General features: G+C 43.5%; 1 long non-coding RNA gene across 1 annotated transcript; it reads left to right on the forward strand.

The window, feature by feature from the left end:
• Window positions 1–14,246: 14,246 nt before the first annotated feature.
• LOC106732621 (uncharacterized) lies at window positions 14,247–37,764 on the forward strand. The gene is made up of 3 exons (XR_001368864.4): window positions 14,247–14,404; window positions 27,434–27,564; window positions 37,158–37,764. It is a non-coding gene; the product is annotated as an uncharacterized LOC106732621 (long non-coding RNA).
• Window positions 37,765–72,089: the final 34,325 nt, after the last annotated feature.

Below are 72,089 nucleotides of genomic sequence, written 5' to 3' on the forward strand. Positions count from 1 at the left end.
TAAATAGTATAAGACATAAAAAGCTTAATATAATACAAAACACTTGGTAATAAATACGTTTTGGAGGAGACATATTCTTTCACCTGGCTACCTCCTGCTGGCTACTATACGGAGACATAGGTTTCCCTACCCCAGGTCTTCTTCTATGATCCCTGCCTACGAGAAAGAAAGCTTTAGATCTACCTTCCTGTTAGTCACCTGCATGCTATTCCATGTGCCCTGTAATTAGAGCTACCTCTTTTTAAAAAACTACAAAGCATCAGAGGCACACTGAGGTGTGCTTGTGTGGCCCAAGGGCTGTTACATGCACACATCCTTAACTAGAAGAGACATATATTACTCAGCATGAACTGAGAGTACCTGAATTGTTGTCTTTAAAAAATAATTTCTAATATAGAAAGAAAAATCATAATACAAAACTTCCAATAATATGTGGTTCCAAGGTTCTTAAAAGTACATAGGACTAAATGTCAAAACTCTCCCAGCAAAATTCTACAGGATTTGGTCCACAAAGTAGAACTACTTGTCTCCTCTGTTTTTGAATCAGTTCAAGCTCTTTGGTAAACTGTCAACAATCCTATAATTTTCATTTGAAAATAAATCAAATTGTTTTTATTAACCCTCACCGTGACTTATTTTAAGAAATAATGAAATCAACATATATTCTCATTCTTTCGTGTTTAATCATTTCAGTATAATTAGTGAATTAGCATTTTAATTGCATTGTCATTTTCACCCTAAGATAGGGTCAAAATGTGTAGCAGATGCTACTAATTCATCTAAAGGAAACTGAGAAAAGGTAAAATGGGAAATAAGATTAACGGAAACAACAGAAATATGCTAGGAATTACACATAAATTGCTAATGCTTAGTGGAGGAAAAGAATAGTCTTTACAAAGCCAATTGAAAAGTGACAACTCTTTTAAAAGGATGTGTTCAAATGCAATTCATCTGGCAGATGCGAGGGTCTGGCCAAATTATATACAGGAAGTTATGCAACAAAAGGAGAGCATGGTCTTGACAAGGAAAATATCTACTAGACAAGTACAACTTTTCTGAATTGAAAAGAGAAGCAAGTGATTAATTACTGACTCTATAGCAAAAGAGCTGAGAGAAGCATTTCTGATCAAAAGCAAAACTTCCAACGTTAATGTCTGCAAAGTTTTCATTAACAGGTGTTCTCATGAAATACACTTTCCAGCAGATTATTTTTTGACAATTTTACCACAATGAATATGAATTTTTCATAAAAAATGCTATCTGAAATCATTTATGTGAATATTGCAGCAGAGATGGAATGGAAGGAATGATACTGAATATGTTGCTCCTCTTGGTCTGTAGCTAATTGTTAGCTAAGTAATCAGTGCTGAACTCCCATGTTAGGGAGGAGGTTAGACCTCTGCCAGGTCAGGCTAAGAATAGACTAAATAAAAGAGGGACAACACATATCAGCCAGACAATCCAAAAAGTTAATTCACATTATTGGTGAAGAGATATGATCATATTAGCTATAAAGCAAAATAACTGTAACAATATTGCTTACACATGAAAGTGATAGTAAGGTAGTATGGTATAAGTCAGTATTTTGGTTCTAATGACGTACTTTGTGTGTAGATTTGAGTGTGTAGATTTGTATGTTATAACCAGTAGTTTATTATCTCCATTACACTTGTGTAAATTTGGAATAACTCTAATGAAGTGCATTGACATTTATGGAGTGGGTGCTCCATACTGGTGTAACTGAGATCAAATTCCAGCCTTATATATTGAAGGTCAAGTGGTGATAGTGTTGGACCATGTTCAAACATTCATTAGAAATTAACTATGATTAAGATACTTGGTATTTTCAGTTGGGGACAACTTTAACATGAAGTCAAGTCAATATGATATCAATATTTTACTTTTCATAAACTTCTTGGTAACATTATATTTCTGGTATAATTTTGTGGATTGAAGAAGAGTTATACCAAGGATTAATTTGGCCCAATGTGTTTGAAATGCAGCATGTACGCCACCTTTAAAAAATGATAAAGCAACAACCAAATACACAACCCACAGTCTCATCCAAACCCCTGTAATTGCATGAATGATTGTTTTCCTTCCTTCAATTAATTGAGATCCATGTGTATCTAATTTTGTGGCTTGTGTCACATTATCTAACCATTTCTTAGAGGTATGCTTTTTATTTCTAGTGTTGCAGATGATGTCTGGCAAAGTTAAATATTACACCTTTCTGTCTGGCTAGCGTATGAAATAATGTGGAACTGTATCATACAGTTATTTTGCAATGCATTAACTTGCTGTTTAAAACACTTTATTATATGAGGGGAAAAAGGAGCATAACTTTTTGCAAAAGACTCTGAAAGACTGCACAGGGCTCTTTGACCGTCTAGAAATGTGTGCCCTTTAATTGGCACCTTTGGGAACACAATAGAGATGGGCAAACCAGGATGCATCTGAGCTCTTGCCTCAGGCTTGGCAAGTGAATGGAAATATCTGATGAGCCTGCAGAAGTCTCTGGGCTTATTAAATTTTTCAAGACCACTGTAGAACCCCCCCCCCCCCAGATTTGTGATGCCCCAGAGAACTGACTAATAAGTAATAATTTTAAAAATAAAAAAAAGAAAAAGACCCTTCTGTTTGCTTTTTTAAACTAGATCTGGTGAATTGTAATGCAGCTTTAAAAAGTATCTTAGTATGGAAACTTTAAAAAGTATCTTAGTATGGAAACTTTTAGACTAGCATTTAGGTTTATGTGGCTATGCTTTATGAGCCACTTCTCTGCAATTGCGCCACAAATATATGACCTATATTTAAACAATTTGTTTCAAACTTTTCAATAAAGTAATTGCATCTGATTTTTTAATTAGTAAATTTAGAGCGCTCAGATTGACAATCCACTACCATACGTAAGATGGGCATACTGACCTCCTTTATAAAGTGCTTTGAGATTTAAAAGTGCAGTGGGCTACGTAAGAACTAAGTATTATTCATTCTATTTATATACAAAACAGGTACAGAAAGGACATCAGAGTCCCTATACCATACTGCCAAAATATTTCAACCCTGTCCCAACAGTGGGAAAGGATAAAAAGATAATTCACTCCCCTTAGTCATTGGACCTTGCCTTTCTCCTATCATTATCAACCAAGCATCCAATTGTGTCATTTGATTTTTGCCATCTAGTTACTATGAAACAGATTGAAACCATCAGCCTTTTTCACCAAAACCACTAACTGGCTACGAGGTGATAATTCTTCATAGGGGATGGAATACTCCCATTCAGCCAATGTTAGGACAGAAAATATCTAGGTAGATTTGTATTGGGGAGGTAAAAATGTTTGTCCCAGTACTATGACTGGTGTACTATAGGCCCAAATGTCTATATGGGACATGCAAGCATTTGTGAAACCATTCTATGCCTGGCCCCCAAGATAGCAGTAGAGTAGATGAAGTTTCAATATGAACTGAAAAAAGAAAATAGACCTAGCACAGTAAAGATGCAGCAGCAAAGATGCTTGGGAAAGCTTTGCTGTGAGAGATGCCCTTGGATGGTAATTGGAGGGTAGAGACAGACAGGTAACTTCACCCAGCACTATGTGAAATGAAATGGAAAATAATGGGTCCTGAGCAATTGCCAGTTTTAGTCAGGGATGAAAGTAAGTGAATGGACTTACTGGTACGCCAGGGTCCTTATGGACAAGGTTGTGGGGGATGAGGGTGGGGGAGGGGGAGCTCTGGGCCCCTGGAAGGGGCGCAGCCTCAGGTGTAAGGGACAGGGCTGGGGACCAGACTCTCTGAGTCTGCTGTTCGTGACTGCTGCTATTGTGGTGGTGATTTGAAAGTCCCAGGACCCCTGGCCACTGCTGGTGCAGTAATGGCGGTTTAAATTGGTGGGCCCTGGGTCAACTGCCCCTTTTACTCCCCTTCATCAGCAGCCCTGCTGGTAGTCTCTAACAGCGCTGCTTTTGCCTGGGCAAAGGGTCAGTGAAATACTGCTGCAACAGTGATGCTGGACCCTACCAGTAGGTGGAGGGGACAGCAAAGGGAGCAATGACATTAAAGTGCATTAATGTGTAGGGGATAGTACTGGTGGCCAGTTTTCACTGGTATGCCATACCTGCCCATACCGGCCCACTCTCACCTCTGGTTTTAGTTGTGGTAAAATAATCAAAATGCTCTTCACAACCTGAGCAACAACCTAAAACCCTCATCTTCGTCTATAAGGGTACATCTACACAGCAGTGTTATTTTGGAATAACTGACATTATTCTGAAATAACATAGTCCACATCTACATAGCAGGCAGTTATTTCCACATAATGTCAAAATAATATCAAGCTGGGGGGCTTCTTACTCCGACTCCTGTAACCCTCATTTTATGAGGAGTAAGGGAAGTCAAAGGAAGAGTTCTCTTTCTTGGACTTCCTGATGTGTAGATAGCACCAAAAGCTGAAATAAGCTATTTTGACTTTGGCTACACATTTGACGTAGTTCAAGTTGCATAGATTATTTCAGCTTTAGCCCTTCTGTGCAGATGTACCCATGGGCTGTGTCTAGACTGGCAAGTTTTTCCGGAAAATCAGCCGCTTTTCCGGAAAAACTTGCCAGCTGTCTACACTGGCCGCTTGAATTTCCGGAAAAGAACTGACGATCTCATGTAAGATTGTCAGTGCTTTTCCGGAAATACTATGCTGCTCCCATTCGGGCAAAAGTCTTTTTCTGAAAGATTTTTGCGCAAAAGGGCCAGTGTAGACAGCACAGTACTGTTTTCCGCAAAAAAGCTCCGATCGCAAAAATGGCGATCGGGGCTTTTTTGCGGAAAAGCGCGTCTAGATTGGCCATGGATGCTTTTCCGCAAAAAGTGCTTTTGCGGAAAAGCGTCCTGCCAATCTAGACACGCTTTTCCGAAAATGCTTTTAACGGAAAACTTTACCGTTAAAAGCATTTTCGGAAAATCATGCCAGTGTAGACGTAGCCTTAAGTGAAACAGAACAAGATGTATGTATGTCTTCCATCCCTGAATAATCACAGAATCATAGAACATTAGAATTGAAAGGGATCTCAAGAAGTCATCGAGTCATTTGATTTTTGCCATCTAGTTACTAGATTTCAAACTATGAAATAAATTGAAACCGTTAGCCTACCTCATCGAGTCCAGTCCCCTGCCCTCATGGCAGGACCCAGTACCATCTCTAGACCATCCCTGATAGATGTCTATCTAACCTGCTCTTTAATATCTCCAGAGATGGAGATTCCACAACCTCCCTAGGCAACTTTTTCCAGTGTTTAACTACCCTGATAGTTAGGAAGTTTTTCCTAATATCCAACCTAAACCTCCCCTGCTGCAGCTTGAGTACATTGCTTCTTGTCCTATCCTCAGAGGCCAAGGAGAACAATTTTTCTCCCTCCTCCTTGTGACACCCTTTTAGATACCTGAAAACCGCTATCATGTCCCCTATCAGTCTTCTCCTTTCCAGACTAAACAAGCCCAGTTCATGAAGCCTGGCTTCATAGCTCATGTTCTCTAGACCTTTAATCATTCTTGTTGCTCTTCTCTGGACCTTCTCCAATTTCTCCACATCTTTCTTGAAATGTGCTGGCAGGAGCACATCAGGTTAGATATATTATGAACACAGGGCATTCTCCTGAGATTTCTGGTATTAGATTTGTCCAATTTGTAGTATTATGAGGCAAATCCCTTCCTCTTCTCATGTGGTATTTCTGCTTCTGATCCCAGAATTATTAGGAAACAAGAATAATTGTTTTCTCCTTTTTCCTCCATTCCCCCTCCCGTGGAGACTCAGAAATTTTACCTTAGTTTAGATAGAAGAAATAAGAGCTCAGAAACTTCCCTCTGTGCATCTAGTGGTGCAGTAACATTGTAAAAAGTGAGGGGGGCTGTGTCTCCTTTCCCCTGCCCACCTCCACCCCCAATGGAGGCTGAGTGCAAAGCCCCAGCATGTAGGGACAGCAGCCAAGACCCTGGGATCTGGGTTCTCAGCTGCCACCCTGCACTGGGGCTCTTCAGCATGTGGGGCTCAAACTGGTACCCCATCGTTCAGGGCTGGCAGCAGAACCCCTGGTGTGGGGTGCAGCAGGTGAGAACCCAGTGCACAGGGCCAGCAGCTAAAAATCTGGTGTGCAGGGTGGCAGCAGGGACTGCAGCACCTCTACATGCCTAGTTCCCATGTCTATGTATGCATCCCTTCAAATTTGTGCCCAATCAAATAGTAAGGAAAAAATTGGCCTAGTAGTAGCAAATCTGGGACTCAGTCCTGTAAATATTTATGCATAAAGTTAAGCATTTGCATTAAAAACTCCATTGAAGTCATAGAATCATACAGTTAGAAGGGAACACCAGGGTCTTCTAGTCTAACCCCTGCCAAAATGCAGGATTTCTGCATCCCAGAAATCCATCCCAGACAGATGGCTAATCAGTCTTCTTTTGAAAGCGTCCTTTAAAGGAGCTTCCGCAACCTCTCTAGACAGTGTGTTCTTTTGTCCTATTGTTTTCACAGATGGGAAGTTTTTCCTGAGTTTTAATCTAAATCTGCTGTGCTATAGTTTGAACTCATTATCTCTTGTCCCACCCTCTGGGGCTAGAGAAAACAGCTTTTCGCCATCTTTTTTTTAAAAAAATGGCATCCTTTCAAGTAGTTGAAGACTGCCTTTTCTGCAGCCACATCACGTTGATAAATCATGTTAAGGTTACGATCCACCGCACCAGTTATCCCCCATTTACTATTTGTGCATTTGGTTGTTACTCCTTTAGTGTAGCACCTTCCATTTGTCTTTACTGAATTTCATTTTGTTATATATAGCCCAGTTCTCCAGTTTATCTAGATCCCTCTAAATTTTAGCTCTATCCTCCAAACCATTGGAATTGCTCCCTCCCTCCCCCCAGCTTCATGTTTTCTGCAGATGTGACCAGTGTGCTCTCCAGTTCTATGTCCAGGTCATTAATAAAGATGTTAAACATCACTGAACCAAATCAGATTCCTGTGGAATCCCACTTGAAACCTCCCTCCAATGTGACATCATTACGTTGTGGTTGTTTCAGTAATTATGTATCCACTTAATGGTAGTTTGACCAAGCTCACATTTCTCCAGCTTACTTACCAAAATGTCACATGGAAGTCCATGTATATTACATCCACCACATTTCCCCTGTCCCACTAAACCAGTTATCCTGTCAATGTCATGGAACTAGTCACAATTTGTCAAACTAACATGCTTAAATATGTGCAGGACACCAACTTTAGTTGAATTCTCAACATTTTATTTATATTAAATATACCAAAGAAGGATTTTTTAAATTTCCATGAAAGATTTCTGTTCAAAGTTAAATACTGTTTTATTTAAAAAGCTCTAGAAATATTTCCTGTATTATAAATTTCTGTGGTTTAGTTTTCAAAAATTCTATGCAAAATGAAGCCTGGCATGAGGATTAGGTAAATGCAAGGATTCCCCTCCCTCCCTCCCATGTGGTGGAATTACAGGATTGGCACCCAAATAATTACATGCTGTTGCTCCAGCGTGTTGATTAACAAGCTCACTCTGATTTAGAGTTGCTTCATCCATAGCTCGGCAGAGATTGGAAACATTTCCTGTCCTGATGTACAATCTATCAGATTTCTCTGTTAAAAACTGACCAAACTCCTAAAATGTCATTGATATATATTTAAAACATAATAAAATAAATGAATAATTTGGATCAATTACTAGCAACATCCACTATTTGATCTAGGAAGTGGGTCTGGCCCACGAAAGCTCATCACCTATTAAACCATCTTGTTAGTCTTTAAAGTCCTGTTTTTTGTTTTAGCAACATGGTGACTGCCTACTATGTGTAGAAACTGGAAATCCCAATTTACATATGCATGGTTAATTTATTCCTTTGTAACATTTTAACATAAAGAAAAGTAAAAAAGAGAAAAAAAATCTATATGCTACTTTTAAACCTAGTAGTTAACTTTCCCTCCTTAAATGAAACATAAACCTCTTCCCATACCTCACATGAAGGAGTATAAGTACAAGCAATCTAATTTGTATTGTGTTTTCTAATTAGCATAATGGGACACATCAGTGAACAAGGCCTTTCTTTATACTCCCACAACACCTATAATACAGCAGCTAGTCATAAGCACTATATTCCACTGTACTTTTTTTTCCAGTTAAACAGCCCAACAAATAATCTGTCAGTCTTGATGGCAGCTAGAAACAATGCTCGTTATTTTAATCAAATCTATCTCTAATTCCAGCAGCAAGGGAGGCCTAACAGTCTGCTATTCCCATGGTGACTCATAGCATTTCATAGTATCTTAGAAGCAGATAAATCTAAACTAGTGAAATTGGATTTATTTCTTTTTTATCTGTATATACTGGAAGCTACATTCATCAGAATGTGTCAATAGTGTTGGGTGATACTGAAAGCAAGCACTGTATACATTGTTAACTATGGGCCCGGTTCTCATATTATTTGCTGTATACTTCATTGGAGCCACTTCTGATTTTTTCACTTGTCAGTGGCATCCTAACTAGTACAATACTCCCCCACAATCCATCTGTATCATCTGTAAAACTGTGAGTCTTTCCCAGAGGTCACGGAAGTCACAGATTCTATAACTTTTTCAGAATCCTGCAACTACGGCTGCTGGTACTGCTGATCCCAGTAGCTAGGGCAACTCCAGGGCCAACCACACTGGCGGCTGCTTGGGTGAACCTAGGCAGCTATGGTCTGGGAGCAGAAATGGCAAGGCCTAAGGCCACCCCCTTTCTAAGAAGCGGTGGTAACAGGTCCCCAGGGTGCTCCATGCTGGGAGGAGCAAATATGTCTGCAGAGACTCTGGGCTGTTCACTGTCCCCTGGAGCAGTGGTGGCAGTGGGGCCATGGGTTGCCCCCTCCTTCTACCTGGGAGCAGAGATGGGGCCCTGGCCTGCCCCCTCTGGAGAACAGCCTACCAGGAACAGCAGCAACTGATGGAGCACACAAACATACCTCCTCAGTACATAAAGGGCCTCAGTACATAAAGTTTAGTTAGGGTTATTTTTAACAAGCCATTGTCTCTTTTTTTTATAGCCCATGATCTGTCTATGACTTTTACTAAAAATACACATGACTAAATTGTAGCCTTAATCATCTATAATTCTGTTGGTTTAAATGGTAATATCTTTTCTTAAGTTCCATAATTTATTTTAACTTACATTTTTCATAATTTCTTCTTTTTATTATGTCTCTTTACCTATTTCACCTACCTGTCTGTATATATATTGTACCACATTTTGCCTCTCCATTGCATTCTACCTCTACAATATCTTTATCTTTTTTCTTTTTTTCAAGTACTTCATTAGCTTTCTACTCCTGTTAGTGCCACACATTTGAGAAACTCCTTGGCCCTGGTGATAAGAATAGACCAATATGCTTCTAAACTGTACAAGTGCAGAGGCAACTCTGCAAGTCTTGGGCCCAGTGGCAGTAGAATTTTCACAATATGCTTAGTCAAGGTCCTGTTGCTTTCTTTTTTGCTGGAGCAATACTTTATATTTGGTCAGAATATGAAGATCAGAAAAGTTTTCCGTCCTAAAATATTGTACAGTTTCCCCCAGAATCTTTTGTGTTCAAATATGAATTACATTAAGGGTTAAGAAAAAGCCAATGTTTAGTAATCTGTATAATGCCTGGTCTGATGAACCACACTGATCTCCTTGACCAGGGCTAGAAGACATCTTGTTATGTATGGATTTACAGCTACTACCACAGGTGTCTCGTGCTTTACAAGGGAGATGGTCTATCACTCCAGGCTGTGTGTGTGTGAATGTATATGTTACATTCATTTCACATGACAAGGTTTCTTAGAAAGTTGATTTAGAGGTTTGACTCCTACTGATGTGTGTGTGTAAGCCTCACACATTCTGGGGTGTTAGTCCACTATATCTTGGTATTCTCCTTGGCTCCAACTCTGGAGCTGCTTCATCAGTTGATAAGTCTGTGTATAAATCCCAAGTGAGGTAGATGCCAATTACAACATAAGTTTTTAGCCATGAAATGGATGGTATGAGTTTACCCTGGAGGAATGTAATTTTTATTTGTGTATACTATGTATCCAACTTTGGGATTGGATGTTAGGATATGAATATTGGCCCCTTCTGTCCAAGATCATCCCTTGACTCAAATACACAGGTCCTCTTGCGAAATGCTATTTGTCCTTACAGTTCTTGCAAGCCAGGTATGTTCAGAATTGGAGTATGGCCCTGATCCAACAAGGAACGTAAACACATGTCTAACTTTAAGCACACGACTAGCATATTAGGTCCACTGAAGCCAAAGGAACTTTTCATGTGGTTAAGGTTTTGTCAGTATATGTGTATTTCTGCTACCATCAAAGTTTGAGATATTCTCTGTCCTGCTGACTTCCTCACAGCTAGAGAGCTCCTAAAATATGCAGGAAATGGGGCTATCTCTTACAGAAACCCCCTTTATGTTCTGTAGAAGGGCAACTTCCTAGAATGCCCTCAAGGACTTCCAGCCCCATCAATTCCCATTAAAATCCATTCAGTTTCATGATTTCCAGTGACTGAAATGGTGGCAACCATCAATATATGTAAAATGTACGTATAAATATTCTAATGTACATAAAATAAAATAGTGGGAACATTTATTTAAATTATGAAAAATGCAGCAGACCAAATTTCCTATATTTGTTTTCTTTGAGGACTTATTTGCAAGTCCAAACTCTGACAGACCCTGAGACTGTTTACTTCTGCACACTAGAAAAGTAGATTTCTCCATGATTTTGATGATAATTTACTCCTCTTTCTATCCCCAAGCTTTTATCACTCAGATTCAGACAAACTGCTGAGAACATCATAAATTCTTAGTGAGAGACTCATATTTCAAAAACATGGTTGTTTATACATAAAAAGTGGGTAAATCTTAAGCACCAAGCACCACATAATTCAGTTGTGCAATAAATGACAATGCTATGGTTTAGAATAGATGGAGATCAAGTGTAAAACAGTCCTTCAGATAGATTTTTGCATCTGGTTAGCTCTTTCTTCCCCTTTTCTGTCTTCTATGCCCTTCTTTATGCTTCCTGGTTGTTTGATTTCATCCTATACCTCATGGCTCCATCTCATACCACATGGGTCTTCTATCCCTTTTCTGTCATTGTGCTTATTGATGTTTACAAAATCATAAAAGATAAATATGGAAAAGACATTAGACCCTTCTTCCTTCCATTACAGTATGTTTCCCTTTTGTACATTTTCTACTACTTTGTCCAGTTTAGTTTTAAATGTCACAAATGGTGGGTATTTCACAGCTTCCTCCACAATAATTATTCCACAGTATAATAGGTTATGCTGTCAGGAAGTGTCTTTGATGATTCTTTGCTTCAGCTAGTGGCTTCTAATGATTACCCTCATAAATAATCCCCCAGCATCTTGCCTGTGTGCGGCCTTCAAATATTTGTAGATTGTTACCACATCCCTGTTGTCACTCTGTCCTGGTGTGGTTCTTTTGGAGGCTCACTGCTACTATCTCTTGGCAGCCCCTTTGTTTGCCCCTGATCAGGGAAGTTCTCTGAGTCTAGAAGCATGCCCCAGTAACTTAACTGTGCTCAAGGAGTCAGCCTGGAACAAGGGTGCTGTCCCTTTATTGTCCCAAGACTTTCTACCTCAACCTCCTTGTCTGCACTCTTTCCTTTATAGCCTGTATTGTTTCCTCCAATGGGCACAGCTGAGTGTCTGTCTGCATGTCTGGCAGCTGAGGCTGAGCATGATTGGTCTGCTTGCCTGAAGACAGGAGAGGCTCTCCCACCCTCCTATTTAAGCTTAGTGTGGGGTACCTGGATTCCATTACAGTCCCCCTTTTAGTCATTGCTTTCCAGAACAACAGCATACATAGTGAGCTCTTTAACATGTTCCTTACATGAAGTATTCTAGACCCCAAACCACTTTCCCATTCTCTAACCTCTCTGCACTTTATCAGTATTCTTCTGGTATTGTGGTGCATAGGAGCCATAATATATTACAGAGAGTGTAAGAAAGTTTAATATTTCCTTAGTCTGCTACTCTGACACATCTTTCCATATGCAGCCCAAAACTGCATGTATGTGTATGTATTTTGTGCGACATTACAAAGTCATGGCCAGTTCATTTTGTGCTAGCACTCCCTCAATATAAATACTTCCCAGATATATGGAGTTGAATGCTGTCTCCGTAAAGTCAATGGTAAAATTTGCATTGACTTAGAGAGACCAAGATTTTATTTTTAGTATAGATTATACACAGCAATTTATTCCATTCCTCCACTCAAAGGTTTATTAACTAAAATTTTTTCAAATAGTTTCTAATTTTATTGTTTGCCCATGTCCTTAATCTCTCAAGATCCCTTTCTTGCTCTCTTTTGACTTAGTGATCCTTCCAATTTAGTATAATCTACACTTTCTGTTAATACACAATTTACTCCACTCCAAGATCATTAAGTTCAGCTTTGCTTTTATTTACTCAATTAAACACCACAGAACAGAGTCACTTTTCAGACATGTTGTTCTGAAATGAAGTAGCAAATGCAGCCAAAATTCAAAAGTCAGATTTCCACTGCATTTTCTTCAGCCATTAGTTTTGTTTTTCTATTAATTATACATTTTTTGTCTAGAAAGATTTACTCTTTATGAAGCTATGCAGCTTATTGCTCTTGGTTCCATTACACTCCATATGGTTGATTTTTAACCCATCTTTCATATTTGTTTCATTTTTCCTAAGGATACACGTTAGACTTGTAAGTGCAAGAGTTATTTTTCTTTCATAATTTGAGCATTTGATACTCCATTTACTTTTCTACCCTTCTTGGGTCCCTTTTCTTTTGTCTTTGTCAAAAGATGAATCAGCTGATTTGCACGTGTACTACGTTTCTAAGGATTCCCTTTTTTTAATTAAAATTCATTTACAGAATGCTCCTTTCTTATAATTCAAGCTGCTTCTCTATAGTTTGTTTTTTGAAGATGTGGAGATGGATTTGTAAAAGGAATTCAGTATCTTGGATGCTTTAAAGTCATTTCATTATTGATTTCATTCTTCTCATTTACTATCCAACATACTGTTATTTTAGTGCTTCTTTTTCCTTTGATATATTTATAAAAACATGTCTTATTCCCTATTCAGTGTACTTTTGCTGTCCTTATGATTTCTTAATGACTCTTGTGTGGTCTTGTTGTTTCCCTTCCATTTTCCATGTGAGCAGTCCTTTGACTCTAACTCCATCTGCATTGACACAGGCTGTGTCTTTGCTGAATCATTACGTATGGCTTGCAGGGGAAAGGGGAAGAACCTGTCCTCTTCTATCACTGCATAACCTACTAGACTATCCCATGTTTACTCATGGCCTGATAGTATAAGTGAGTGGGAATTGCTTCTAAAAGCATTAGTAATTATGGGCTGTGATTTTACATATCAAGTTTGATCTATAGATATTTCTGCATTGTGTCCTCCATGTGCTTTATGGATCTCTGAGCCTCCCTCATGATTCTCTTTTTTTAAACCTACTATTTACTAGTGTTATGGGAATCTCAGCATTTTAATTTGGAAGGGTTCATATACAATAGGGAGTTTCACACCAGAGGCTTTCCTCTGAGTTTTAGAATTTAAATAAGTCTTGAAACTTCAAGCAAATGGAGTAAAATTATCAGATTTGGCTGGTTTCATGCAGAAATCAATATGCATAGCTCTGAGTCTTCACTTGCCTTATTGAAATGTGTAAATTTCCTGTTTCCTTAGCTATAATCTATTTTTTAATTTACACAGATGTTAGCATGGGAAACTTAATGGATCTTCCAGCATGGGAAGCTGGAGCCAGATAAATTTCATAGTTAACATTTTTATATTCTGAAAATAGATGATTAGAAGTGGAAGTGCAGACACAAATTGTACCAAACTGTATGTCACTGCAGTCAGAATAGATTCTGAGACAAACTCTGGCTCTAGAAAATGGTATCTTAGTCTCATGCAGCCAGACTTCTAAAATTGTTTGGTTCTGTTGAACTTTGTATCTTTGAATTTTATAGTCAGAGGAAATAGAAGAGGCAATGTGCAAGGGTAAACAGTTTGTTCAAACATACATTTTTCAGAAACCATTTACTCAGTCAACTCCAGTAAATTTTACTCAGCTCATTGAAGCAGTAAATACATTTCACCTCTTCAGCAGGCCTGACCTTTGCTGTAACATGTGAATGTTGTTCCTTGGTTTAGACTATGAGCCCCTTTTCCAGTTCACTGATCTCGTACTGTAGCAACGTGTCTGAGGCAGATCTCTGGATCTTTGCAATGATGTGAATACGGCAGTGTCAATTTTGACACTGAAGTTCTGCCACCATCATGTCTTCAACATCAGCAATCAAAACAGGGTAAGTAGACGGAAAACAAGTTAAATGAACTTCTAGGTCTCATTTTAAATACTTTCTGTGCAATGTACAGCATAAAGCCAGAGGGCCAGCATATTTGCTCTTTAAGTACTCTGATACCGAATAGAAAAATTAATACATCTTTTGTTTCAATCTGTGATAATCAATGTTCCCAATGTCTATTGACTTTGATACAGAATGGGTGAATTTCTTGTTTTCTTAGCTGTGACCTATCTTTAATTAAACTTTAATGTTACTTTTTATATTTATTAATAATTGAAATACAATATTAAAATCATAGTTAGTAATCCTTATTCAGTGCTAAAATGATTGTTATGTTAACCATTACCATAGTGACCTTTAATAGCTGAAAAATATGTTTACTATATGCAGTATAACCATATGTAAGCAATTCACCTCTTTTCCATCTTCAATACATGAAAAAATAATTGGCTTTCCCCCCTCTATTTGTACATTCATGAACAATAACGGTATTGATCTCCAGTTCAACTAGGAAATATTTGTTAATTATGATTTGGTTTAAGGGCCCTTAATTTTTCTTAAACCCTTCAGCACTTTCAACAGATCATAGACTACCAAGAAATCCTTGCCAGTCAGAAATTATTCTTGACTTTGTGTCAAGCTGATGCCGTTGTCTTCAGTACAATTCCAACTTCTGTAGTCGATTATAAGATGTAAGCAGAATTGTGAATCAGATTTTGAGTGCTTCAGAAATAATCATAGTTCGTTCAACTATAAATGAACACAAAATTATAAAAATAAGTTACAGAATTTTCAGTTAACCCAGGATATTCCAAGCCTTAAAATTCCAACCCATACTCTTATTTTTTTCCAGGAGAGCGATGAATTACATTTAAAAATGATACCAATAAGCATCTTTAAACTTATATTGTAGTTCTGACACTTTTATTTTCTAGTTTACTAGATTATTCCACAGAAGAAATCTTATTTTATAGAGGCCTCGTCTGAAGGCCTTGGAAATCAATTCAAGTTCTCGCATGAACAATGTAAATTGGGAAGAGGTGGTAAAAGTAGAGTCCACTTTATAACTTTAATTTCAGTATTACAACACTCATTTGAGAGGCAGGAGACCCAGGTTTAATTCCTGCCTCTGGCTGACAGGGAGAAAGGATTTGAACAGAATTCCCCCAGCTCTCAGGAGAGCACTGTAACCATTGTGATATCAGACAGTCAAATGTCAGGTTCTATGATGGGGCATACCCACTCTGCACTGGTCAGGAGGGGATTAACTCAACCCTGAGGGTGAAAGAGGTCATACAGCCCCTTTAGCTTACTGGTCATGCTCAGGCTGCTCTAATATAAAAGAGAACAGCTCAGCTTATTTGGGGCTGGTGGCTGGAGGGAGAGGACGTGCCAAGCCTCCTAGCCCCAGTGCTTACCTAGAGGCCAGGATGCTACTGCACAAACTGAGGCTGGGATGTCTCTTGAGACCTCACTGGGTTCGGGAGAAAGGAGCAGTACCCAAAGCACAGAGGGGTGTGGTGAAACTGAGGCCTACCAGTGAGGCAGGAAGCAGCCCCAGAGCGGCAATGGCAACTGGGGTGAATCAGCCGCTGGAAGGGTGTGCATGGTGTGGTCTGGAGTCCCCATTGACATAGGGGCGTGAGCAGGCCACCAGGGTCAGCGTGTTGCGGTCTGGATTCCCCACTGATTCCGTGGTGTGAGCAAGCCACTAACGGGCCCCGGGCTGGGGTCCAGTTGTATGGGAGGGCCTAGACCCCTTTGCTGGGGGCAGGGCCGGACTGAGGCATGGTCTACCTGGGCAGCTGCCTGGGGCGCAAACCTATGGGGGGCTCCTGATGGCAGCTGCAAGGGACGCTGTGCACCCGGCTCCTGCAGCACCAGCCCCGTGGCACCAACATCAGCGCCCTTTCCCCCATGGCCGTGGGGCCCTGTATGGCCTGGCGCGTGTGCCAGCAGCATTGGCTGAGCCGGGCTGGGCAGTGCAAATGGTGTGTGCCCCGGGGGCGGGCCCTGGGCTACGCACCAGCAGCTGTGGCCGGCCTGTGCATGTGCCGTGCGCCCCGGGGCCAGGCCCGCACATGTGCCGTGTGCCGGGGGCGGCGCGCATGCCCCGGCCCGGGGTGCCAAAAGGGCTTGGGCTGGCCCTGATTGGGGAGATATGTACTTCGTGCTTACCGACTAACTCTTTAAGGGTATGTCTACACTAGCTCGTTAATTTGAGCTAGGTAGGCAAATAAAGCAACTGGAGTTGCAAATAAAGCCCGGGATTTAAATATCCTGGGCTTTATTTGCATGTTCCCGTCCGGCCACCATTTTTAAATCCCCTTAGTTCGAATGAACTGCCCGCGGCTACACACAGCAGTTTAAAGTTAATCCGAACTAAGAATTTAGTTTGGATTAACTTTAAACTGCCATGTGTAGCTGTGGCCAGTCAGTTCGAACTAAGGGGATTTAAAAATGGCGGCCGGGCAGGAACATGCAAATAAAGCCCAGGATATTTAAGTCCCGGGCTTCATTTGCAACTCCGCTTGCCTGATTTGCCTACCGAGCTTGAATTAATGAGCTAGTGTAGACATACCCTAGCAGACTACTAACTTTGGGTTACGCCGGAACTAGTGAACTGGGTTGTCCTAACCTCAGAGGGCAAACTATAGACTTCGACTTGTGGGACACGGGGAGGAACGTTGGACTGAACGGCCAGAAAAGGGGGGGTGAACATTGGATCTCATCCCTTGGGTTGCTTCGGGAGAGGCTATTGGACGGGGCCCTCCTATAAAAAAAAGGTGGGTCGACAAGCTAAATCCCAGGATTACTGGCTGGAGGCACCCTGGTGATGTGGCCGCCCCATGACAGGCTCCCTCAGTTTCTGCTGCTGAAACTGTTCCACTGTGTATAATTAAAGTGTCACTTGAATAAAGGGAGAGAGAGTGAGAAGGCCAATAGACTGTTGGGAGTCAAGCAACCCTGGAGTCCAGTCCTCTTGCTCCAGTAACTCTTTAATTATGGAGCCTAAAAATGGGATTTAGATGGGTAATTACCTTGGAAAGTTAATAAAATCAACAAACAAAGGTCAGTTTGCTCCCATTGACTTCTATGGGAGCAAGACTGCGTCCAGAACATAATACAAATGATAGCCTATAACGTTCAGAAAAGTATAATCTTGACCAAAGGTGTGATGCTTTGAATGTACCAACATTAAAGATTAATAAATGAGCAATAAGTATTTGGATTAGTGAACTGGGGAACGTACCTTGGTTAAACTGTACAAATATAAAGGCACCAAAGACATAACAATTATACAATAATACCAAAAGTACTGTTTCAACTGTCTAAGCCCTGTGGCAGCAGCAGCAGCAGATTCATATGGCTATGAAGTATCTCTGGTGGCGTGTAGAAGGGACTTTTGTCTTGTTTGGCCCTTTACACATCTCCAGCCTCCAGTAATAGTCAGTATGGGAGGATTTAGGTTTCTTAGGTTTCCATCTATGCTCATTTGTGGTTGGTCTTGTGGTCTACTTCCTTTTATGTCAGTTTGATAAACCTTATGTAAAAGTTTACCTTCTTTTGTTTGTTGGACATGATCCCACCATTGTGATGCTCTTGTTCTCAACTGGTGCAAGGCTACAATGTGCCAGACCTTCTAAGAATCTCGTTTATGACAAAAACAACCATTGGATGTTAAGGATATACCTTAACTTGTGAGACTGAAAACTGTTTAGATTCCTCTCCTCAGCTGTTTATAATAACCACATTTCTGCTCCACATAAGAGTTATCACTACTTTAGTGAATGCTCGTGTAATGCCAACATGCAGAACTGAACCTGGGACTTCTGGGCTATGTCTACACTCGCAGCTTCTTGCGCAAGTACGGCAGTTCTTGCACAAGAATCCGCAGAGCGTCCACACTGCCCGCTTGCTCTTGCGCAAAGAAATTTACAGTACGACGTGGTAAGAGAGGGCTTCTTGCAAAAGTGCTACGATCTTTTTTAACAGGTGTGTAGCACCCCCTCTCCACCTGGTTACCTTCTTTAAAGCCAATCTCCTTACAGGTTTTGATGGATAGGTCTGGGTTCTTCTGGATCCCGCCACCCACTCAACTTTATTTTTTCTGATGGATTTATTTGGTGGTGCCTCCACCCCCCTCACTCCTTCCTGGCAGGGTCACCAGGGCAGCTTGGGAGGAAAATTCTAGCCCAGGGTAATCCCCACGTATTTGCCAGATAGTTGGAGACTCCCAGAAAATAGCACAAACACATACACTATAATAAACACAATTATATTAAACAGGAGACAAATAGAACATGGTAAAACACTATTTTTAGGGTCACCGGTGCCCAGCAACCATAAGATCACTGTCCCGTTGGTACGCGTACTTTGTTGGGGCCCTTGATGACTGTTGACCACAAAATACTTCTCTGCAGTGGTTTAGCAGTGGGGCTGACTATGTCCAGCACAGCCCAAAGGACTCACAAATGGGAGAAGGCAGCAAATCCCTCCACAGGTTTAATATGCTTCAGGTAATAAAATCCCCAAACAAATTCCCTGACTGACTAACTAAAAATTGGTGCACTCACACACTCCATGAATGAGCCTCAGGTTGAGAGATGACTCAGTCACTGCAAAGGGGCTGCTCTCTTCTCGCAGAGATCCTCTTCAGGCAGGAACCAGGCTGCTTCGGTCCCAGAATTTCCCTTCACCGTGAAGGGGTACAGGGCTCAAGGTGCAGGCCACACAACTGCACCAAAATTCAAACTATAACCTCCTAGCCCAGCATTCAGACCCACACAGCAGGCAGCAGCCCTAAACTCGCTGCTAGAGCAGAGCTGACCATGCGGTGACTGGTCTCACCCAGGGAGCTGGAGAGCCAACTCAGCCTGGCTGGGGAAGACTCCCAGGAAACTCCACAAACTGGGAATCAACAGTGGAGACATAAAACCCAGCTGACGGATCCTGCCTTCAGGTCCCTAGAGGCTAGTTCTCAGGGAATACCCTGCATGCAGGCCTGGGGCTTACTAGCTCTCACACAGCCAGCCCTCCCCTTGCCCTGGCTGGCTCCAGACTCCGCTCAACCATGGTCTCTCCTTCCCCCTGGAAGGGGCATCTCACTCCCTATGGGTTGCCGGGCAGACTCTGGCCCTGGTAGGGAGGGGGAGCCAAGGCAAACTCAGAGTGCCTCTCCCTGAGCTGCCAGCAGACAAGGCCCTGGGAATCTAAGTAATCTCCTTGGGGGTTACAGGTGTAAGCCTCTTGTGCAGGAGCTCTTGCGCAAGAGGGCAGTGTGGATGCTCAGCATGGATTTCTTGCGCAAGAAACCACTAAGGCTAAAATGGCCATCAGATGCCATGGATGCTCTTGCGCAAAAGCACAGCTTGCACATGGCAGTGTGGACATTTTCTTGCGCAAGACTTCTTGCACCAGAACCCTTGCACAAGATGTTCTTGCGCAAGAAGCCGCCAGTGTAGACATAGTCCTGGAATTTAGTGGATGAGCCTCTACTGCCTGAACTAAAAGCCAGCTGGCTGTCAGCTTAGGCTGTAGAGCAAGCTCATTCTCTCTCTATGTAAGTGGTCTAAGTGCCACTACTGTCCATGTGCAGCATTGGCAGGTTCATTTCCGTTATATCGTAGGCATGCATAGCTTTGGTTTCATCAACACTGAACTCAAGTTTCATAAATTCTGCAGTTTTTCACAGCTCTTCCAGCATTAGCTATAGTTGGTCAGTAGTATCTCTAGGTAAGGCAATGCTTTACAGATGGACCTGTACAGAGACCACAGTGGTTGTCTCCCCTTTTTTGGGATGAGACAGCATTTCTCTCTGTAGTATGACTGTAAATACTCTCCTTGGGACTGACACCAGTGCAATTTCTCCTATAATTTGAGAGAAAGCTAATCAGTATGGGTACATCTACACAGCAGGGCTAAAGCTGAATTAAGCTACGCAACTTCAGCTACATCAATTGCATAGCTGAAGTCAAAATAGCTTAATTCGACTTTTGCTGCTGTTTATACAGCAGGAAGTCAAAGGAAGAACACTCTTCCTTTGACTTCTCTTACTCCTTGTGAAATAAGGATTACCATGAGTCAGAGTAAGAAGTCCTCCAGCTCACCATTATTTTGAAATAACTGCTTGCAGTGTAGACGTGCATTATGTTATTTTGGAAATAAAGTCCGTTATTTTGAAGTAACACTGCTGTGTAGATGTACCCTATCTTTTTTGAAAAAAAAAATTGTATAATGCATCCCCTTTATACATATTCTGGGATTTGATCAGTTTCTTGAACTTTTAAATCTATTAAGCCAGTGAATTTAATCCAAGCCTTCACTTTTTAGCATTTCTGATGAGTTATTATCAAGACAAGGTGTTTTATCATTTCATAACTGTTTGACCCCCCAAACATCTCATCCTCTAATATCACTGATCTTTTTTTCTGCTAATTTCATTTTTGGACTCAGTTGCAGTTTACATCTTGGTGGGAATCTGTTGATTATTTCATAAAATCCAAGCAGCAGTGAGTAAGTAATGGAGTTACATGATAATATTGAGAATACAATAGAATTTTAAATGTCCCCTAGAGTTAACAAAACCAGCATAAAATTGGTCTCATTAGAGCATCCCTAATTTGGTGTGAAGACTGATAGCAAGTGTTCTCAGATCCTTCAGGGGAAGGGAGGGAGGAAGTATTTGTGGTGCATTTTAATGAATGTTATACAGCATAGCCAGAAGCAGGGCAGTGTATCAGTTCAATTTACTTGGGTTGATAATATCTTTGGTTACATTGAAAGGGAATTTTATGCTTTCTCATCCCAATCTGAACTCATGCTTCCTCTAATTTTTTTCCATCCATGGGCAGAATAAATTTTGTTATATGCACCAAGGCATGTGCAGATGTGCACCACATATACTGTGTGTGCTCTGGGCGGTTGGCTAATCATCTGTGTGGAACCTGAAACTCTCCTGGGCAGCCATTCAAGCACTCAACTTACAGGGATCACTGATGTCAACCTTGTTTGTTGTAAAGATTTTATTAATATGTTCTGAAGTAAAGTAATAAAGTATCATGCAATGTACATCTTTACCCAGGTACAACTGGATTCAATCCATTTGAAAGATTCTAGTTTCATTTACCCTAGCAAAAGTATAGAATAATTTATTGAAGTCTGGGATGAGAGCAGGCTTAGGCACAATGTGTTTGACTTGCTATAATTTGTTATAATTCTTTTTTTAAATGGGATTGTGTACCATAGAGAAATCAAGTGAACACAAAGTGAGCAGACAATGGCAGGTCTAAATATCATTCTTTATTCTGTTATTAAACAGTAAAGTTGTTTGTTCAAAAAATCCCTTTTGAGTTTAATCTGGAACAAGCTTTTAAAATGATTCCTACAGACAAGCCTCTCAGAATGTTTACTGCCTCTTAAAAATTAATATGACAGTATCACTAAATGAGATTCTCTAAAGCCCATAGGTCCTTAGAAGCTGTCTGATAAAGAATATTAAGCATTTTAAGTTGTTTAATTCAACTCTGTTTGGCATGATTGCCCGTGTTTTTGTAAGATAAGAACCTGATCTAAATGGCATAAAACAGCATTTGAAGACATAACAGCAATGGAGGTTTATTGCTGATTTTCAGTACTGAAGAAACCAGTGTGTTATCGTTGGAGAAGCCATTAATAAAATGCCATGTGTGGATAACTGCTGCTATTCTTTATTCACCTTGAAATCTGATGAAATTGGAAAAAAATATGAATGTGTACTTCTAAGAGTGAATATCAATTCATGTTTTATTAAATCTGAAGTCACCGGTTACCTTAGATAATACCATACAGACACATGAAAAAGTACTGGAAAAATTAGCTTTGATATATTTGAAGCATCTGGCATCTGATACATTAAAATGTTACTGTTTACAGGGAAGTCTGTGTCTGTGAAAATACTGATATAAAAAGTAATGGAGGTTTCATAGGTTGCAAGTCTAGATATACAGACATTGCTGTGGGAATACAAGATGTGCCAGAAGTGAAATACATACTGACTGTATAAAACATTTGAAGGTTCTTGGAGGTTACCCGATTAAAAAAAAATCTATTCATGTTCAATTTATTAGTGTAAGCCAGGTTTTGTAGTGCATGACTCATTCAAACTACAGCTGTACATTGAATTATTACAGGCAGTCCCCGACTTACGCGGATCCGTCTTACGTCGGATCCGCACTTACGAACGGGGCTTTCTCGCCCCGGAGGTCGAGGTGGCGGATTGCTACCTGCGAGCTCCGGGGCGAGAAAGCCCCGTTCGTAAGCTGCTCCGGTGACCCTGGTCTGCTGGAGACCGTCTCCAGCAGACCAGGGGCACCAGGCGGGTTCCCGCGCTTCTGAGGCTTTGCCAGAGCAAAGCCTCAGAAGCGCGGGAACCCGCCGCTGCTGCCGCTTCAGTCGCGGTGCCTGTGGTCTGCTGGGGACGGTCCCCAGCAGACCACAGGCAGGGGACTGAAGCAGCAGCAGCTGCGGTTCCCCGCGCTTCTGAGACTTTGCTTTGGCAAAGCCTCAGAAGCGGGGGAACCCGCCCGCTGCTGCCGCTTCAGTTGCGGTGCCTGTGGTCCGCTGCGGCTCTGCTCCCGTATCCCTGGTCTGCTGGGGGGGGGGGGGGGCGCGGCTAGTGTGCCCCCCCTCCCCCAGCAGACCAGGCTTTTGTTTTGGACCCTGGAGCAGAGCAGCTGGGGCTGCCAATTGGTCCTGCAGCGCCTTCTGGGCACTACTGGACCAACCCGGCAGCACCCTAGCTGCTCTGCCCCAGGTCCTGATTCAGCAGCTGCTGGTCAGTTTCAGCAGTGGCTGAATCAGGATGCCTGGGGCAGAGCAGCTGGGGTGCTGCTGGGTTGGTCCAGTAGTGCCCAGAAGGCGCTGCAGGACCAATTGGCAGCCCCAGCTGCTCTGCTCCAGGGTCCAAAACAAAAGCAGCACTCCAGCTGCTCTGCCCCAGGCGTCCCCAAGTCAGCCGCTGCTGAAACTGACCAGCGCTGACTACAGGAAGCCCGAGGCAGAGTTGCTCTGCCCCAGGCTTCCTGGAATCAGCTGCTGATCAGTTTCAGCAGCAGCTGACTTGGGGAAGCTTGGGATTCTTAAATTGAATCTGTATGTAAGTCAGAACTGGCGGTCAGTTTCAGCAGCGGCTGAATCTGGACGCCAGTTCCGACTTACATACAGATTCAACTTAAGAACAAACCTACAGTCCCTATCTTGTACGTAACCCGGGGACTGCCTGTATATGCAATGTAACTTTTGGAATTAAATCAGATGATAAGAATCCATAGCTTTATTCTTCCACCTACCAACAATCAATATTCTTTTTGACCTCTGCCCTCTGATCCTTCTAGCCATTGTCAATTTACATTTCTTATGCATTGTATTTTTTCAGTTTCTTCAGATAGGGAATTGTGAGGGAATTGTTGATTGTCCAAATAGTGTTTTGTTGTTAAATCTTGACAGAGCTGATGTTAGCGCTCCAAGAGGGCTACTTCTATTTTTCTTTTCAGTTTAATTATGCACTCAACAGACTAAATTAATCATATAAATCATTATTTTCAGTATCCTAGAAGTAGGCAGCTCTGTTCAGTGATCAGTTTCAGGCAGCACAGGTATGATGCTCTTGGATCCATCAATCAGATTTTTCTTAACTTTTTCAATACACTGATGACAGGTAGCCTATGTTAAAAAAAAAAAGTGATTGGGTATGCAGCTAGTTTAGCTAAGCCAGGGACTTAGCTCACAAAAATCAAAGGATAATTAATATTAATCGGCAAGGAAGCTGAGTTAATTTCTCACCTTCAGTAGTGGTTCTTCATTGGTGGGATAGTGCAGGGGAGAGAAAGCAGCAGCTGCTGTAGCATACCTGATGCGTCAGTCCAACATTTTGATGAGTACTAAGGATGTTAAAATGTGGTTAAGTGACTAGTCTACTAGTCAATGGAATTTCAATAGGCACATCTGCATTCCTCTTTTGACATGTACAAGAGTCCCCAGCTGATCCTGGGTTCTGGGAAAACGCAGAAGCGGCATTTTAAAGGGGCAGCCACCGCACAGCTGATCCATGGATCAGCTGTGCAGTGCCTGTGCCTTTGAAATGCTGCCTTGAGGTTTCAAAGTGGCAGATGTGCAGCGCTGCCACTTTGAAGTACTCCTTCCCCTCCTCTTTGCTGCCTCTATTTCATGCAGGCAGAAAAGGGAAGGGGTATCGACTAGTCGACTACTCAAATACTTATCAGATAGTCGACTAGTTTTTTACATCCCTAATGAGTACTAAATTCAAGTTACAATAATTTCATAAAAGCTTTATAAAAAATCTATTCTGCTGTGGGATGAAAGTCTGCTTTTATTATATTTGAATGACTCTGTTTCTACTCTTAATATATTTATATAATTTACCTAAAACTTATAATTCAAAGACTTTATTTATTTGGTAAAGTAAATGGTGAAAATGGAATTACTCAGATTGCTGTATTGATAGAAAAGTCTTGGTCAAAGTTGCCAGGAAATGAATTGGGCATGAAAACTGGATACAAATGTTTAGTTTTATCCTCAATTTACATGCACTCTGCAGGTGGAAGAAGCATGAGCTATGGGTCAGGATTTAGGGGAAGGTGCTTGTCATCAGTTCTTTCTGCTTACATAGCAGCTGGACTCTGGTTATACTGTGTGTTGCTATTGGTTTGATGATGAGCAGTTTGAAAAGACTGAGTTATTTCTCTGTCTTGCTTATTTGCATTGATTATGGTTTGAAAGTGTGAGGGAACCATTAATGGCAATGGATGCAGTAATAGCGCTAATATTACCAGCAATTTCATATTTTCCATTGTCGATCTAAGTGATATTACAAACTATTTTGCTTAGTGGAAGAACCAGTATTTGGATATTTATTTTCTTTCATATGCATTTTCAATTTGTTGCATACTGTTGTATTCATCTTTTATTTTGGTGCTCTCTGAAAGTGAGGAAACAGCAGGTATACTATAATTTACTGGACAAGTTTTCTCTCTCAGTTCTGCCTGCAGCCTCAGGATTGCTTCGGCCCTAGTTTAGAAATATCACTGATGTTTTCCAGTTTGGGCTTTTGATAAGAAGAATTTATTTTATGCTGAATAATTCAAAGTTATTATTATGTAGACAGAATTTTTCTTGGCTCTCATATGGGGTCAACAAACTCATTTCTTCAACTATCTACCCAGAATTTGAATTTTAAAGCTAAAAACTTAAATATACTTAAGATCTACATCTCCCACCGCACTCAGAAAATTCCAATATACTGGGCTTGATTCTAGTTGCATGGGCGGGGAGGGAGGAGGGCAGAGGGAGGAACTGAGGGAAGAACTGATAGGCTATGTCTACAGTACCAGGTTATTTCAAAATAACTATTTTAAAATAAGCTTATTCCTCTTTATAAGCAGGAGTTATTATTTCAAAATACAGGTTGAACCTCAAAATCCAGGACTCTCTGGTCTGGCAGGTCCTGGGATATTGCTGAACCAGAGAGCCCTGACTGGTAGGGTTGCCAGATAGTTTCACAAAAAATACCAAACAAAAAAAGGGTGAACAAAGTTGTCGAGAAAAAAAAAAGTACAAAAAAAAAAAAAAGTCACAGCTCCTTTAAATCTCCACACTCCACTTGCCCCTTCCAGACATTTTACATGTATTTTTTTGTATCGGACAAAAGCTGCAAATACCGGTCTGTCCGAGCCAATACCAGACATCTGGCAACCCTACCGACTAGCCAGGTTCAGAAGCACAGCCCAGGCTGGGCTGGCAACTGAGAGGTGAGCACAGCGCTGGCCAGGGCTGATGGCAAGGAGTGCAATCCCAGCTGAGGCTGAAGGCAATGGGGCCAGAGGCCAGGAGCAGTGTGGTGGGTGTGGGGGGAGCGGTGCAGCCCTGATCATTGCTGGTGGTGGGGAGTGCAGCCCCAGTGGGGGTTGGAGGCAGCAGCCAGGAGTACAGCCCCAGCTGGGAGCAGAGCCTGACTTCCCCTTGATTATCAAACTCCATGGTTTGGGACCACTCAGGTCCCAAGGTGCCAGACAAGGGAAGTACGACCTGTAACAAGCCCATTATTTTGAAATAACAGGCTTGGTAGTGTGGACGCTCACCTTGTTATTTCAAAATAAGGGGAGTTATTTTGAAATAACTCCCCAGTGTTGACATGCCCATACAGTCCAACTCTCTAATACTCAGGACAAGAATATTGAAGAGTTCATCTCTTCATAGCAACTCTGACTTATGCCACTGCTAGAGTCCTCTAACAGATAATGCAGCAGTTGATAATTGTCATAGCAAAGCCACATGTCTCCAAACCTTCTACTCTCAGAATCCTTTACTCCACGCCTTTTACTGAAGGGAAAATAAAAATCCATGTCCCTTAAAGAAGGGGATTTGAGATTGTCAACAATAGCTTTAGAAGTCAACTGAGATGGAATGCCCCCTTTGACTCATCCATCATACACAGAAGATGAATTTCAGTCAGTTATCTAATTGGTATCAATTTATGTTCCATGTTGTATGCAGCGATTGTTGAGGATGGGGGCAGTGTGTCAAAATAAAAGTCATGTCATGTCAGCTTTTGTTATTTTGCTATGGGTCTGATAGCAAATCTGGTACTGGATTTTAAATTTCAGTACCAGGTCTATTAAAAGGGTGAGGCCTGTGGATTTCACAGACATTTATTCTGCAAGTATCCTGAAACAAAGGGCAGCTCCAGTGTCTATCTTTAATAATGCGTCATCTGCAGTCATTCATAGGGAGGAAAGGGACACAAAAATGTATGGTATGCACCAACAGTCTGAGCTCCATTTAAGAAATTCGGTGTCATAAGGATGGATATGGAAAGACTGTTATTCAAATTTAGTTTCATACCTGTACCCCTTTCATGAAGACTCAGAAAAGACTTGATAATTTTTCAATTGTTGTATCTAGGTAGGTGTAGATAACTGCCCCAATTTGTATTTGTGTTCTTTTGTTTATTTTGTTTTGTTTTGTTTCTAGGTGGCTCCTGTAGTGTTGTGTCTAGAAACTATAATTTCCATGATGGACCGGGGAGGAGGAAAAAGTGAGAGGAATAAACCTTACCTTTGTTGTTATCAAGTCTTTTCTGAGTCTTCATGAAAGGGGTACAGGTATGAAACTAATATATTTTCCTGCAGATAATATCTAAAGCTGACCTGCAGAGAGATCTGTTTGCAAGTAAAGTTATCAATATTGCCAGTTCTGAAAATATGACTTACAGTGGCTGCTGTTTACCAAAGATGTTTTGATTCATCTGAAAAACTGTGCCTAAGGGAATATTTCACCCATGTCAAACTGTCTCAAAATTAAACAGTAATCTGTATCTTTGAAATGTAATAGAAGGTTGTGCAATAACATAACATTGCCCGTAGTGGTTTAATAAATCAGTCCTGTTTACATCAATTGGTATTCTATGTGCTCTCTGTTTTGTACTCCACATATATTGCTTCAAAGATATATATTGTTGCCTCTTTTGATCCCAGCAGGGTGTTTTCATTAGAACGTGAAAATGATGTGCAATTAGGTATCTTTAATGAAACCCTGTTTTATTTTCAAAAAATGTACAGAGTCCTATTTCTCTGAATATAAGAAGAATCAAACAGGAGATAGTTTCTTTGTTCAGAACTGCAAGTCCCTGTCAGCCAACACTTAGCCTTAGAAGCATACTCTCTAAGCTTTTTTCAGGGCCACTGTACTAGTCAGGGCCACTGTACTAGTTCCTCAACTGCTGTGTCTGATATTTCCTTGTTGCCTTCTTTTCCCACAGCTTCTTTGATCTTTCTGGTCTTTCACTAGACACACAACAATAGCCAGAGATTTCCCTCTACCCACCTGAGCCTTTGTTTTGGGCATGTGTGTGTAGGGGCTGCTATTGTTTCAACTACCTGCTTCCATAAAGAAGTGTAATGGCTTCATACAACAAGGGCAGTGGTGACACACCCCAATTTCATATAGGTTAACTCTACCCATGCCATATGCAGTAGAGTTCCAGGTGTATTTTTATACAGCTGTTTGTAAAGGTGTATCTTTAAAGACTGCCTTAGTTACTGCCAAAATAAATGGTTTTGCAACTTTATTTCTTGTAGCAAGAATGATACCTAATGGCTTCTTCAGATAAGGTAGACTATCTCCTTTATCACTGTTCTATAATCTGAATCTGACTTGCAGAACCCAACTTGTGTGTTTTTTTTTCTCTGCATCATAACTGGTAACAGATGCTGCAGTTAGGTTTCAATTAATAATTGTACTGATGATACATGAGCAGGAATAGACCCTAGCTGAGGGGTGGGCAATAATACAAAGGCAGTTCACCAGGCTAAGCCCCTAGTGGGCTGCTGCAACTATATTTACACACAGCTCTGCAGGTACGGACAATCACAACTCTCATTGGCTGGGAATGGTAATTCACAGACAACCGGAGCTGTGATCCCCAGTACCTTTGGAGGTTCAGGTAAATACGGTGGTGTGGGGGCCTGCCAGGGGCTAACCCTGTCAGACCAGATCTGGCCTGTGGGCTGGTATTTGTCCTCCCGTGCTCTAGGTCTATCTCCCATAGCTGCATCGATTTGTAATTCTAACAGAAGTTAAAATTATAAAAATAAACAGATGTGTCCAGAAATGAAAGTGAATAGGGTCATTGTAACTTTTTCAATGATAACTGCACTTTAAATGTGGCAGTCAAAATAAACTTGAGCCCTTTAAGCCTAAATCTCTAATATATTTTTGAGATAAGAAGCCGAAGGAAGAATAAAAATAGCGAGTTACATCGTTTTTTTGTTTTTGTTTTCCCATTTGCTTTGTTTCTGATTGGTTTGTTCTCGTTTACTTTAATAAATCAAACAACATAAGATAATTATTGCTAAATAACTGCAATTTTCTGCCTTCCTGATTTGGATAGCTTTCACTGCAGCTCCATCTGCATTTTGTATATAATCCACTAACAAAAGTGATCTCCCCTGAGCACACACTATGCAAGAAAGTGGAGACAAAGCTCATTAAAATCTTTACAAAAAAGATCAGAAGCAGGGCTAGTTGAAAAAACCACTGGGAGATTAGAAAGAAACAAACAATACATGTAGATTAAAAACATTTTAAAGAAACAACAAACATTTTAGAATGTGTCATTTTATTGAATTGGAATCTTGAAAAATAGAAGAAAATTGGAGGGATTTATGGATATGCCACCATGATACTGTGGGAAGTGTTGGGCTCAAGCCAGACATTAGATCTGAACATCCCTTACTTTTGGACAGCTGGTTTTGAAATCTGACCATGGGACCAGCTGTGAATTAAATAGCTGACCTGTCTGTCTGATGGGTTGAACCCAAGCTTTGGATTTTAATATTACAGAGTTTTGGAGGAATTTGAAAGCTGGATTTGGTAGCTCAAGTCTGTAACTCTGTCACTAACTGCTTTTCCTGTTCTGTGCTGCTCTAAAAAATAAAACCAGAAAAAAATTTAGAACAGACAAACCTTGTTGATTTCAGTAATTCCTGACACTGTTTTGCCCAGTTTAGAATACAGTTTCACTGCTTAATGAACAAAAGCAGAAATAAACATGATGAAAAGAGAGAAAATAAACACACTAAATCATTATGCGATTTCCTAAATAGCTTCCTCTCTGTTCGTGCTTTGTGCTTCCTACAATATTCATGGCAAATTATCTGTTTGTGGTAAAAGGCACATTTTGGCTATTTATTACATGGATACACACACACACATGCATACTTCCTCACCTTTTATCTGCACAGATTGATAAAGATAATCTTTAATTTATTTCCTATAGTTGTCCTACTGCATGCCTTTGCCATTGACATTAATTTTCTGACCAATTTACATGCAGCATAACTTGATTGTTTTGTATCATTGAGTTTAGCCCTATCTCTGTAAACTTTTGAGACAGGGACTGTTGGCATAGATATTGCTCAGAATACTTGGAATCCCCTCCTCCACTTGTCTGTTATTTAAAGGCTCTTCTTCCTTGCCTTGTCTGCTTAGATATCTCCCTGCTCATTATTGCACATCTTAGAGATGGAGCCATATGTATAAAGCACAATCCTTCCCTGCAAGGTACTGAAATATTTGAAGAATGATCTTGGACATAGGAAAACCTCAGACCAGGCCTGTTGATGAGTGGGGGTGGGGGGAGAAGGGGAGGGCAAAAAGCGTCAATTGCCCCGGGGCCAAGTGATTCAAAGGTGGCTGGGACTCCAGCTACTACTGCAGTCACAGCTGGAACCCCAGTCCCTTTATATCACTATTGGAGCCCCATGCTGTGGGACGCAGGTGATGCTGTCTGTATGGCTATGTCTAGACTGCAAGCCTCTTTCGAAAGAGGCTCTTTCGAAAGATACTTTCAAAAGAGAGCGTCTAGACTGCACGTTGAACTTTCGAAAAAGCGGCTTGCTTTTTTGAAAGAAAGCATCCAGTGAGTCTGGATGCTCTCTTTCGAAGAAGCCCTATTTACATTGAAGAACGCCTTCTTTCGAAAGAGGAACTTTTTAAAGAAGGCGTTCTTCCTCGAGAAATGAGGTTTACCGCCATCGAAAGAAAAGCCGCGTTCTTTCGATTTAATTTCGAAAGAACGTGGCTTGAGTCTGGACGCAGGGGAAGTTTTTTCGGAAAAAGGCTACTTTTCCCCAAAAAACCCCTGAGTCTGGACACAGCCTATGACACTGGGAAGGGGAAGGTGTGATCTGGGTGGCACTGAAGGCAGACTGCCCTGGCCCCACCCCTTATGCCCAAGGCCCTGCTCCTTTCAGGAGTGCAGATCTGCCCCTTCCATGCCCAGAGGCCCAGTGAGTCTGTTGGCTTGCCTGCCTCAGAGAAACATATTATTTGAGTCTCCTCACCTTACAGTTTCTGAAACTTTTGTTCTGTTGATTTTTACATGGCAATTTTTTGGTACATCCTCTTCTAGAAAATTCTCCCATGGAAGCCACAGATGTATATGCGAGCCTGATGCCCATCCTAATACTGGCTCAGCTACCATCACTGAAAATGGATTGGATTTTTTCAGGCGAGAAATTTTACAAAAATGTCCTCACTGTTCTAACATTAGTTCACTTGTAATAGTGTTAAGGAGGTTTACTGAAAAATTGATAACTCCTTTCATTTTACCATAAAATTATAAAATAAATCATATGGAATATAAGTATTGTACAGTACTTACATTTCAGGGTATAGTATATTGACCAGTATAAAAAAGTCATGGTCTGTATGAAACGTTACTGCTTTTTTTGTATCTTGCTTTAAAACCTTAATGCTAATAAGCTTCTGCCTACCAACTATATTTTAAGTGTAAGCAGAGTCTGAACCACTGCAGCCAGCAAAAGGGGAGGGCAGCCCTGCATGTGGTTATGTTCACTCAAAGGATCCGACCAGGTGCCGTGCGCACCTTGACCTTCTGCTCACAAACAGGGAGGAACTAATAGGAGAAGTAGAGGTGAGTGACAACCTGGGAAGCAGTGATCATGAGATGGTAGATTTCAGAATCCTGACCAAACGAAGAAAAGAGAGTAGTAAAATACACACCGTGGACTTCAAAAAAGCAAATTTTGACTCCCTCAGAGACTGGATGGACAGAATCCCCTGGGATGCTAACATGAAGGGGAAAGGGGTCCAAGACAACTGGCAGTATTTTAAAGAAGGCTTATTGAAGGCACAAAAAGAAACCATCCTGACACCTAGCAAGAGAGGCAAACATGGTAGGAGACCGGAATGGCTTACAGGGAAAATCCTTGGTGAACTGAAGCACAAAAAGGAAGCTTACAAAAAGTGGAAACTTAGACAAATGACCAGGGAAGGGTTTAAATGTATAGCTCGAGAATGCCGGGGGGTTATCAGGAAGGCAAAAACGCAAATGGAATTGCAACTGGCTAAGGATGTGAAGGATAACAAGAAAGGTTTCTACAGGCATGTTAACAAGAAGAAGATGATCAGAGAGGGTGTGCGTCCCCTACTGGATGAAGGAGGTAACCTAGTGACAGATGATGTGGGGAAAGCTGAAGTACTCAATGCTTTCTTTGCCTCTGTATTCACGGAAAAGGTGGGCTCCCAGACTAATGCGCTAAGTGACGCAAGATGGGATGAAAATGGACAGCCCTTGGTGGGTAAAGAACAGATCCAGCGATGTCATTATTCCCCTTTATTCGGCTCTGGTGAGGCCACATCTGGAGTATCGTATCCAGTTCTGGGCCTCCCACTACAAAAAGGATGTGGATGCATTGGAGAGGGTCCAGAGGAGGGCAACCAAAATGATTAGGGGGCTGGAGCATATGACTTATGAGGAGAGGCTGAGGGAGTTGGGTCTGTTTAGTCTGCAGAAGCCAAGAGTGAGGGGGGATTTAATAGCAGCCTTCAACTTCCTGAAGGGAGGTTCAATGAGGGTGGAGAGAGGCTGTTCTCAGTATTGACAGATGGTAGAACAAGGAGCAACGGTCTCAAGCTGTGGTGGGAGAGGTCCAGGTTGGATATTAGGAAAAACTATTTCACTAGGAGGGTAGTGAAGCACTGGAATGGGTTACCTAGGGAAGTAGTGGAGTCTCCATCCCTAGAGGTGTTTAAGTCTCAGCTTGACAAAGCCCTGGCCGGGTTTATTTAGTTGGGATTGGTCCTGCCTAGAGCAGGGGGCTGGACTTGATGACCTTCTGAGGTCTCTTCCAGCTGTATGGTTCTATTTTTCTATGATTTAGCCCTGCAAGATAACTAACTGTTGATATGCAAATGTAGGTCATTCTGGAATGGGGAAGGAATCCGGCGTGTGAGCAATTCAGCCAGACCTAATGAATGGTCAATTGTTGGAATGGAATATGATGTATTGTAACTAATTTGGCTGTTGTGGGGTCACAAACCATGTTACCCCTAAATGTAGGAACTGTAAAATATGACACCAATGCTTGCAGGAGAGACACCATTATTGTAAAAGGTCTCCGATGAACAAACCTCCCCCTTCCAGATTTGAGTGGACTGAGTTGGGGGGAAGGGACTTGAGCCAGCCAGCTACATGTCCTCCAGGTGTGAGCTGTAAGACTGGTTCAGCCTGTTTCCTTTCCCCTCTGTTCTAAAGATAGACCTAAAGCAGATTCCATAAGGAGTCTTTACTTCAGTAGAAGCTGGAATCTTTTGGCCAGTCTAGGTGGTGGCTAAGAGCTGAAATCACGAAGGGTACATCTACATTTGCTCCCTAGTTCGGACTAGGGTTGCAAATGCAGACGAGCGAAGTAGCTAATGAAGCCAGGAATTAAATATCCCGTGCTCCATTAGCATGATCTCGCCGGCACGCTACTTCGAATCACAGCTGATTCAAAGCCCTTGGTTTGAACTAACGTTACTCCTCAAAAAATGGTTTTGGTTCGAGCTAACGCATTCCAGCGCGCGCTTCCTGGTTCGAATCAGCTGTGATTCAAACTAGTGTGCCGGCAAGATCATGCTAATGGAGCGCAGGATATTTAAATCCTGGCTTCATTAGCTACTTAGCTCGTCTGCATTTGCATCCCTAGTTCGAACTAGGAGCAAATGTAGATGGACTCTAAGAGCACTAGTTTGGCCTGGAGCTAGACCCATAGCAACTGGCGGGTGGCTGGTAGGAGAAGCGGCAGGCAGCCAGCAGGGCAGCTGGCAGGAGCTTGTTGAAGGAACCCCACTAGACATTGAACCCAGCCCTTCTGGTTGCCGACTGATACCAGCAGAAGGGTTACATAAGTATTGTGTCACCTAACCAGGTCTAATCCTCACAATGGATTAAAATGCTGACAGGACTTGATGGCCCAGGTACACTAGAGCTCTCAATGTTGCTATCACTGGCATAGCTGAACAAGGGTTAGCAAAAATGAGAGTTTTATATAATTTTTTTAGGGTGGTATGCAATGCTTTAGTGTGAATAGTTTTTGAAATGGTCTCAGGTACCACACACACAGTCCTATGCTTACATTAGCCTTTTGCATCAAGCCATGCTGCCCTACATGCCTTGCAATGAAAATCTCGAGTTGAGGTCTATATCATACGCTTGGATACTGATACCTCGAGTCATTACAATTAGGAATTATCCTGTCTTCAGCACACTGAAAAATTTTCTGTTTGAAGGAAACTGACTTATTACCCATGCCTTTGTCATCTGCTCTAGAGAGTGTCTGGCAGTGTTGTAAATATGAAAAAATAAAATTAGAAAAGTGGTGTTTTGCATCTGTGATCCATTCAACTTACAAATGAAGAACATTTTTTCCCAACTTTCTGATGGCATGAATAATTGGGCTCATGTCAAAATCTCCTGTCATAGTCAAACATCTTTCAAGATGCTGTACTTATAGATTGACAATATAGATGTTCATGATCCCAAAATGTTCTCATTAATGCTTGGATTCTATTCAGCTCATTAAAGTATGCAAAGCCACTTTTTCAGAAGAGTGTATTTTGCAAAAATGTAAAATTGGAGTGTGAAAGTACGGTTTTGTTTAATTCAAAGGTCAAATGGAAAAAAATCATTTCGGGTAGAACCAAAATTATTTTTTTTGCATTTTTTGGCAATTCATAAAAGTAAAATCATTTTGGGATAAACAAAACATTTAATTTTAGTCTGAATTTTTTAATTAAAATTTTTAAAATTGAAGCAGCATCTAAAATGAAATCATTTCAAGTTTGAATGCAAAATATCAAAATATCAAACCAAACTTTTAAAAATATCTTTTGGCTTTATTCATTAAAACATAATTTGTGATTTTGACAAATTCACAAATTGTTTTGGTTAACCCACTTGTGCATTTTTGGGAAGCTATTCACAGACTTGACATGACTGACATCAGCACTGGCACCTCCCTTTCCCTGGCCATTGTGTGAAAGCAGCAGCAGTACTTTCCTCTGTCCCTTTTCTTCCCCCACCCCCACTTTTATTCTGGGTATGCGTCTGGGATGTGACACACCTAGGTTTGAATCCCTGCTCTGGAAGAGCTCTGAAATCAAATATTTATTGATGAATAAGACATTCTGAAAAATTTCAAATTTGATTGGACCAACTGATTTTTTTTAAAAAACTTTTTTGAAACTATTGCCAAACAAACAAACAAAAATCAGTTATTTTCCCACCTATGCTTTTGGATGCATTCATGGAGTTTCCAGAATATGTTCATTTGAGTAAACAGATTCATTGTCAGGTAAGGACAAAAGCAAGGAGAGTTCGCTATCTGTGTCATCTTCCGTCCTCATTTGTCTTCAAAGAGCTCTTCAGGGAATCAATGATTGTTACTGCTACAGGCTGATTCAGTTCCAGTGCTTTTTAAGGTCAGAATAAATCCTTCTATACCCAATATGCTCTCAAAAATCATGTTGTACAGGTAAAAATAGCAGTACTAGAGTTTTCTCTTTCATTAGTGATCCTAGCCACAAATCGTGTCTTGAATCTACAAAAGATCCTCCTCAACCACCTGTCATGGAGGTAATGTTACCATTATTTTCTCTTTGAAATAGTGACAAGATTGAATATACATTACTGCTCTGCATCTTTTGAACATACAGCGTCAACCACAGAATGAGTAGAATGACAGATACCAGATAGTTTACATTCATGTCCTGCAAGAACACACTTTGGGAAGAATCAGATACTCTTTACCACTGCTCATTATAAGCCCACACTGCATGTGACAGCTACAGGCCTGCCAACACAGAGCCAGCAGTCACTGACCCTTACACTGACCCTGACCCAGTGGCCCCAATATGAGCCGGGCAGTCAGATCCAGCCAGAACCTCCACCGCCCAGTCCCCCAGCTCCCAAGAGCCAGCCAGGGGCCGGAGAAGGTGGGTGCCTTCCTGTACTAGTGCGGCGATCATGGTCCTCATTGAGGTTTGGGGGGAGGCCTCCAACGTCCATGATCTCCGCACTAGAAGGAGGAATGTGTCCGTCTATAGCTGCCACCATGGCCACAAAAGGCCACATGTGCACCCAAGAACAGGTGCGCATGAAAATTAAAGAATTGCGGCAGGGATATGCCAGGGCCACATGGGGCAGCTCCCCAACAGGGGCACACACCTGTCCCTATTTTGAGGCCCTGGACCGCATCTTGGAGGGTGGGACAGTCCATGGCAGCCCAGGGGGCAGCGAGCCGGGAGCAGAGGGCCCTGACCAGGGCATAGAGGAGGAGCCTTCACGGTGCTTGCCAAGTCCCAGCAGCCGACTCACCAGGGTCATCCAGGGAGGCCACAACATGTGAGTGCCATCACTGTCCCCTTACGGGGGAGAGAAGGCAGAGAGGGAGACCAGGGACTGCAAGCGTGGGCCTTGCTTACCACGGATGACGCAGCAATCTGTGAACATGCGAGCATGTGCCGTGCCACCCCTGGGAAGGTGGCTCCAGCAGGCTGCAACACAGGGGCCTTTGCCTGTTAGCCACACGTGTGTGTGAAGAGACATGACATGCTCCTGACCCCAGGGTGGGACACAGCAGGATGTCCTCCCTTCACAAGCCCCCTCTACACAGAGGCAGGGGACATCTCCCCCCCACCTCAGCAACACTATAGACAGCACAGTGGCATAGGTGCGGTCTTGGAGCAGCTCCCACTCCAGGGGATAGCTGGACAATCTGACCATTGCCTCTGTGCTAGCACATCGGCTCTTATGGTGCAGGGAACTGTCATCCTCACCTTGCACAGGGGGGCTGGGCTTCACCCACTGTGTCCCCAGGGAGAACTGACCACTTCTCTTGTTTCTCCACAGCCGCACCAGCTGCACGTGCAGGGCGCACCACCCCACCCGGGACATGCTCCCGCACATGAAGGCTCTGCAGAAGGACCAGCTGAACACTGGAGGGGTACCGATAGCAGCACCTGGGAGCACTGCAAGCCCCTGCACCGCACCCTAGACCGCTGGGTGGAACTAGATTTGGAGCTCCGGCGGCAGCAGCTTGCATAGGGTCACGCCATCTGTGCCCATCTGCAGACTCTGGTGCAGAGCGTGCTGCCTCCTGCTGCTCCAGCACCTGCTGCCTCCCCAGCTACCGCTCTTCCTCCCACTACTTCTCCCCTCCTACTTCTCCCTCCTCAACCTCCTCCTCAATCTCCACACCCCCCACCTCACCCTCCACACCCTCCTCCCCATCCCCCCAGGGACGCTGAGGCCCCCAGATCCACAGTGCTGGGAGAAAGTTGGCCCGGCAAGTTCCCCACCCCTGAGCTTCCCCTCCCCCTTCTTCCCCTAGCTTCCCCCTTCCAGCTCCCTCCTCCCAGGTTTCTCCCTCCCCTCTCCTGCCTCCTTTCCCCAGTCTCCCCAAAGTTTCATCTGCCCCCCAGTTTTGTTAAATAAAGACTGCTTAAGAAAAAAACATGTTTTTTATTTTACATTAGGAAGTACAGTGGGGGGAAGAGAGGTTAGTGGAAGGTCATGAGGGTGGAATGAGGCACAAGCCTCCAGTGGGGCAGACCAGGGAGGTTCTTAGTGCTCCGCAGGGTGGAAGCTCTCCCGCAAGGCCTCCCGTATCCCGACAGCCCCCCAATGGGCCTCCCGGCTGGCAGCCATGTGGGGCTACATGTACAGGCCAGCCAAGGCCTCCCCCTTTTGCTCACACAAGTTGTGCAGCACACAGCACACTGCCATCACGTGCAGAATATTCCGCTCGGAGAGGTTGAGGCGGGTGAGGATGCATCTAAAATGGGCCTTCAGCCGGCTGAATGCACCCTCCACCACGATGTGGGCCCTGCTGAGCCTAGCGTTAAAGGCTTGTCGGGAGGGGTTGAAGTGTCCCATGTAGGGCTTCATGAACCAGGCTTGTAGGGGTAGGCCGCATCCCCCACCAGGCAGACAGGCATGTCCACATCCCTGACCCTGATGTGGCAGTTGGGGAAGAAGGTCCCGGCGTGCAGCCTCTGGCACATGGAGGAGTTGCGGTACACCCGTGCGTCATGTGCTTTGCCGGACCAGCCCACATGAATGTCCACGAACTGCTCCCAGTGGTCAGACACAGCCTGCAGGATGACTGAGAAGTATCCCTTCTGGTTTATGTAGAGGGAGGCCTGGTGTTCTGGGGCACGGATGGGGATGTGCATCCCGTCGATTGCCCCCCCACAGTTGGGGAAGCCCAGGGTGCCAAACTCCTCGATGACCTCATCCACATCAGTGAGGCAGATAACTCTGTGGAACAGCACTCTATTGATGGCCTTGACCACCTGCAGAGGGACACAGAAAACTACCGAGAGTCACTGGGGTTCCCCACCACTGCCTTGCGCCCCCACTCCCTAGGAGCAATCCCCTCTCCCTGCAATCCTGGCCACCGCATTCTGGGACAGAACAAACCCTCCCATGAAGGGGACTTGCACCCCTTCCGCCCCTTTTCCCTGGTGCAGCCCATCCACTCCTTGCTCCCCTGGCACAATGGCGGGAGACTGCCATACCTGGATGAGCACTGCTCTGACTGTGGATTTCTCCATGCCGAACTGGTTGCTGACGGATCAGTAGCTATCCGGTGTGGAGAGCTTCCGTAGGGCGATGGCCACACGCTTGTGGAGGGGAATGGCCATCATGTGCATGTCCCGTCACTGCAGAACAGGGGTGAGCCTCTCACACAGCTCGAGGAAGGCGTCCTTCTTCATCATGAAGTTCTGGGTCCACTGTTGATCTCCCCAGTGCTCCAGGATGATGCGGTCCCACCAGTTGCTGCTGGTGTCCAGGTGCTAGATGCGGCGGGGCATGCTGGCATCCGGCCGCTGCTCCTCCACAGCCCCCAGGGGGGTCCAGAAGAGGACCTGGGGGTTGAGCTGCTGCAGCTGGTGCCAGGCAGTGACCAGGACTTGCTGCCAGGCTTGCAGCAAAACATCCAAAAAAAGCACCAGAGTGCCCAGGGGCAGCTCTGGCTCCATGGTGCTGAGTGCTATGGTGTCCTGAGTGAGGGCAACCTATCAGCCAGAGAGAAAAACACTTTTCTGTTCCTCAGCGAGGTAGGCAAGCAATCAGGGAAAACTGAGAACTGGATGATGCCCTGCCGGAACTGGTTTCAGCTGGCCTTAAATGCGATTCAGTGTCCAATCAGTGTGGACACGCTATTTCAATTTAGCAAAAAGCTATTTTGAATCGCATTTTGTGTATAGAAGTGTTATTTCAAAATAACTTTTTTTGAATTAACTATTTTGAATTAAGATATTTCGAAATAACGCTGTAGTGTACACATACCCAAAGGCTTCCTATGGATGAGGCTGGGACAGAGCTAGTTACCTTTGGAAAATTTGTTAAATCAATTTTTGAATTAATTATATTGTATAACAGCTGAGGGCATGATTTCCCCCTCCCCCAAGTTAGTATATTTTTGTACTTTGTTTGGAGTAAGATGAAAATCAGGCATTATCTTGTATCAGATCATGTCAGTTCTTCCTACATTCCAGCCTCCCAGACTTCACTTCCACTGACTAGCAAACTTATTTTGCTGCAATACACATCAGTTCAGTCTTTGAAACAGTAAGTTCTTTCCCTAAAGGAGCTTGCAATGTTAATATTTCAATATTATCAGCTATAGACAAGTGCTGATTGAAATTTTACTTTTTACAGTAAAGATTATCTTGTAGTGTATTCTTGTGACAGAAATGACTCTCAGGAATTTGACTCTTTGCAGATCAATGCAGATTAAAATCCCTGAATCTTTCCCTCAAGCCAGATTCAAGGCTGAGATATCAGAGTCTTGAGTCCATTTTGATTTATAACATACTGAATGGTAAAGCAGATCAATTCCTCTCTGACAGGTAATAATTATAGTTAAACAGACACTTCCTAAAATGCAAATGAATGTTTTTGCCTGAAATAATGAATTTTCTTTTTTTTTTAATTTAAAATTGTTCAAATCTTCATCCCTCCATTAACAGTTGTTACAGTTTTAACTGTTTACTTGAATCTTTCATTTTCTATATTTCCTCCAGGGCTAGTCATAAAACCAAGTTAATGTCATTGCAAAAGATTTTCCTCTTATCCCACTTTCATATCATGTAACTCCTAGTCCATCCTGTTGAGAAAAGTAACCACCTGTAGCCACAACAAATTGAGTATCATTTTCAAATAGGGCAGCTATTTAAGTGATAATCCCATGGTAGAAGAGGATGTATGAGGCAATAAACTTCTCCACATTTCGTAAAGATAGAGCCTTGTAGCCCAACAGTTTGTGCCTGCAGGAGATACTTCTCAGTGAATGGCAGAACCAACTTCTTTTGGAATATTTTTATTCTATGACAAAGAAAATAATCAGAGATTTTTTTTTAACTTTTATTGTTTACTCAATTCTGTGGGTTGATGAAACAGAGAAAATGGCAGGCATCATAGCACAGCATAGCAAAAGGATTTGAACTGTACTTAAATTCCAGTGATCAGAGAACAGCATTTGGAAGCCATTTGGTTTTGGGTAGGGGTGACAACTGTTTAATCACGCACACCCAAACACCTTTGTCCTGCCCCCTGCCCTGCCCTGCTGACTCCATTCCCCCACCCCCTCCTTTGCTCGCTCTCCCTCATCTTCACTCATTATCACCAGGCTGGGGCAGGGAATTGGGGTGCAGGAAAGGGCACAGGTTGCAGGCTCAGGAAAGGAGTTGGGGTGTGGGAGGGAGCTTTGGGATGGGGCAGGAGGTTGGTGTAGAGGCGGCGGTGAGGGGTGCAGACTCTGGCCAGCCGGTGATTATCTTGGGAGGCTTCCATTTGGCAGCACTCTGAGGCTAAAGTAGGCTCCCTGCCTGACCTGCCATGCATAGCCATGCACAGCTCCCAGAAGTGGATAGCACATCCGTATGGTGGTGGTGGGTGGAATGTGACTGTCTGTGCTGCCCCTCTCTACAGACACCAACCCTGTATTGCCCTATTCCTGGCCAGTGGAAGCTGTGGAGTCAGCACTTGGGGTGGAGGCAGCATGTGGAGTACTTTGGGCCCTTTGCCTAGGGGCTGGAGGGATGTGCCAGCTGTTTCTGAAGTGGCGTGGGGTCAGGGCAGGCCTAGCCTTGCTGCACCCCTAGACTTCAGTATGCCCTGTGTCCTGTAGAGAGCTGAAGGTAGAAGCACAAGTTTAAAAGAGGTGAGCAGGATGGGGAATGTTGCAGTATTCATCCTCAGATGAGCACTCTGCTCCTCAGAGGAAGAAAGCCTAAGAGAAGGACAATGTAGCATCCCTTGTGCTCCCTCTTATTGAGAAGTATGTGTTTGAAGAATTGAGAGTAGTAAGAGTAGAATGAACTTGTTAATTTACATAAATAACAAGTAAATATATATGTAGATAAATATTTGACTTAATTTTTTTGAATATGTATGATATATTTAGTCCTTCCCTCCCATTAGCCTTTGGCCCCTCATAAACTTAAACCAACCCTGCCTCTACGTACACCAGTGCAGCCCCAATGATGAGAACTGTGAAGTTGTAAGAAAGGGCAGAAACTGGCATGCTCTGATGACACATAAACCAGAAAGAACAGAGTCTGATTTAACGATTACAACATTTGCTGAGCAGGCACTTAGGAAAAAACTTCTTGTAAACTGAGCAAAGTGTGAGTAGGAAGTAACTGTAGCACAGCAAACATGAAATCCCAGTCACTTTTCAGAGTAAATCTACATTCTAATTACTTGGAAAACATTGTTTACATATCCCAACAAGTGATATATGAGAATTAATAGGGATCTGGGAAGGCAATACAATAGTGTAGGGGGTCTGGCCTGTGCAGGCATTGTCCTTTGAACATGTTTTTCCCCCTTCGTTCTTGCAGCCTAGAAAGATAGAGAAGCATGTAGTTGTACTTTTGTCTCTTGGGCTATGTCTAGACTGCTGAGAAAAGTTGGAAAAAGATTGTGAACCACAATTTGCGTATCTTTTCCCACTTTTTTTCTGAAAGAGGCTTTTCCAAAATGTGGCCAGTCTACATGGGGCCAAATTTTGGAAAAAGGTCCTCTTTCGGAACATCCTTTATTCCTTGGACATGGCAGAGCTTTCTCCGTTATCCCGGAAAAGCTCTGTAGTCTAGACATAGCCTTGCTTATTCTCACTTGTTCTGTAAAAATACTTTCAGGGTCACATCCTTTGTTATCTCTGTAACCTGCTGATTTGGGAAGTATATAATGTAGAAAAGTGCTCATCTAACTGAAATAGTAAACGGGGCAGGTATAATAATATGTATTACTGCCTATTAATATTCATTGTATAGGAGTTAACATTACTAAATAAGGATTTAGGGAAAGTAGTGATGGACGTGTGAATTAACATACTAAAATGGATAAAGGAGTGTAACTGTTGCCATATTATTGCTCACTCGGAATGTTGTGTTTGGGGTCTGAGGTAGAATGAGTATCTGCAATAAAGAGGTCCATATTCTCCATCCACTCCTGGGTATCCTGTTTCTTGTTTCTTCTCTAACATCGCTGAGAGGATGGGGGGGAGGGACCTAATATATTAGTATCTGCAGCCAAATCTACATTCAAAATACCACAAGAGGATGGAGGTAATGCCAAATTTCTCCTCTAAGCACACTACCCTGTAGTTTCACAGGGTAGCCTGAGATGAGGAAGTGGTCCAATAGACTTGCTTCTGACATCTTTCCCCATCCCTTTGGTGTATCTAGAATTCATTCCAGCACAGGGGAGCCTGTGTAGAGGAGAGGAAAAGGAAGCTTACAATTAAGATAGCCTCATCTCCGTAAAGAACTTCTGGAATCTAATCATTGCTTTTGCAAGTTGTGGCACTGTGAGCACAAGCTAAAACTGATGGGAGCCATCTTATTCCCAAACCAGTGGTTTTCAAACTTTTTTTCTCATGACCCAGTTGAAGAAAATCACTGATGCCTGTGACCCAACATAATGTAACTAGAGTGTGGGCTTCAGGACGGGGCTCAAGACGAGAGCTTTGAGGTACAGGAGGGGGCTCTGGCTTTGGGGGTGGGCGTCATGGCTGGAACAGGGGCTTACCCTTGAGTGTCTCCCAGTCAACAAAGCAGTGGGGGTGCTAAGGCAACCTTTCTGCCTCTCCTGGCACTGCAGACCATGCTGCACTCTAGAAGCAGCCAGCAGCAGGTTCCCAGCCAATGGGAGTGCAGAGCCAGTGCTCAGGGCAGGGGCAGGAATAGTGCATGGAGCCCTTGTTCTCTTTTTCCCACACCCTAACCTAGGAACTGGGCCTGCTGCTGACTACTTCTGGGACTCATCACAGTTTGCAGTGCTAGGACAGGCAGGTATCCTGCCTTAGCACCTCCCACTAGTCACCTGATCACCCTGAGCAATGAAACCCAGTGCCTGACGTTCCACGACTCAGTACTGGATCATGACTTGTAGTTTGGCCTAACCTCTACTCCCATTGAAGCCAGGAGTAAAATTCCTATTGATTTCAATGAGATGAGAGTTAGTGTAGTGCTGAGCACTTTAAAAAATCCTATCCTATCTCACTATATATTTATATAACACAATATGAACACACACAGGTACTTTCTCAGCTAGACCTTTCTCTTTTCTCTCCATATGTGTGCATGTACAATTAGAATCTGATACTTTTGCTTTCACTTTCAAAGTTAGCATCTGTTGCAAATGCAAGTGAGCACTGTACTGTCAAATTTGCATACAATATAGTTAGCATTTGTACTGCATTGCCTACTCTTCCACTGAGTTTTAAAGTTGCAGACATTTACACTTGTGCACACAACATAGACCCATGGTCACCAACCAGTAGATCGCGAGCTACCGATAGATCTCAGGGGCTCTAAGAGTAGCTCTTGAACCCTCTCTGAACTGCGTGCCTGCGCAGTACATTTACATTAGATTTCCTCATTTGAGGAGCAGCTACTCACCGAGCAACAACACAGGTGAGGAGCTGTGAGGAATGGTGGGAGCTGGGAGGCCGGGAGGGCTGAAACACCCCAGCAAGCTGACTGTGGCTTTCAGCTGAAAGAGGCTGCCCTGCGCTCCAGCTGATCGGCGGCTTCTCCTCTGCGCCTGCCCACGTGGAGCTTGGTGCACCCTGGCTGAGCGCCATGGCCAGCTGGCCGGGCAGCCACTTTTCTTCTCTCCAGCCCGGCTGCTCTGTGCTCCGCCCAGGGAGGCTGCATCTAGCTCCAGCTGTGCTGGAGCAAGCTTCCCGGGCTGAGTGCAGGGCAGCCGGGTGGGAGCAAAGAGAAGCAGCTGTATGGCCAGCTGGCCGTGGTGCTCAGCCCGGGTGCACCACGCTCCACGTGGGCAGGCGCAGAGGGGAAGCCGTCCGATCAGCTGGAGTGTGGTTCAGCCTCCTCCGGGTCGAAGGCCACAGCCAGCTGGCCAGCCAGCTTCTCCTCTGCACCAGCCCACGTGGAGCTTGGTGTACCCTGGTTGAGCACCATGGCCAGCCCGGGAAGCTTGCTGTTAGTGTGAGTATCCCAACACTGTCCAGCCTGGAGCCCCCTCCCCAAGCCAGTGTCCCCTTCTCCACCTCCTCCTGCATCCAGATTTCCTCCCAGAGCTTGCACCTCTCACCCCTTCCCACACCCAAATCCCTCATTCCCACCCCGGAGACTACACATCCTGTCTCAATACAGCAAGGGTCCAGCTAGACTGCAGGAGTTTTTCAGGATTCTGGAGATATCCCAGAAAAACTCTTCTGCATCCAGGGTTGCATTTGTTCTTCCACCTTTTTAGTGGAAGAGCAAATAGGCTCTTTTGGTCACCCCTATATTCCTCTTTCCATGAGGAATAAGGTGGCTTCCAAAAGAAGGGGTTTTTTTTCTGACATTTGGTCCAGTCTAGACAGGCCAAATGTTGGAAAAACCTCTTCCTACAGATTTTTTTTTAAAGCAGCAGTATAAGGATTGGGGATAGCAAGTGATGGAGAGGAGGAGAATAGAGAGGGCGGGGCTTCAAGGAAGGGGCGGGGCTTCAAGGAAGGGGCGAGGCGGTAGATCTTGGCTTGGTCTGTCATTTAAAAAGTGATCTTGGGTGTAAAAAGGTTGGAGACCACTGACATAGACTGTTTAAAAAGAGTTTGTAAGTGCTAACATGGACATGTTTTCACCATGAAAGGGCACACCCAGTGGCTGTGAATGTGAATTATAATACAGGTTTGACACTCTTGGGACCTGTCTGGTATTGAATGAAGGAGTTTGCTGGACTGGCAGGAGTGGTCAATTCAAGCCCTCCAGCCAGATCTTCACTCCCAGCCCCAGCTGCTGGCCTCTCCGTACCAATCTTTTCCAGTGGTCCCTGAGACAGGCCCTGCTTCCAGCCCTGGCAGGAATCCTGGCCCTGCTGCCAACCCTCCTCCCCAACTTGGGCTGCTGGCCCAAGGGTCAGCTCCCAGCTGTTTGCCTCACTTGGGCTGCTTGCTGCCGGCTCCGGCAAGGCTCCTAGACACAGGACCTCAGATGTTGCCAGACTAGAGAGTCCCAATTTTTGGAAGTTCAGTCCATAACTCAATTTAAAAATTCCTTGAAGCATTGAAAAAATAGCAGTAGAGCTATATGTTTGTTGTACTTTTATGCTTTTTTGACTGCAATCAGAAAAATGTAAAACAATACATGAATGTTTGGCCCAGAAAAAAAAAATCAATCCAGACAACAGCAGTTTGTGTCGCTGAAAAGTTGCAATTCGCCAAAATGAAATGTAACAGCAGTAATTACGAGCGCTAACAGGCAAATGGTGCATGAATCAATAATGATGTGGCTTGTACACCATTTGTCTCTTGTCATGATCCACAGGAAATACAATTGCATAATTATATTATTCAGTCTGTCAAGAGTGAAGAATCACTGGATTTTATTAGCATATGTACATATACTTGCCTATTTGGCACCATATAGATACATACATAGGGATTAATCTTGCTGTCCATTATCAGGCAAAGCTCCCACTCTGATGGTATCATACCCTATGAACACACATTCTGAAACCATTTGGGCTGTCAGAGGCGGCTTCCTTTCAGCGATCAGTGAAGTGATGCCTTCAGGTAAAGTTTTTAATTCCTAAAGTTTGTTGAAAGTGTTGGAGTCTTTAGACACTGTACAGCTGTTGTGACCATGGGCCTGTACACCCAGAAATTCAGTTCACGGCAAGCCAGAGTGTGAATGCACAGTGTATTAGTCTGCCATATACTAAACTGTCATGTGGATGCTGCTACTGAGCACTAGAAATTCTGTAGCATCAATATGTCAAAGCATACAGTGGAACTTTTCATGCAGTGTACATTCACACCCTGCCTTGCCACACAAAGTCTCCATATTGACAAGCACTATTACCTTCAAGTATACTGCCATCAGAAGTTGATATTTCTAGAAGTGAAGTCTGAAACTTAAATTTCCAAGACATAGGCTATTTAATAGGCCTACTTTCCATATTTAGAGGCTCAAACTAGACTGTGGGTGCAGAAACCTAAATTCTAATATGAACATTTTAAGCTGCTGATAGGCATAGTCTATCCCAGGGGTGTGCAACCTTTTTTGATCTGTGACCCTGGTGCTATGGAGGCTGCCAACTGTCGGGCCCAGCCCCCGGCCGGCCGGATCTAAGTGCTGTGACCTCCCAGGGGGTTGCGACCTACGGGTTGCACACCACTGGTCTATCCAACACACAGTTTATTCCGGCACTGAGTGTGTGGTGTGGATGTCCAATTTGTAAACCAGGCCTATAGTGTTTCTTTTGCTATACTTCTAAGATTACAGATTTAACCCATTTAGGGGGACAGTAGTACTACTTTTGGTCACAATATCCAAGATACCAGCAATTATTTTTGTTTGAAAGGGGATCGTAGGCAGTTTCTCTCATCACCACAATACTCCTGGTGTTGAATCACAGTATTGCGGTGACCTCTATTTTGTCCCTGTGATGGTCTATCTGCATTTACATACTCCATGGTACAGCCCACCACCCTAAGGTCAGTCCTCTTCCAGGGTAATTATCCAAACAACCAACCCTGTTGTTCCTTTTGGACTACATTGAAAGTTCTGGGCTCTACACTTGTATTCCTGGCACCTGCAGAATCCTTCTATGCTCAGCTTTGGGTTGCCAACCCTCTTAGTTTCATTGGGAGTCTCCCGTAATTGAGCTCAATCTTCTGGAGCCTATTGTAGCCAGTCTGGGAGATTTTCAGATGCTAAGGGGACATAGGCTGCTGCTTTTGTGGCACAGCTCACTAAAACAACTGCATTATATGGGTCTGATCCTGCAGTTCTTACTTAGGGTATGTCTAAACAGCAAAGTTGTTTCGAAATAACAGCCATTATTTTGAAATAACTTTACTAGCATCTACACAGACAAACCGTTATTTCAAAATTAATTCAAAATAGTGGAGTGCTTATTTCAAATTTGGTAAACCTCATTCCACGAGGAATAACGTCAAATTCAAAATAGCTATTTTGAAATTAGTGCTGTATAGACACTCATATCGAAATAGGGGGCCTCCAGCCTTCCTAGGGTGCCCTGGTGGCCACTCCAGCCCCAATCAAGAACACTCTTCTCCCTGTCTCTCTCCCTAGAGCCCTTAAAGGGGTTGATGCTGGCCACAGTGCCTGTGCCAGCTCCAAGCCTGCCAGCCCAAAGCCAGCAGTCACTGCCCCTGACTCAGGTCCCCAAAACATGAGCCAGCAAGCCACTGGCAGCCAGCCCTCCACCGCTCCCCAAGAGCAGTCTGACAGCTCCCAGGAGTCTTCCAGGGCCCGGAGAAAGTGGGAGCCTTCCTGGTCCAGGGCAGAGATCATGGAACTTATTCAGGTTTGGGGTGGATGCCCCCAATGTCTGTGATCTCTGCAGTAGATGGAGGAACATGGCTGTCTATGGCAGGATAGCTGCCAGCCTGGCCACCAAAGGCCACATGTGAACCCAGGAGCAGGTTTGCATGAAAATCAAGATGGTCTGGCGAGACCCTCAACCCTGAGCCCTGAGCTTTCCCTCACCCTTCTTCCCCTTGCTTCCTCCTTCCAGCTCCCTCCTCCCAGGTTTCCCTCTCCCCTCTCTCACCCCTTCTTCTCCCCTGTCCCACCTCCTTTCCCCAGTCTCACCAGAGTTTCATTCCTCTCCCCCCCGTTATGTTAAATAAAGAGAGTTTGAGTACATGAAAATACGTGTATTTTATTTGACATCAGGAAGGGGGGTTAGGGAGAGATAAGTGGAAGGACGTGAGGGATGAATGAGTCACAAGCCCCCAGACTAGGGAGGCAGACTAGGGAAACTAGGAAGGCTCTTAGTGCTCCTAAGGGTGGAAACTCTCCTGCAGGGCCTCCTGGATACTGACAGCCCCCTGATGGACCTCCCGGATGACAGCCTGCAGAAAGTGCAGCCAGGCGCGCAGCAATGCATCCACAAGAAGCACCAGAGTGCCCAGGGACAGCTCTGGCTCCATGTTGCAGAGTGTTGTGGTGTCCCGAGTGAGGGCAATCAGAGCACGCAGAGACAAAATGCTTTGCTGTCCCTCATCAAGGTAGGCAAACAAGCAGGGAAAGCTGAGAACTGGTTGTCCGGGGGGGAGGGTCCCTTTAAGCACAGGCCTCACATAGCCTCAGGCAGTAGCCACACAATGTAACTCCTGACCTGATGTCCTGCCGGACCTGGTTCCGGCCAGCCTTAAATGTGATTCAGCGTCCACTCAGTGTGGACGCGCTATTTCGAAATAGCAAAATGCTAGTTTGAAATTCATTTTGTCCGTAGACATGTTATTTCAAAATAACTTATTTCGAATTAGCTATTTTGAAATAAGATATTTCGAAATAATGCTGTAGTGGAGATATACCCTTAGATAAATCTCCCATTGACATCAGGGAAAATTATGCCTGAATAAGGAATGGGCTACATTAAGAAGGCGGAGAACATAGCAGTGTGTAAAGATAAGATATTTACTTGAGTAAAAGTAGCTTTGGTCAAAATTTGGAGTTTCCATTTGATGGGAAATTTTTAAATCTGTTTTTGTTCTGAATCAAAATAGAAACGTTTCCAATAAAACAAAAACAATAACCTCATTTTAGGAAGATTGGAATGCTTTGTTCTAATTTTTATTTTAAATATATTTTAAATAAAAAAACAGTTTGAAACAAAATTGAACTTTTTTCCTTGGAAATGTGAAAGAAAATTCATTTTGATATTTTTTTCTAAAAACACCTTCAGAATCAAACTTCCGTGAAAGCATTTTGATTTTGACAAGAGTATTTTTGATGGAAAAATATTCCATCAGAACATTTTTTAATCAGCTGTACAACACTCCCAATGATTATGCAGTTTAGCCATGTGAAGTAATATGAAATTTCTTGTCTTTATTATTATTTGTATTTTCTCTCATTTTGGGGCTTTGAGTCATATTAACTGACTCAAGTGTCATTGTATAAAAGTGGTGATATGTGTTGTTCAGCTGAATGGACTAGAAAAATAAAGATAGGCAGAAGTGGGTTGACTAATTAATTTGTACAAGAGATTTTCCTCCTTCTGAAATTTCTGATTTTAATTCCCCCCCAACATATGCTGAAAGATATTAGAATAAAATCCTGCTTTGCCTTTATTAGAAGGCTGTTTCCGTAAGTGACTGATTGTTATTGGTTCTCTGACTGATTTCTTGAGAGTCTGCAGAGAGTAGTTGGGACCAGTACTTCCAAAGCCAAGTGAAGATATTTTAGTTATACCTGTTCTGGGAATTTCCACAGGATTTAGGAGTTCATATAACAGTTTAAGATGAATTGTAAAAATTGAACTTTTCCATTTTTATATTCCAAAATTTGCAATATGCACAGTAATTGTGACCAAGCAGGCATAAGAATTGTAATACAAATGAACAGATGGTAATATTTTATAGTGAAGACAGTTTCACCTGAGCTATTCAAGGAGTAAATTGCACTTCATTTTTTCAGTCAATCAATACACCTTAGAAATCCCCAAGTAATCACAAAATCTCTCTACCAGAATTGTTAATATTCATATTAATGGGTACTGCTGCAAAGATCACTTCTTTTTCATAGAATGCATAACTGCCTTAAGTAAATGGTGTTCATTATAATTAATGTGTTCAGAGATCAATCAGCTGTGATTACCATTAGGCTCAAAATAAATACTTGCCATCGGGTTCAAATGAACAAAATATTCCCCTCTTACTCTAGTCACTCTTCAGACACAAATTTATCTGAATGGGTTAGCTCTGTATTTTGTGCTACCTGAGAATCACCCTATACTTCCTGTGCCAGTCTGCACTGGCTTTAGGACTGCTCTGCAAAGTGGCCACATTGCAGTATGGACCCTTGAACATATAGTCCTAATGAAAAGTCCTTTGGAATGTAACAGAAGATACTAAGCTTTGTTGATTTTTATACTCTCCTACAGAACTTTCTACAGAATTATGTTAGTTACAGAATTCTACAGGATGGCTCAAAAGTAGCTATGGACAGAGTAACATTTTTATTAAAGTCTGTAGGCTTATAATTTCTAAAGAGCCCTTTTAACATCATTCCTCTGCATGGTTCTTTCTGCTTGTGTGCTATATTTCTTTCCACTATCCTGCAAACAACTTGTTCATTTAGATAGTGTCTTCCCTGAAAAGTTTACAGTCAGCTACTGTGAAGGGCTGGTGACAGACTTCACTGGGCCTGGGCAATGTGTATGTGGGGACTTGGCTCTGGGCCACCTAGAACAGGGCAGGACTTCAGGCGGAAGTCACAGAGCTAAGGGCAGCCAGCCTGCCAGTGTGATTTCCCCAGCCAGGCCTCAGCATCACCTGGACTGTGCTCTGTAGGGCTCTAGAAGAGATTTAAAGAGCCTTTAAGGGGGATGCGGCTGTGGTGGTCAGAGTGCTAGCTTGGCATTTTTAAATTGAAGGGTCCTGGGGCAGCTACTCCCTTTGACCTCCCTTCCTGTCCTCCACATCGGTGGCCCTGCTACTATGCATACAGTGTTTAACATAATGGGGCCCCATTCCTCATTGGTTCCCAGGTACTGTTGTAATACGCATGAAAAATTGTTAAGTTTCCGATAGATATGAAACATTGTATTTGTTTACGACCTGTGAAACAATGGCTAATTTATGGGCTTTTCTGAAATTAGTAGCAAAAATTTCCTCCGTATGCAGAGAGCAGTGTACTTAACTTTTCTTGAAGTTGTGAAAACCATCATGTGTCCCCAACAAGACAGTTACTCCCAGCACTCTGGGAGTTAAAAATGCCACTGTTGTTGCTTAGTCAATAACAGAAAAACCTGCAAACCTTTCTGTACCAGAGAAACTTTCCTTATATCTCAAAAGCAATGGGAATGAGGGACATAGCTCCAGTGAATAACTGTTTGCAGGTTGGGGCCTAAATTCCTTTCTTGGGAGCAAATGGAACACATGCAATATTCTGGCCAAAAATAGCTTTTGCCTATTATTAGTTTGTCTTTCAAGTAAATGAACCTGAATGAGTAAATAAGTGACAAATGAAGAAAAGCACTGTCAATGTCTGCTGTGTTTATACAGGATCTTATTTGTTGAAATCAACACAAATTAATGTGGGATAAATGGTTCATTAAAAATTGCAAACCCAATCAAGCAGGGTGTTCAGTTAATGCAAAATTAATAAGAATCCAGATTTATGCAGACACTATTAGTTCTTCATCAAGTGGCGGGTATCCCTGTCAATGCTCCTCTCAGGTCTTGGTGCGTTATTGCACCACTGAGCTAAGATTTTTGGTGAGCAGTGCCCCTTGCACTGCACCTGCACACCCAATGGCTTGCACTTCTGCCACTTGTTGAGTGCACGCACGGCGCAAGCCCTGTCAGTTCCTTTTCTACCATCCTCAGCTGAAGACGGAGTCAGAACAGTGCTCTTCTTCCTGACAGGAAAAACAAAATTCCTATAGTTAGTTTAAATTTTTCCTCATAGTTTAGTCATTTAACAGTAGTTTTCAACGTTCGTGGAAGAAAAAAAAAGAGAGAGAAGAGCCATGGCAGTAGCTTTTTTTCTTCAACATTCTGTGTTATCTACAACATTCTGTGTTTAAAAGATGCGACTCATGTCGAGACTCTATGCCTATTTCTGATGGCCATATCTCCTGCCTTTAAATGTCTGGGAGAGACTCATGCAGCACATAAGTGCCTGCACTGTCAGAACATGACAGCCAGAGCCAGAAAACACAGCAAAATTGGGCTCAAAAACCTCCTCTGGGAGAAGTCCCTACAACCATCATGGGACAAACCTGAGGACACATGGGGACAGCAAAAGCCCATTGACAGGGTGGCTTAACAAGCTTTGCAGGCTTCCCCAGCATGCTCATTACCAGCACCGCCCAGAGCCTCTCATTCCCTGGTTTCATCAGTTTCTGACACCACAGAGAAGTGCAAGTCTGCACCAGCCAGAAGGGATGAGTCAGAACCCAAGTGCACTGCTCAGTGATGCTGAGGCAGCGGCACCCACAAAGCCTCATGTGCCATCACCACCAGCTCCCACAGGCACCTCTACTGGGCCTGAACAGACTGGTCAGACTGAACTTGACTGCGCTCTGGCACCACAGCATAAGAAAGCGCTGAGCAAGATGTGGGACTTACAAAAATCTCCTCAGCCAGGCACACTGCTCAGATCAGGAGCTTGCTCACCACACTCCTCAGTGGTGTCTTATATCTTAGGGCATTCTCGTATGTCAGAAAGGGCTCCCCACTCTCCTATGCTGCTATCACCAAGAACTGAGTATGGCAGTGGGCATAGGAACAGACTTTCATCATGCCATTCATCTCCCTTGGGATCAATTGCTTCCTGGCATTCATACTGGGATCATTCCCTACAATATCCCATGTGGCTCAATCAGCTGTGGATGTATCCTTCAGAGCAGTTCCAGCCTCAATGGCCCACCTGGGAACCATGTCAAGGGTATCGGCCACGTTCCTCCCATGCCTACCACTCAAGAAATACAGTTTCTACATTACAACAGTACATGTCTATGCGCTCCCTGACCAAATCTACGCATTCCTCACCTTCTCATCCACCCTCCGTAATAACACAAGTGGGCTCCAATGATAATGATAACTTACCTCATTTGGACTCAGACTGCTCTTCACAGCCCCAGATTCACTAGACCAGATGAGGCAGTCTTCCAGATATCGCCTTCTCCACCAACAGACTATCGAAAACAATTTCAAGAATTATTTAAGCGAGTAGCTCAATTACAAGACATTATACTCCAGGAGGTACAAGATAAGCAATAAAAATTACTGATGATACTACAATCCACGGCATCCTCAAAGATAGCTCTACCCATCAACAAAGCTATCCTGGAGCCATCAGACGTGCTGTGGCAAAATCCAGCCTCTATCCCACCATCAAACTGCAGGGCGGATAGAAAATACTTTGTCTCTACAAAAGATATGGACTTCCTCTTCGCACATCCCCAGCCGAACTCACTGGTTATAGACTCGATTAATCACAAGGCTAAGAACCCACAATTTAAGTCTACACCCTGCGACAAAGAGCATAAGTGGCTGCAAGGTGTACTCTTCTGCCACCCTCCAATTCAGAATATCAATTATACAACCCTTTTGGCTAACTACGATCATGCCAACTTTGTTAAACTACATGACCTTCCTGATGTTAAGAGACTACACCTCCAGTCCATCATTAAGGAGCATTTATCTGTAACAAAAATGGCCCTCCAGGCTGCAATGGATGTCACTGACACGGCAGCTAGGGCTACAGCTACAGCAATCGTAATGCATAGGGCCTCATGGCTGCAGTCATCAGGGTCCCAAAAGAATTGCAATCAAAGGTGGAGGACCTCCCCTTTGATAGAAAACAGCTATTTGCCACTAAGAAAGATGAAGTCCTACACTCAATGAAGGCCTCTTGTACCAGACTCCACACACTGGAGATGTACACCCCACCTAATAAGAAATGCAAGTTTACCCCCTACTAAAGGCCAAGGGACTATAATTATAACTATTACAGACAACAGCAGAGGCCATATGACAACAGGCCTAAGCAATGCCCTAACAGGAGGAGGCCGCAGCAAAATCAGTTCTCCCCCACTTAATCGATCTCACACAAACAACAAATTTGAAGTCTTGGTCGGGGGTCTGAATGACCACTCCACAGATCTGGTGCATTCCAATGCCACCGTCCATCATCACCAGAGACCCTTCTACCAACAGTGGGCCCAAATCACTACAGACAAATGGGTCCTGGAAATTATCAAATCCCCTTCATATCCATGCCCTGTACCCAACCCCCGACCCTGTCCCTGTCCCTGTCCCTGTTCAGGGACCCATCTCATGAGTCTTTATTATGAACAAAAGTGCAAAAGTTACTCACCTTAGGAGCAATAGAACCTAATCCCACAGAATATTGAGGAAGAGGGTTCTACTCCAACTATTTCCTAACAGGAAAAAACAAACAAACAGGGGATGGAGACCAATTTTGGATCTCAGGAAACTTAACAAGTTCATGGGTGGGGTTGCAACTTCTTTGGAGGATAGGGACATAATTCAAAATGACTTTAGCAAGTTAGAGAAATGGTGAGAGGTAAACAGGATGAAGTTTAATAAAGAGAAATGCAAAGTGCTCCACTTAGGAAGGAACAATCAGTTCCATACGTACAAGATGGGAAGCGACTGTCTAGGAAGGAGCATGGCGGAAAGGGATCTAGGGGTCATAGTGGACCACAAGTTGAATATGAGTCAACAGTGTGATGCTGCTGCAAAAAAAGCAAATATGATTCTAGGTTGTATCAGAATGTGAAGTCATTCTGCCGCTCTACTCTGCACTAGTTAGGCCTCAGCTGGAGTACTGTGTCCAGTTCTGGGCGCCACATTTCAAGAAAGATGTGGAACAATTGGAAAGGGTACAGAGAAGAGCGACAAGAATGATTAAAGGTTTAGAGAACATGACCTATGAAGCCAGGCTTCACGAACTGGGCTTGTTTAGTTTGGAAAAAAGAAGATTAAGGGGGGACAAGATAGCGGTTTTCAAATATCTAAAAGGGTGTCACAAGGAGGAAGGAGAAAATTTGTTCCTCTTGGTTTCTGAGGACAGGACAAGGAGTAATGGGCTTAAAGTGCAGCAGGGGAGGTTTAGATTGGACATTAGGAAAAAATTCCTAACTGTCAGGGTGGTCAAATATTGGAATAAATTGCCAAGGGAGGTGGTGGAATCTCCCTCTCTGGAGGTATTTAAGAACAGGTTAGATAGACATCTGTCAGGGATGGTGTAGACAGAGCTTGGTCCTGCCTTGAGGGTGGGGGGCTGGACTCGATGACCTCCCGAGGTTCCTTCCAGTTCTATGATTCTATGATCCTCAACACAAAATTCAGGATGGTGACCCTGGAAACTATCATACCTGCACTGGACAAAAGGGACTGGTTCTCAGCTCTTGATCTTCAAGACTCATATTTTCATGTAACCATCCACCTGGCCCATAGGTGATTTCTCAGATTCATCATAGGTCAAGACCATTACCTGTATAGGTTCTTCCCCTTTGGTCTTTCTACCACCCCTTGAGTTTTCTCGAAGAAGCTAGCCATAATCACAGCCTTCCTCAGAAGACGGAATGTTATCATCTTCCCTTACCTCGACGATTGCTTTTTCAAGGGCTCTACTTGTGAACAAACTATAGTGATGACAGCCGCTACCAGGGAATGTTTTCCTGACTTGGAAGCAAGAATAGGTTTTTCTCCCAAAGCCTCTAAGAGTGAGGGATCATTTTCCAGGATAGGTAGTAGATTGTGTATGATGTGTTGGGGGGGTCTGAGTTGTGGACTGTAAGTAACAACAAGAGGAGTTCTGTTATTTTCTCTTTTGGGTCTGTCTTGAAGTAGTTCATGTCTGGGTACTTTTTTGGCTCTGTCAATTTGTTTTTTCACTTCCCCAGGTGGGTATCTCAGTTTTATGAATGCTCTGTAAAGATCCTGTAGGTGATTGTGAGGGGATGGGGATTGTGCTTTGTGGCTGCCTGTTATTAAAACAAGCAGCTCCCATTGATCAGTTTCTGATCATAAACCAGCCAGTGGGATTGTGCTGGGGGCAGGAGCAGCATCTAAATCTTTCCCCCTCCCCTCCAGACTCACAGGCTGTGTCTACATTGGTGTGATCTTGCGCAAAAGCTTGTACACTGGCCACAAGTTCTTGCACAAGAACACTGACATTCTAATGTATCAAATCAGTGCTTCTTGCGCAAGAACTATGATGCTCCCGCTCAGGAATTTCTTGCGCAAGAAAGTCCGATGGTTAAAATGGCCATCAGAGCTTTCTTGCGCAAGAGAGCGTCTATACTGGCATGGATGCTCTTGTACAAAAGCACATCTCTTGTGCAAAGGCACATGCTTCTGGAAGAGTTTTTGCACAAGAACTCTTCCGCAAAACAGTTATTGCGCAAAATCAAGCCAGTGTAGATGTAGCCACAGTGTTTAAAGAGAAGTGCCCCAACAGCTGTGTTTCTGAGCTGTGTGCGGGTCTCCCGACTGTCCCGCAGGCCGGATCCGGTGGTTTGGTGGGCCAGATGTGGCTTGTGGGCTGTATTTTGCCTAGGCCTGGTCTAAACAGAACTGTATAACTAAAGGCCTTAAAAATGTATTGTCAGAATAATTGCTATTGAAAATGTATGCTTCATTTTGGATTTGGAAGTATAGATTTAGATTACACACTACACAATAAGTTATGCATGCATTAAAATACTAAGTTTGTTCACAGGCATTTACAACTGGGTAGAAATGCAGAGCTTCTAAAATAATTCATTAATACAAGGGTGGGCAATAATTTTTAAGGGGGGGGAAGCAGTTCAAGATGTGGTAAGTGGTCAAAGGCTGCACTTTTATGGGTGGGGGCGTGGGTTCTGGGATGGTGTATGGGTTGTGGAAGGGAGCTTAGGATAGAGGACTAGGGTGCAGGAGGGGTGTAGGGTCTGGGAGGAAGTTTGGGTGAAGAAGGGAGTTATGATCTGGGGCAGGAGCTTGGGGTGCAGGGTCCAGGAGGGGGTATGGGCCCAGGAGAGGATTTTGGCCTGGGGAAAGGGTGTAGGAGAGGGTGCAGGGTCTGGGAGGCCATTGTGACCTGGAGGAGGTGGGTAGGGGGCACACAGAAGATTTGGGTGGTGGCCTTGGGCAGGTTCTTGGGAGGACAGAGGAGATGGGGAGCCAGAGGCAAGCTCTGGCTGGGAGTGCTTACTTAGGTGACTCCCAGCCAGCAGCCCTGCAGGAACCTGAGACTGGCTCCATGCTTGCCTGCTGCATTGACTGCCCCACATGGCTCTGCTCCAGAATGGGGAGAGGGGAGTGAGGAGGCAGGAGTCTTCCCTTTGTGCCCCTGCCTCCAGCAAAATTTCTCAGGTCCTATTGGCCGGAAAATGGTCAATGGGAGCTGGGGTATTTTGCTAGGGGGTGGGGACAGCAAACGAAGCCACCCCATGCCTCCCCAGAGTCAACAGCAATGAGCAGCCAGCCTTTAAAGAGGCATTTGCTGCTGTGTAGTGAGGGAGCAGGCAATGTGGCTGCAGGCTGGATCCAGCAGTTTTTGTGGGCCGGATCCAGCCCACTAGCTGCCTCTTGCCCACCCCTGCATTAACACATGTAAATTGAAATACAGTTAGCATCCAGTATGCAGAATGTGTCTTTTATTGTATTAAATGCTTTTAATTCATTTTAAATAGCAGTTTTTACTTGCATGCCATCCTGCTGTTAAAGACCTGTGATTATTTATTTGAACATTATAAAACATATAGAAAAGTGCCTTTGTGTCCATTACAGGTTTAAACAGTAGCATTTATCAACTATACGCCAGGGAGATAAAAGCTCTGCACTCCAGCAATATATCCAACATACATCAACCCCAGCCTTAGGGCTCCATTCTGTGCCCCAAAGACTGTGGAAAGCAGCATGCCTTGAAAATCAACATATCTGGGCTACCTCTGAGGAGGAGGTGTTAACTGCTCATGGAAAAGTCTCTGCCAGCCAGCCTGGGGGAATGCTGTTACATCCACTGACTGCTGCTGTGGGAAGGGAGGCTGTTTCTCAAAGAGGCAGGTCCAAGCTAATTGAAGCTTAATAGCTCAACAGTAACACATTAGACTCCCTCCTAAATCCACAGCCAGCCCTTGCAAAGAAGGGAGTGTCAATGTCATGTTTGTAGGATCTGACTGAAAGCATGGTGGAATCAAGGGAAGAGCTCTCACTTACTTCAGTGGACCAAGAATCAGGTCCATTTAATAAACAGGTGACTGAGGCTCCTCTTTGTACTGGTATCATTTTTAAAGTAGATACAAGGTGTAGTTCATGCGATCTCAGAGATGTGAGTTATGATTGGGAGGTAGGGAAGAAAGTCAATCTTTCTGGCTAAATGCAGATAGAAAAATGTTACTCTGGTCACTGCTCTAGTGGGATTAACTAGCAGCCGCTGGAAATCCTACTCTAATTGCATCAAGGTGCACGTTCTAATAATAAAAGGCAATGCTTTTCATTCATTTTAAAGAGCAGTTTTTACTTACATGACATCCTGCTGTTAGTGACCTGTACTACACAAGACTAGGTTTGCTTTTCTATTCAGTATGATATCTCTATTGTATTCCTGGGATCAAGCATGCTGCTTGTTATATGGTTCATTAAACATATACTTTCCTGGCTCCATTCTTTTTCACTCCCAGGCTGGGATAGCAATAGTTCACCTCCATCAAGTGCAAAAGCTTCTGAGTTCCTGGTGGACAGTAACTTCATTAATGTTGCTTTCAGATTCTGCACGTAGGAAATGTGCTTTTAGAAACAGATTTCCGGTGGCCTCCACAAATAAGTTAGTAACATTTATGTGTAAAAACTTCTATACTAAATCATACAAGTATTTTTTGTACTGAAAAGAAGCATGAAAGAGCTTATGAGTTCCTTAAGCCCGGACAAACAAATTAAAAGGTAAAAATAAGTTCAAATTATCTGCTAGTTTAAATGGGAGAAACTCATTGAAATTTATTTTGTTCTATTCAGGTTGGCTACGTCTACATTGGCATGGTCTTGTGCAAATACTCTTAAACACAAGAATTCTTGCGTTAAAGTATTTGCGCATGAGAGCGTTGTTAGGCCCTAGAGAATTGGGCCCAGTGCAGTTATGTTAAGACAGATCACGGAAAGAGGTTAACAAAGGTTTCTGGGTAGTCCCTGAGCAGAACTAGAGACATGGTTCAAGCAAGGGGGCGCTCCCTACATACTTGCTTGAGTTGCAGAAGTAAAATAAGTGAAAGGCTGCATTCCTATACCGGTTGTGATGGGAACAGCTAGTTTGAGAACTGACAAGGTAACTCCTTGTTTCTGTTCTCACCCTGATCTTAAGGAACTGTCTCTGCCCTCTGTTTGTTTTAACTCCCTGTCTCCTTGTTGTTTGGTACTTGCCTTCTAGGCTGATAAGAAAGCTGTTGACGCATTATGAATTGCTTAAGGCCATGAAGTATATGCATTAACACTAGAAGCTTCTAACTAATGAAGGGGGGGCTGAGATGCTTGGGCAAATGTTTTATGACACGACGGAACTGTCTATATAATCTTACTTGTTACTGAAATCGTGGCTGGTTCACTTGGGAGATGGGCTGCTCTCTATTGTAGTGCGCACTATTCAATAAAGAGCTTGTGATTGGATCTTGCTGGTGTTGCCTGTCTCTTTGTGGTCAGACAATGAACGGAGGCTGTCCGGGTTAAAGTCCCTGACAGCGTCTACACTGGCACGTGCCTTTGCGCAAGAGCATCTGTGCCAGTGTAGATGCTCTCTTGCACAAGAAAGCTCCGATGGCCATTTTAGCCATCGGGCTTTCTTGTGCAAGAAATTCATGTTGCCTGTCTACACTGGCCTCTTGAGCAAGAACAGTTGCACAAGAGGGCTTATTCCTGAGCAGGAGCATCATAGTTCTTGTGCAAGAAGCACTGATTTCACACATTAGAACGTCAGTGATCTTGTGCAAGAACTCCCCACCAGTGTAGACAGGCAGCATGTTTTTGTGCAAAAGCGTCCGCTTTGGCGCAAGATCGCAGCAATGTAGACACCGCTGTTGTGCATCCTCTTGTGCAAATCCTCCCACTCAAGCTACCAGGGAATTTGACACTTGGTTTTGGTTTGGCATGTACCAAGCAGATAGGGCTGAGTGGGTAGAAGGAAATGGACATTTATTAGTTAACTGATCAGTGCACACAAATCTCTACTATTGTGCATATATAGATCATCAATATATCTTACACCTCAACCACTGGTTAGTAGCTGGACTAGTATTTGCAGATGCCTTTGATGCTTGCTGCATATTTGAAATTCTCAAATCTTGGAGGGTCAACTTGAGAAAAAAAATCAAAATGAAATAACTGCAGTTAAAAGAATGTTATGTGTCCTGCTACACATTTCATCATGTACATCTCCAGACTGACTCCTCCAGCTAAGAGAGATCAGTGGGATGACTATAGCATCGCTGATAAATAGATGGAAGACTGAGATGGGCAGATGGAAAGGGAGTCAAGAGGATTAAGGAAGGAACATGACAATGAAGGAAAAGAGATAAGCAGAAAGGTGATGAAAAAATGGATCAGATTGTCAGAAAGTGTTTCAATGACAAACAACTGCTCCCATTTTGCTGAGGTTGTTCTTTTGGTGACCTGAAAGCTAAAATTTGAACACAAATAAGGGAGATGATTGTGCTCTTACTAGACTTATGGTTATGGGATACTTCTTTGTAGTGCCTAGAGACCCCCACTGAGACCAGGATCCATTGTGCTAGTGCTGTACATACACACAGGGAGTTTCCCTGTCCTGAGAGCTTGCAATGTAAATAGCCAAGCAGATGAAAGTGTGGGAAAAAGGAACTATGATGATCCTTTTTACAAACAGGGAACTGGAACAAAGCTTAAGGAGTACACCTTACTCCGCAAGTGGTCTCACTACCTCAGTGTGTTCACCTATGGAATAAGGTAATAGTCAGTAATGGCCCAAAACAATTTGTGTGGGCTGACACACAGACTGTGCACAAGCAGAAAATTGAGATGTCTGCTTGTGAATTGTAATTCAGAGCCTTAATCACAAGACACTGCCCCCTCCCCATTTAAAATGTTATATATGTAATTTTCAAAGGCCACAGAAGATGAGCTGTAGAATCTCAGGTGGGAAAATATGGGCAACACCTAGCAAAGTCCAAAAAATGATCTTATGTTAAATGAAGTGCAGGTAAATAAACTCCCATGGCATTAAGTGCTATTATGGTGTTGACACTAGTACTCTATATTAAAAATATAAATATAAAGATTTCCTTTAATTTAAATGACCAGAGAGACTCTTACTCTTAGCACTGGCATGCATAGGAATAATGGTAAATACATAAATTGAGTTTGCTGAGTTTACTTTAAGGAAGATACTTGCAATTAACCATCAACACAGCAGTTGTGGATGCAAAAGATGGGATTTACTTTTCAGATATAAGTTCTCTCAGGGAAAACAAACAGACCCAACCCTGAACCTGTTCAATGAGACCTAGTGGCATTATTATGGTTCAGCTTTTAAAATCCTTTCTCCATTGTCCTTCTGAATGGTGCTTAGTTACTAGCAGCCTTCTATTTACTCAGCTGCAACATAATCTGCTCTAGTGCTAATTCCCCCACTATTCACCTCTAGTGCACTTCTAATTTATGCAGGGAAACCACTTCTAGCACTGAGAGTGTAGCCAAGTCTCCATGCTCATCCCGTGTTTAGTTTTTCTGAGGAAACTAATAAGCATGTTAGTTTGCCAATCACAGTGATTCCCCCCCCCCCCGCATCCCCCTCCTGTTCTGAAATGTGATTTGTCCTTTTCATATGTGTTCATTTTTTTTAATTGTATCCTTTGGTATATATGGTTGTGACTATTTTCTTCCACTATTTGATCTGAGGAAGTGGGTCTGGCCCACGAAAGCTCATCATCTAATAAACCATCTTGTTAGTCTTTAAAGTGCTACATTGTCCTGCATTTTGCTTCAGCTACTCCAGACTAACACGGCTACATTTCTATCACTGATTTTTGTTTGTTTGTTTTGTGAACTTCTGGCCATCAGGAGTTAGATTATCAGTGATTTCATGCAGGAGACCTCACATATATACCAATCAGATGGTAAATGACATTTTAGCTTCATCAGAAAGGAAAAGTGATTGTACCTTATTTCACAGAACAGGTAGATCAAAGGTGGTTTGGGTGTCAAAAACAGCAATAGGAATAAGGAATTTAAGAATAAATGATTATTCTCTTTGTTTTAGGGAATTAGAAATATTTCTCAGGCACCCCTGAGGCAGTGGGCAAGTGAACAAGGAGCTTGCGAACAGGTGAGTGCTAACAGGGAGTTTTGAGAGGGAGTTCTCCAGGTGAAGAAGAAGCAGATACAGGACTCTTGAGGGAAGTGTGTTTTGTTATAGGGGCTTTCTTACTGTGTGCTGAGCTTGTGTTTGGTGTGTGGGGGTTTTTTTTTTCCTTCCTGTTTGAGTGAGGCTTTAGAGAGGGAGTTCTCCAGGTAGAGGAGAAGCAGATACAGGAGTCTTGAGGGAAGTGTGTGTTGTGTTTGGGGCTTTCTTGCTGTGTGCTGAGCTTGTGTTTGTGAGTGAGGGTTGGTGTGTGTTCTTTTTTGTTTTTTGTTAATTTATTTATTTATTTTTCCCCTGTGTTTGAGAGTGAGGCTTTTTTTCCCCCTCCCCCCAACCTCCCCTTTACCCTCCCTCTCCCCTTATGGAGTTTGTGCTGTGATTGGTAGGTGGAAACTGTTGGCTTCTAATTAAAGTTAGAATTGTAGACGTCTCTGCTGATTGGCTGAGCCTTGGTAGGGGGAGGGGCTTTATAAGGCAGTGGGCAAGCGACCAAGGAGCTTGCGAACAGGTGAGTGCTAACAGGGAGTTTTGAGAGGGAGTTGGGAAGGGCGGGAGGTTCTCTTGCCTTTCTTTTTAAATCCCTTTTCCAGGACAGCAGCGATGGTTGATGATGGGTCTGCTGTTGTTACCTGCACGGCGTGTGCCATGTTTGTCTTCCTCCCGGAAGAAAGAATGGACTTCATCTGCACGAAGTGCAAGCTGGTCGAGATTTTGGAAGAAAAAATTAGAGGACTGGAGGCCCAAGTGTTGACCTTATGCTTGATCAGAGAGGATGAAGACTTCCTCGATAGAAGGCAGCAATTAATCCTTCAAGCACGGCAGGCAGAGGAGCCAGAGAGGGCAGTAAGTGACCAAGAAGAGAAATGGCAGCATGTAACTTCTAGAAGGGGAAAAAGGCCAGCACAGGAATCCCCCGATGCTATAGAGGTAAGGAATCGCTTTCAAGCTCTCTCCACAGGCTCTGCAGTGCTGAAAGCTCTGGAAGGGACCTCACAAGGAAGAAACCAGAAGGGAACACCATCTACTGCAAGGCATAGGATGCGTAGTCCTAGGGATGGGGGTTCCACGGCCACCACCCCCAAAAGGAAATGACGGGTGGTGGTGGTCAGGGACTCCCTCCTAAGAGGGACTGAGCCATCCCTCTGCTGTCCGGACCTGGAATCTCGAGAGGTGTGCTGCTTACCGGGAGCTCGCATTCGGGATGTCACTGAGAGGCTTAGCAAGCTGATCAAACCTTCGGATCGCTACCCCTTCCTGCTTCTCCATGTAGGAACTAATGATACAGCCAAGAATGACCTTGAGCGTGTTACTGTGGATTATATAGTGCTGGGAAGAAGGATCCAAGAATTCAGAGCGCAAGTGGTGTTCTCGTCCATCCTCCCTGTTGAAGGGAAAGGACTGGGCAGGGATCGTCGAATTGAGGACGTAAATGCGTGGTTGCGCAGGTGGTGCCGCAGAGAGGGCTTTGGTTTCTTCGACCATGGGACTCTGTTCCGGGCAAAAGGATTGTTAGGAAGAGATGGGATCCACCTAACAAAGAGAGGAAGGAGCATCTTCGCGGGAAGGCTTGCAAACCTAGTGAGGAGGGCTTTAAACTAGGTTCGTCGGGGGACGGTGACCAAAACCCTGAGGGGAGAGGGAAAGTCAGATACTGGGAAGAAATGCAGAGAGGAGGGAGCAAGAAAGGAGGATCCCTGTTTCAAATGGAGAAGATAGGGCGATCAACTGGTTACCTGAAGTGTTTGTACACTAATGCAAGAAGCCTGGGCAACAAACAGGAAGAACTGGAGACCCTGGCCCAGTCCAAGAAATATGACTTAATTGGGATAACAGAGACTTGGTGGGATGACTCGCATGACTGGAGCGCTGTCATGGAAGGGTATAGACTGTTCAGGAAGAACAGGCAGGGGAGAAAAGGAGGAGGAGTTGCACTATATGTAAGAGTACTACAATTGCTCTGAACTCCAGTATAAAGAGGGAGAAAAACCTGTTGAGAGTCTATGGGTTAAGTTTAAAGGAGCAAACAACAGCAGTGATGTTGTGGTTGGTGTCTGCTACAGGCCACTGGATCAGGTGGATGAGGTAGATGAGGCTTTCTTTGGACAACTGAGCAAAGCTGCCAGATCACAGGCCCTGGTTCTCGTTGGGGACTTTAATCACCCTGACATCTGTTGGGAAACTAATACAGCAGTACACAGGCAATCCAGGAAGTTTTTGGAGAATGTTGGGGATAACTTCTTGACACAAGTGCTGAAGGATCCGACCAGGTGCCGTGCACAGCTTGACCTTCTGCTCACAAACAGGGAGGAACTAATAGGGGAAGTGGAGCTGGGTGACAACCTGGGAAGCAGTGATCATGAGATGGTAGATTTCAGGATCCTGACCAAAGGAAGGAAAGAGAGTAGTATGATACACACCTTGAACTTCGAAAAAGCAGATTTTGACTCCCTCAGAGATCTGATGGGCAGAATCCCCTGGGATGCTAACATGAAGGGGAAAGGAGTCCAGGACAGATGGCAGTATTTTAAAGAAGCCTTATTGAAGGCACAGAAAGAAACCATCCCGACGCGTAGCAAGAGAGGCAAACATGGTAAGAGACCGGATTGGCTTACAGGGGAAATCCTTGGTGAACTTAAGCACAAAAAGGAAGCATACAAAAAGTGGAAACTTAGACAAATAACCAGGGAGGAGTTTAAATGTACAGCTCAGGAATGCCAGGGGATTATCAGGAAGGCGAAAGCGCAAATGGAATTGCGACTGGCTAAGGATGTGAAGGATAACAAGAAAGGTTTCTACAGGCATGTTAACAAGAAGAAGGTGATCAGAGAGGGTGTGCAGCCCCTAATAGATAAAGGAGGTAACCTAGTGACAGATGATGTAGGGAAAGCTGAAGTACTCAATGCTTTCTTTGCCTCTGTATTCACGGACAAGGTCGGCTCCTGGACTTCTGAGCTAAGTGACACAAGATGGGATGAAGATGGACAGCCCGTGGTGGGTAAAGAACAGGTTAGGAACTATTTAGAAAAGCTAACCGTACACAAATCCATGGGTCCGGACTTAATGCATCCTAGGGTGCTGAGGGAGTTGGCAACTGTCATTGAGGAGCCTTTGGCTATTATTTTTGAAAAGTCGTGGAGATTGGGAGAAATCCCGGATGATTGGAAAAAGGCAAATGTAGTGCCCATCTTCAAAAAAGGGAAGAAGGATGATCCAGGGAACTATAGGCCGGTCAGTCTTACCTCGGTTCCTGGAAAAATCATGGAAGGGATCCTTAAGGAATCCATTTTGAGACACTTGGATGAGAGGAAAGTGATTAGGAATAGTCAGCATGGATTCACAAAGGGTAAGTCGTGCCTGACCAATCTGATTAGCTTCTATGATGAGGTAACTGGCTTGGTGGACATGGGAAAGTCAGTGGATGTTATATACCTTGACTTTAGCAAGGCTTTTGATACAGTCTCCCACAATATACTTGCCAGAAAGTTAAGGGAATGTGGATTGGATAAATGGACAGTAAGATGGATAGAAAGATGGCTAGAAGGCTGGGCCCAGCGGGTAGTGATCAACGGCTCGATGTCAGGATGGCGGTCAGTTTCTAGCGGAGTACCCCAAGGTTCGGTTCTAGGACCGGTTTTGTTCAATATCTTTATTAATGACCTGGATGAGGGGATGGAGTGCACCCTCAGCAAGTTTGCGGATGACACTAAGCTAGGGGGAGAGGTAGATATGCTTGAGTGCAGAGATAGGGTCCAGAGTGACTTAGACAAATTGGAGGATTGGGCCGCAAGAAATCTGATGATGTTCAACAAGGACAAGTGTAGAGTCCTGCACTTGGGACGGAAGAATCCCAAGCATAGTTACAAGCTGGGGACCAACCAGTTAAGTAGTAGTTCTGCAGAAAAGGACCTGGGGGTTACAGTGGATGAGAAGCTGGATATGAGTCAACAGTGTGCCCTTGTAGCCAAGAAGGCTAATGGCATATTAGGTTGCATTAAGAGGAGCATTGCCAGCAGATCCAGAGATATCATTATTCCCCTTTATTCGGCGTTGGTAAGGCCACATCTGGAGTATTGTGTCCAGTTCTGGACCCCCCACTACAAAAAAGATGCAGACTCATTGGAGAGGGTCCAGTGGAGGGCAACCAAAATGATTAGGGGGCTGGAGCATATGACTTATGAGGAGAGGCTGAGGGACTTGGGTTTGTTTAGTCTGCAGAAGCGAAGAGTGAGGGGGGATTTGATAGCAGCCTTCAACTTCTTGAAGGGAGGTTCCAAAGAGGATGGAGAAAGGCTGTTCTCAGTAGTGACAGACGGCAGAACAAGGAGCAATGGTCTCAAGTTGTGGTGGGAGAGGTCCAGGTTGGATATTAGGAAAAACTATTTCACTAGGAGGGTGGTGAAGCACTGGAATGGGTTACCTAGGGAAGTAGTGGAGTCTCCATCTCTAGAGGTGTTTAAGTCTCGGCTTGACAAAGCCCTGGCCGGGTTGATTTAGATGGGATTGGTCCTGCCTAGAGCAGGGGGCTGGACTTGATGACCTTCTGAGATCTCTTCCAGTTCTATGATTCTATGATAAGGGGATGGGTTGATGAGAGAATATGATCTTGGTAACTAATTGACCATTCATTTTCAGTGGGAAATATGTCAATGGAGGGATGATAGGAGTTACTATAGAGAATTTCTGGGTGTCTGGCTGGTGGGTCTTGCCCACATGCTCAGGGTTTAGCTGATCGCCATATTTGGGGTCGGGAAGGAATTTTCCTCCAGGGTAGATTGGCAGAGACGCTGGAGGTTTTTTGCCTTCCTCTGTAGCATGGGGTGCAGATCACAGCTGGAGGACTCTCTGCATCTTGGGACCTTCAAAGTATTTGAAGGCTTCAATATCAGAGATATAGGTGAGAGGATTATTCTAAGAGGGGTGGGTGAGATTCTGTGGCCTGCACTGTGCAGGGGGTCAGACTAGATGATCATAATGGTCCCTTCTGACCTTAAAGTCTATGAGTATCTATTGGCAATATCTGCTGTTGAAAATACCAAAAATGTACAACATGGATTTGATCTTACTGAGGACAAAATTGGCTTACTTATTAATATTTGTATTACAATAGCATCTAGAAAGGGACTAGGGGTATGTCTACACTGCATCCCTAGTTCGAACTAGGGATGCAAATGGAGACAATCGAACTAGTTAATGAAGCGGGGATTTAAATATCCCGCGCTCCATTAACATGATCTCGCCGGCGCGCTAGTTCGAATCACAGCTGATTCGAACCAGGAAGTGCGCGCCGGGACGCGTTAGTTCGGACTAAAGCCCTTAGTCCGAACTAATGTTACTCCTCAAAAAATGAGGAGTAACATTAGTTCGGACTAAGGGCTTTAGTCCGAACTAACGCGTCCCGGCGCGCACTTCCTGGTTCGAATCAGCTGTGATTCGAACTAGCGCGCCGGCGAGATCATGTTAATGGAGCGTGGGATATTTAAATCCCCGCTTCATTAACTAGTTCGATTGTCTCCATTTGCATCCCTAGTTCGAACTAGGGATGCAGTGTAGACATACCCTAACTGAGCTCAGACCCCATTGGGCAAGAGGCTGTACATATACTTAGTAAGAGACTCCTTCCCAAACAACTTTCAGTCTAGTAAAACAAGACAAAGGGTGAGACTCTCATTTTTACAGATGGGGATTTGAGACTCAGCAAAGTTAAATGATTTGCTGAAGCTCACATAGGAAATCATTGGCAGCATCTGGGAAATGAATCCAGATCTCCTAATGCAGTGCCTTAAATACAAGGCCATTCTCCCTCCGTTTTATAAAGACAAAAAGAAAAACAAAACATTCCTTCCCCCAAAATTTGATCATTTAAAAATTCTTTTGTTCTATGTTGATCAATGAGAAATTGATTGATCTGTGTTTTGTGGATTCAACTGGGAAAGATAGTGGCAGATACCATCTATTCTAGCGAACTCAATTCTTGAATGTTCAATTTCAGGTGATCTTTGCAGCCAGCCAGCATATCACAATACATTATTGATTTTTTTTTTGTCCAAATGCCACAAATCCTCAATAAGGAGGTCAAATGATAGAATTTGTGCCTCGAGTTGAAGGAGGAAGTAGAAACATCTTTAAAAGCATTGACAAGTAAAGCTACAGATTTGTCACTGAATGTTAATTAGTGATATTTTAGAGAGACAAGGTAGTGAGGTAATCTCTCTTATTGGACCAACTTCTGTTGGTGAAAGAAACAGAGCACTTCTTCAGGTCTGGGAAAAGTACAGCTAAATACAAGATGGAACAGATGGAACAGATTGTTTAGCGTAAGTAAACACATTTCAAGGGACCATTCAAGGTGAAGTGGCCCATTAACACCCCTCCAGTCATGGAGAAAGGGGAAAAGCAGCTGGGAGCGGAGTGTTAGTGGGTTACAGATTGTTGTAATTAGTCATAAATCCTGTCTCTCTGTTCAGTCCATGATTTTTAGTGTCTAACAGATATGAAATTAAGCTCCCTGGTTCTTCTTTTGAAGATGTTGTGTAGGTCTCCTTTGAGAATGGGGACTGAGAGGGCAGACATACAGTGATTGTTTTGTGAAAAGTGTTTACTCACAGCGGATGTGTTGTCTATCGTATTTAGCTGTGCAAGGCCATTTGAGAGCATAGGGCATGTCTACATAGCAGGGCTAAAGCTGAGATAAGCTAAGCAACTTTTGCTATATCAATTGAGTAGCTTAAGTCAAAATAGCTTATTTCAGCTTTTGGCACTGTCTAAACAGCAGGAAGTCTGAGTTAGAGCACTCTTCCTCCAACTTCTCTCGCTCCTTGTAAAATGAGGGTTACAGGAGTCTGAGTAAGAAGTCCTCCAGATTGACATTATTTGACATTATGTCGAAATAACTGCTTGCTGTGTAGAGATGGACTATGTTATTTCGGACTAACTGACATTATTCTGAAATAACACTGCTGTGTAGACATAGACATAGTGATCACTTTCAACTGCAGTTTTGGGGCATTTTAATGTATTGGATGATGTATGCCCATGTTGTGATAAGCATATGTAGGACCAACGGAACTGGAAAGGGATGTTGTTGAAAGATTGTTGATCATTGTAACAATGAAGGTATGTCAACAGGTTTGCATTTGTTGATCTAGTGCCACTTTGAGTTCATTATCCTGACCTATGGGGAGCTGGAGGAGTCTGAGGAGTTGTCTGAAGGCCAGAAGAGGAGGTTCAGGAAAAATAGTTCATGATGTGGTCCCCATTATTTGTTTTAATTGTTTAATGATACTCTGTGTGATTCCCGTATGGGGTAGGTGACAACGAGAGTTGTGCGGTCAGAGGGAATTTTATTTCTGTATTTGAAATGGGTTTTGTCAGTACTTTTGGGTGGCCAATTCCAGGGTGTGATCTGCTCCTCTGGTGGAGTGTCCTTATTTGGTGAGGATGATTTATCAGTTAAACTAAGCACTTAGGGTTTTGCATTTTCATCTGTTACTCTGTCAGTTAAAATGGGAAGAAACACAGTAAACTTAAACAACAGCTTTCATGGTATCACTGTGAGGTCACCCTGCTCCTGATGAAACAAGGGTTAAACCCAGCCCTGGGAAAGGGCTGAGACTGTAGAGTAAGCAGTGGAGGCAGGTTGCAGCCAATTAGGGGCTGCTAAACTCAGGCTCACACTCTTGATCCAGCTGTGGAGCAGGAAGGACCTGGCTGCGTGGGTAAATTAGAGAATGAATCTGAGATAGTAGGGCTGGGGAGATCTGGCCAGGCAAACTCCTAGGCTGAGGCCTTGCTTTTAAATCCTGAGGGATACTAGGAAGGGGGGCAGGCATGGCTTGAGAAGGCAGCAGGTCCACACCCACCTTGCTAACGATGAATGGACATTTCAGACTGTAGTTTAACCCTGAGGCAGGGGCAAGATGATGACTGGTAGTGAGTCACTAAGGTAGGTATAAGGGATTGAGAGGACCCCAGAGTGCAGGGGCATGGCTATGGTATAGTACTGTGAGGAAAGGACACCATGGGCTGGGAGAGATACGGGGCCTGAATCAGTACAGAAGAAGACAGGTAACTGAGGGAGAGACACTGTCCAACAGAAGATGCACCATGGCAGAAGAAGAGCTAATTTCTGAGGTCACTGACAGGAGGTGCTGTGCTGGTAAGTCATGAAACATTGCATGTTTGTCTGTAACAGATCAGTTGTAGCTCAAAATTATAATTAGCATATACCAAAATTTTTGTATAGATGGATCTAAATTAAAAAGCTATAGTGCTGTATTAAAAACCAGTTATAAGTGATGAACAATTGGCCTTCTGAATCCAGAAATGAGTAAGGGGAGACTTAGAATGTTTGGGTTGTGGTGGACTTGCCTACTCTCTATCACTTTTCCTCCTTGTGCTACCCCTTCCCTGAGGCCCTGGTGCTGCCTCCTAAGTCCCTCCTCGCCTTTAATCCACCCCCTCCCATATGTCCCTGTCACTCACGGCATCCCTCCTCACCTGTGAGACTCTTCCTCTCACCTGCTGTGTCCCTCCTTTCTTCCACCCTCCTCCCCTGCAAGACTCCCAGTGCTCTGCACGTCCCTTTTCTGCTCCCCTTGCCTCCCCCTGCGAGACCACCCACCATGTGCCTCCTCACACCCCTGTGTGAACACGGTGAGAGGAGGGATGTGGCAAGTAGCAGAGGCGGGGACAGGGGAGGCCTGGGTTGGACATTGGGGCTACATCTAAACTACGCCCCTCTGTTGGCAGAGGCATATAAATTAGACATATTGAAAGTGCAAATTAAGCCGTGATTTAAATATCCCGTGCTTCATTTGCATAATGGCGGCCACCGATTTTTTTTTTCCAAAACGGAGCTTTTCTAAAAAAAATGGCAGTTTAGACGGGGCATTTTAGACAGAAATGCCCCATTTCAAAAGATCCTAAGGAGTACAGGATCTTTAAAAATGGGGCATTTCTATTGAAAATGCCCCGTCTAAACTGCCTGTCATGGCTCCTTCACCACTCTGGCACGATAAATGCAAGAGTAAGGCCAACAAAAGTATCCCAAAACCTTATCTACCAGGCTTTGGTATAAAACTTCCCCCCCAAAATCTTAACCTAGATTTTGCGAATAAAATCTCCGCTGCCACCACCCAAATATTAATAAAGAAAATCAGGGGAGAGACTACTTGGGAAATCTCACCTCTGAAGTACAACCAGGACACAACCATTAACCAATACCAGGTTAATAAAAAGAAGAGAGAAAATTTTTATTAACACAATAATGTTCCTGTTGCAAGCATAATGACTAGATAGAAAAGTAACAAAATAATATACTTGTGGAGAAACTCCATGGGCCTAGAACTTAGTTAGAAAAGAAAGCCAAAACATCAGATCCCATTCCCCAAACCATAAAATAAATCCATTAGGTTTTATTATCTAAACCAGTGGT

The sequence above is a fragment of the Pelodiscus sinensis genome, chromosome 8 (genome assembly GCF_052426305.1).
Source record: "Pelodiscus sinensis isolate ZL-2025 chromosome 8, ASM5242630v1, whole genome shotgun sequence".
In the NCBI taxonomy this organism is placed as follows: Eukaryota; Metazoa; Chordata; order Testudines; family Trionychidae; genus Pelodiscus; species Pelodiscus sinensis.